This window comes from Trichechus manatus, unplaced genomic scaffold, assembly GCF_000243295.1.
Source record: "Trichechus manatus latirostris isolate Lorelei unplaced genomic scaffold, TriManLat1.0 scaffold00050, whole genome shotgun sequence".
Taxonomy (NCBI): domain Eukaryota; kingdom Metazoa; phylum Chordata; class Mammalia; order Sirenia; family Trichechidae; genus Trichechus; species Trichechus manatus.
In genome coordinates this window covers 16,989,649-17,040,582 of record NW_004443986.1, presented here as the reverse complement: position 1 = coordinate 17,040,582, position 50,934 = coordinate 16,989,649, and the positions used below count along the sequence as shown (strand labels likewise).

The window sequence follows — 50,934 nt, the reverse complement described above, 5'->3', positions numbered from 1 at the left end:
AAAAGGACAAATACTGTTTAAGACCACTATTATAAGAACTCAAAAAATGGTTTAAACACAAAAGAGAACATTATTTGATGGTTATGAGGGTGGGGAGGGAAGGAAAGGGGTATTCACTAACTAGATAGTAGATGAGAATTATCTTAGGTGAAGGGAAGGACAATACACAATACAGGGGAGGTCAGCACAACTAGACTAAACCAAAGCTAAGAAGTTTCCTGAATACAACCAAACACTGCAAGGGACAGAGTAGCAGGGGCAGGGGTCTGGGGACCATGCTTTCAGGGGACATCTAGGTCAATTGGTATAACTGAGTTTATTAAGAACATGTTCTGCATTGCATTTTGGTGAGTGGTGTCTGGGGTCTTAAAAGCTAGTGAGCAGCCATCTAAGATACATCTATTGGTCCCAACCCAGCTGGAGGAAAGGAGAATGAAGAACACCAAAGACACAAGGAAAATATTAGCCCAAGAGACACAAAGGGCCACATGAATCAGAGACTCCATCAGCCTGAAACCAGAAGAACTAGATAGCACCTGGCTACCACCAGTGACCACCCTGACAGGGAACACAACAGAGAGTCCCTGATGGAGCAGGAGAAAAGTGGGGTGCACTACCTTGGTGAGTATTGTCTGGGGTCTTAAAAGCCTGTGAGCAGCCATCTAAGATACTCCACTGGTCTCATCCCTTTGGGAGCAAGGGAGTGTGAAGAGAACAGCATGCAAGGGAAAGATTAGTCCGAGGGACTAATGGACCATAGCTACCAAGGCCTCCACCAGACTGAGTCCAGTACAGCTAGATGGTGCCCGGCTACCACCACTGACTGCTCTGACCGGGATCACAACAGAGGGTTCTCGACAGAGCTGGAGAAGGATGTAGAAAAAAATTCTAACTCACCAAAAAAAGACAAGATTTACTGGCCTAAAGGAGACTGGGAGTATGGCCCCAGACACCCTTTTAGCTCAGTGGTGAAGTCACTTCTGAGGTTCACCATTCAGCCAGGGAGTGGACAGACGCATAAAACCAAATGGGACTAATGAGACACACAGCAGTCCAGGAACAAGGATTAGAAGGCAGAAGGGGACAGGAAAGCTGGTGATAGGGAACCCAAGGTTGAGTAAGGATAGTGTTGATGTATTGTGAAGTTGTTAACCACTGTCATAGGGCAACATGTGTACTGTTTAATGAGAAACTGTTTTGTTCTGTAAGCCTTCATCTAAAGTGAGAATAGCAGCACAATTGGAAGAGCGTAGTCGATGTCACTGAACTGTGCATGTAGAACTTTTTGAAATGGTGTATCTTTGGCTATGTATATTTTCCCAAAAAAAAAAAAAAGAAAAGGTCAAGAAGGGAGAGGGTTGACATGCCGTAGGGTTGTTAACCAATGTCATAAAAAAATATGTGTACTACTATTTCATGAGAAACTATTTGTTCTGTAAACCTTCACCTGAAGTACAATAAAAAAAAAAAGAAAAAGTGGAGTGCAGAACTCAAATTCTAGTAAAAAGACCAGACTTAATGGTCTGACTGAAACTGGAGGTGCCCCAGAAGACATGGTTCCCAGACTCTCTGTTAGCCCAGATCTGAAACCATTCCTGAAGCCAACTATTCAGACAAAGATTAGGCTGGACTATAAGACATAAAATGACACTCGTGAAGAGTGTGCTTCTTAGCTCAAGTAGATATATGAGACTAAACAGGTAGCTCCTGTCCAGAGGTGAGATGAGAAGGCAAAAAAGGACAGGAGCTGGTTGAACAGATACAGGAAATCAAGTGTGCTGTCACGTTACAGGAAGAGCAGCTAGGCTCACACAGCAATGCGTGTATAAATTTTTGTATGAGAAACTGACTTGAACTGTAAACTTTCACTTAAAGCACAATTTAAAAAAATTGTCAAGAATGAGGACTTACTTTTAATTTTCAGTTCCCTAATGACTAAGGGAACCCTTGTGGAACAGTGGTGTCTTAGTCGTCTAGTGCTGCTACAACAGAAACACTACGAGTGGATGGCTTCAACAAAGAGAAATGTATTCTCTCACAGTCTAGTAGGCTACAAGTCCAAATTCAGGGCATCGGCTCCAGGAGGTCTTTCTTTCTTTGTCAGCTCTGGAGGAAGGTCCTTGTCATCAGTCTTCCCTTGGTCTGGGAGCATCTCAGCGCAGGAACCTCAGGGCCAAAGAACACACTCCGCTCCCGGTGCAGATTTCTTGGTGGTACGAGGTCCCTGTGTCTCTCTACTTGCTTCTCTCTTTTATATCTCAAAAGAGACTGCCTTAAGATACTATCTAATCTTGTAGATCTCATCAATATAACTGCCGCTAATCCATCTTATTACATGATAGTGATAGAAATTACAACACATAGGGAAATCACATTAGATGATAAAATGGTAGACAATCATACAATACTGGGAATCATGATCTAGCCTTGTTGACAGATATTTTAGGGTGACACAATTCAATCCATGACAAGTAGTTAAGAGCTACGGCTGCTAACCCAAAGGTTGACAGTTTAAATCCACCAGCAGCTCCTTGGACACCCTACAGGGCAGTTCTACTCTGTCCTATAGGGTCACTATGAGTTGGAATCAACTCAACAACAATGGGTATGGCTTTTCTGGTTTTTAGTGATTAGACAGTTTAAGCACATCTTCATGTATTTATTGGCCATATGTATTTTTCTCCTGTGACCTGCCTAATCTGTATCCTTTGCTAATTTTTCTATTGGGTTATTTATCCCAAATTACTAATAAAAAATCTGAGGACTGGAGAAATGAAGTTAACTTGTTTGAAGTCTCACAGCTAGTAAGTGGCGGAGCTGGGACTTGATCTTGCCTCTGTCTTACTCTAAAGTACCACTCTCAACCACCAGCTTATTCTGCCTTCTCAGGAATGGTCAAGTTATCTAATACTGTGGAGTCCCTGGATGGTGCAAACGGTTATCATGCTTGCTGCTAACTGAAAGGTTGGAGGTTTGACTCCATCCAGTGGTGTCTCTGAAGAAAGGCCTGGCAATCTACTTTGGAAAAAAACTAACCATTGAAACCCTATGGAGCACCATTCTAGTCTGACACATATGGGGTCACCATGAGTCAGAACTGACTCCAAGAAAACAGGTATATAACTAATAAATGACAACCTGAAGCTGCATGAGAAAACTATTATCACTCAATTGTAGAGGTGAGTCCCTTCCTGCTTTTACCTGACCCAGCCCAGCTGTATTCTCTGGCTCCCTCCTTGGGTTCAGATGCTGCCAGCTAGGCAACAGAGGGTTGGGGGAGCCCAGGGAAGGCTGGGCCTACGGGCAGGCCCTGGGGAAAGGCCTTCACGCCACCTGCACAACCAGGATGATGTTGTCCTGCACTGGCCCTGGCTGCCCATCTACTGCATTTAGTGAATATGTTGGCCTCCAGAATCAAATAATAAAATAGCTATTTCCCTACTCAAGCCAACTGAGTAGGGAAATGGCTTGACAGTTGAGTAGGGAATTGGGGCAGATAATCCTTTTTTTGGGCAATTTTGTGCAATTCATTCTCTAAAATCGAAACCCAAGACTCTGGATGGCTCTGTGGATCTGGTAGAGCTCAGGCAGGGACCGTTCAGGCAGCTGCTGTCAACTTATTCTGACATCCATCTCGCCGCCTTCAGCTGTTTGTGAAAGAACAATGCTGCAGCCCCACCCTTCAGCATCTGCCAGGGATTTGGTCAACTTCTCGGCAGGCCTGAGAGAACTGTGTGTGCCCAAGGAATGCCTTTCCTATAAATAGAAGTCATTTGCAGGCTTCCACTGGGCCGGCTGCCGGAACAGCATCAGCATCATGTTATACATTCTGCGCAGGGCCAGCTGCGCCCGCAGTAGTGAAAGACAATCCCCGGAGAAGAGCTGGTGCTGCTGGCTGGCCACTTTTCCGATCGCATAGCCTGAGGCGATAACACACCAGTACTGTGTGCAGACCTACAGCTGCTAGGAGATTCATGGGGAGGCCAGGCGGGTTAGAGACTGTGTTTGCTTGGCAAGATAATCAACTGGATTTTTTCATCATTCCAGACTTACTGACCCATCTTGGATACTGACTCCAGTTGTGTCCTTGCAAACAGGTTACTATGAGATGGGGTTCCCTGAGATTCACAGAACACCTGCTATAAGAAGATGCTACAGAACCTGGGGGCCTGGCTTCAGGAAGGTGCCAGAGCTCCAACAGAGCTCTCTCAATACAAACTCTCATCCCCACCTTTGGAAATAGCAGGGGAACCCCACTCAATTTTCTACGAGTTTTAAAGCAGAGGGGTCAAGTCTATGGTGGGAGTGACCACTTTCCCACCAGGAGGCATCTAGGACTGCATCTGTTCCACAGTTTTCCAGTCTGCTGCTGGTACTTCCTGGAAGCTCATTTAGGGAGCATGAAGTGGGAGACACAGAGACTACTCACCCACCCACTCCTGTTCCCATTCCCCAGTAAACCCAAGAAGTCTTGGAGACTTACCAACAGCATTCCCAACTCCTGGATACAGAGAGTTTCCCTGAGACAGGAGGACAAAGCAAGGCCCTGGGATATAACTTGCATCTTGGGTGAAATGTAATTCCAGAGCCTGGTACTGAACATGTGAACGAATGAGAGCAAGTGACCATAGAGTGATGCAGGTGACCCACCTCCTCAGGAGAGAGAATAACGCTGCCTTTCTTCCCATCCATGCCCCATCCATTCCTTCATTCCACAAAGCTTTCTTGAAAGCCTACTCTACACCAGTACTGTGCTAAGCATGGGGAATACAGTGGAGAACAAAACAATCAGTATCTTTGTCTTCATGCAGCTCATGATCCAGAGGGGTGGTCAGGCAATAAACAAGGAACAAAGACATGAGTACATAATTACAGATTTAGATGATGAAGTCACCTGCCCTGTGCCTTCTGGTAAGGGTCACCTTCAGCTGGCCAGCCTGAAGGTACAATTACACCATGGGTAGTGTAGTGAATTTCGGGGGCCCTCTGATTCAGTCTTACGCTTGCCAGTCCCTTTGAAATACTTTCAGGTCTTTCCTGTTGGGGCTGATGGATGTACTTAGGGCACTTTAGTAGTTTTTAGCTGGAGTAAAGCACAGTTGCCAAATACAACTTGGCCTCTGCCCATTATTCTTCCCCAAATGCCATCAGAGCCATGGACATCCTGTGATGAGACCAGGCTGTGGAGTCAGGCAGAGTGTGCTTCTACTCCCAGTTCTGTTCCCATATGAGCTTAGAGGAAATACTTTCCCCCTTCCAAGTCTTGGAGTTTTAACCCGTTAAAATGGGGATAATTGTGGCAACTCAGTAAGGATTTTTCTTTTTGTGGAACAAGATGTATTAAGATCATGAAGGCATTTGCCCAGCACCGGCTACACGGTAACAGCAAAATAAATCTTGGTTCCTTCTCCAACATGACAAATGGTTTCTAGCCTTGAGGCAGTCTCAACCCCAGGGTTTCTTAAAGTGTGGTCCATGGACCACCTGCATCAGGACCAGCAGGCCTCTAGGGTAGAGCCCAAGGATCTGCATGTGTCACAGGCTCCCCAGGTGGTTCTTCTTCTTCTTCTTCTTTTTTTTTTAAAGTATTTTATTATGGTAAAACATATATAGCAAAACATTGGCCACTGTGGAGTGATGGATCACTTCTGTGTGGCCTTTCTAGCCACGACTTTGTAACTCCCACCCAAGTGATTTGGCAAGACTGTGCAGATATGGTAATCGTGGCCCACCAAAGGGATTGGTCAGTTTTGCCGTCCCGCTGGGCTTGAGGTGAGCCATCCCAGAGGCAGGAAAGAGAAGACTACCACCACCACCAAGAAAGAAGAGCCAGCATGTCCTTTGGACCTGGGGTCCCTGCTCTGAGAAGCAGGAGACTGAGAGCGAGCGAGCGAGATGAAACCCTGAATACAGTGAGAAGTGGTGGCAGGAGAGACCCAGCAGCAAGAGATGGTGTGTTGGGCTTCCCGGCCCAGGGAGAAATAAGAAAGCTGAGTGCCTTTGGGCGGAGGCCTAGCGCCCAGGAGAGGCATGCCTGAGAGCATGGCTGGGAAGAGGCTGTCCTGATGGAAGAACTGTATCCTTGAATGTTCCTGAGCCTGAATTGTAACCGTTACTTCCCTAATAAACCCCATAATCATGAGTATGGTCTGTGAGTTCTGTGTGGCCATTGCAATGAACTATTGAACTCAACAGAAAAGTAGAGAGTCCATGGGAGGGACAGTTGGTGTCAGAGTTGGTAAAAATGACAGAGAGGGGAGACATGTTTGACCTCTGCCTCATAAGAATCAACCTTGGGTTGTTGATCTTGATTCTCCTTACCCCTTGTGAAGTTAGAGGGGTCAGACATTGCCTCCATGCCATTTTTACAGCTATTTTAACCATTTTTAAGTGTGCAACTGAGTAACATTAATTACACCCTCAGTGTTGTGCAAGCATCCAAAAACCAAACTCGTTGCCATCGAGTTGATGCCGACTCATAGCAACCCTATAGGAGAAAGAGTAGAACTAACCCATAGGGTTCCCAAGGAGCAGCTGGTGGATTCAAACTGCTGACCTTTTGGTTAACAGCTGAGCTCTTAACCACTGTGCCACAAGGGCTCCGTGCAAGCCTCACCACTATTCTTTTCCAAAGATTTTACATCACCATAACCAGAAACTCAGTACCCCTTCAACAGTAACTCCCCAGCCCTCTTTCCTCCCAGCCCCTGGTAACGATTACTAAACTTGGTCTCCAAGTGTTTGCCTATTCTAGATATTTCATAGAAGTGGAATCATACATTTTCAAGGTTCATCCAAGTCATAGCATGTAATAGGACTTCAATTCTCTTTATGGCTGAGTAATATTCCATTGTGTGCATGTACCACATTTTATTTATCCGTTCATTCATTGATGGACACTTGGCTTGTTTGGACTATTGTGAATAGGGCTGCAATGAACACTGGGGTACAAGTATCTGTCTGAGTCTTTGCTTTTAAGTCTTTTGGGTAGATAACCAAGGAATGGAATTTTCAGGTCATACGACAATTCTATGTTTAACTTTTTGAGGAGCCGCAAAACTTTTCTACATCAGCTGCACCATTTTACATTCCCAGCAGCAATGGATGAAGGTTCCTATTTCCTCACATCCTCGACAACACTTGCTATTTTCCGTTTTTCTGATCATAGCCATCCTAGTGGCAGTGGAGCCCTAAAGTTGGAGACTCCTGGTCTGGAACCTTGATTGGTGGCCCTGGGTTTTGCCACTCTGGGAGGTCAAGAAATCACTTTTTAATGTTCAAGCCTAAACATCAGAGCTTTTACAGATGCGGAAGGTCACCTGACAGATGACAAACTCATAAAGTACTTCCTGTAAGGGAGAATTTAAATCGCCTGGGACCTTTAGCCTTTTTCTACCCTGGTTAACCCACCTCTATTCAGCACCTTGGGGACCATCCAAAAGATATATCCACCCTGTTTCAGAAGGATGGCAAATCTCAGCTTATGCCATTTCTGGACATATTAATAGGACAGGAAGGTGGGCCTGCCAGGAGCCTGTTTATCGGAGGGTCTGTGGCACCTCCTTAGACCAAAAATAAAACCAAACCTGTTGCTGTCGAGTCGATTCTAACTCACAGCAACCCTATAGGACAGGGTAGAAATGCCCCATAGAGTTTCCAAGGAGCGCCTGGTGGATTTGAACTGCCGACCTTTTGGTTAGCAGCTGTAGCTCTTTACCACTATCCCACCAGGGTTTCCCCTCCTTGGACAGAATCCATTTAAGAAAACTGTCAGGCTCACAAGTTGGGTTCAAGGATGACATTGGGCAATGTTGAATGAAAAGGTGATTCTGAGTCTGTTACTCAGGACATTGTTCAACTTTTTGGAGCAGCTAGAATAAAAGAAGAGTAAAAACTGAAAGAGCATCATGGGGCAATCACCCACATTGCTGCAGGCAGCCTCTGTAGTCACCGGCCATAGCTCTCCGGACCAGACATCCTGGTCCTCATGCCTCACACCAGCAGCCTCAGGGGCAACACTGGCAGCAGCAGTGTTGGTGGATGACAGTACCTTGGGTGGACGACAACTGTTCCCATCTGTGGGCCCTGGCAACGCAGCTGCCATTTTGGAGTTCTGTGGCATTAGCAGGGACTGCTGTGACTTAAATTCAGAAAGGAGGAAAATACCAGATGCCACAGCATGGATCAGAAGATGAGTTTGTGAAACAGAGGAGGCCCCCCTGAGGACTGCACCTAGAACATTAGGAGGAATCTGAGGGGGGCTCGGAATCCCTTAAGAGGGTGTTACCAAAACCGAAGCCAAATCTGTTGGCACTGAGTTGATTCCAACTTATAGCAATCCTATGTTTTACAGAGTAGAACAACTCCATAGGGTTTTCTTGGCTCTCATCTTTACAGAAGCAGATCTCCGGGCCTTTTCTCTGTGATGTCGTTGGGTGGGTTTGAACCATAAACCTTTAGGTTAGTTGAGTGCAAACTGTTTGCACCACCCAGGGACCTTAAAGGAGGTGTTAGAGCTAGAGAAACGTGAGTCTGTGACTGTTGGTGTAATTCTTTTTACCCCAAGCTGGTGGGGGTTGGGGAAGAGGGAAGATATCAGTAATTGTTCAGAGGTCAGAAAATGGAATTAGTCATCCTGCTCGAGAGGATGAATTCCCTAGCTCCCAGCTCTTTGGTGACATCACTTCTCCAAAAGTAGCATACTGTGGTGCCAGATGAAAATTCTATTTCTAGAGGAGTCACCAAAGTGCTGTTATTTGATGATGGAATAACAGGCTAAGGTCACTGTGTCCCCGCAGCTGCTCTGCTCACCTCCACATCTGTAATCCTCTCCCTCAGGAGCAGGCGAGACTGTCCTGGGAGACCAACTCTAAGTAGCAGGCGGCACACCTGACTCGGTGTTTGCATTCTTTTCTCAGTGTTCCATCTGGAGTCACCAACACTAACTTCCAAAACGAATTTTTCAAGAGCTTGTTGACAATTTTGTCTGTGCTCTCCCAGAGTTTAAGAGTGCAGAGTTTGTCCTTACCCGCTCCTCCCAGAGCAAGGTTTGAAGTACACCCCGGGGAATATTCTTTCATGTATCAAGCAACCGGTTGGCCCTAGTTCTACAGAGACTAGACTACAGATGGGTTTGATGAGTTCATTAGCATTGACCTAGATGTCATCTTGGGCTTGATTCTGGGTAACAGATCTTTTTCAAAGGCTTGAGAGCTGTATATGAAGATGCTTTCCACCCACCACGAGAAAGGCACTGGTTTGTTTCCAGCATGGCAATAGCTTTATACCAAACCACTCATACTATCTCACTTCTTGTAACCAATTAGAAGAAGGCGGTATTTGGGAGCAGGCCAGGTCAGAAACAGAATCTTTGAAGAAAGGAGAAATAAAAAGTTTTAAATTAAAATTTAAAAATTAGAATAAATAATTTTAAAAAATACGAAGAGATGAGGGTAGTTTAGCTCTACTACCCTGCATAACCCACTCCTCAGCCAATTACCAGGTTTTTTTCCTTTTTTTAAAAAATTGTGGTAAATATATATGTAACAAAACATTTGCCATTCTAACATTTTTTTACATGTACAATTCAGTGACACAAATCACCTGTTTTAACTTAGGTTCGGTGGATAGGCAGGAAAGTGGGAGAGAGAATGGAGGAAGGGCAGGGAATGGGCAAAAGAAAGCAGACCTGATAACAGCCCTCCTTTGTTATCAGGATTTTGAGCAACTTTAATCATAATTGACCAAAAGTAAGCAGCAGCAAAAAAAATGACTTAAGCTCCTCCTCTCCTTCACCCATAAAACTTGGCCGGGTGAGTGCCAGGCTCTCACCCAATTAAGCTGGTTGGCTGGCCCAAGGCCCCTGGAGCTGAAATCTACACAAAACACTGGAGAAACAATTAATGTGAGCTAATTGATGCCTTCATTCATCCCTTCCCTGACTTTTCAACACCCTCCTCCTCACTCTTCCCATGGTTCTGCATGGAAAAAAAGGACTGTTAATGTTACTGCTCAAGGAGTCCCTGGGGGTGAAAACAGCTCAGCAGCTAAGCAAAAAGTTGGAGGTTCAAGTCCACCCACAGGCACTTCAGAAGAAAGGCCTGGTGATCTACTTCCAAAACAGCGGCCACTGAAAATCCTATGGAGCACAGTTCTACTCTGACACACATGGGGTCACCATGAATTGAAGTCAACTGGATGGCAACTGGTTATGTTGGTGCCCAGTATTGTTTCCAACCATGCCAGGAGCTCTCAGGTACAAGCCAGCTCACAAATGGCATGGCTTCAATAACAGGAGCCCTGGTGGTGCAGTGGTTAAGCGCTCGGCTGCGAATCGAAAGGTTGGCAGTTTGAATCCACTAGCCACTCTGAGGGAGAAAGTTGTGTCAGTCTCCTTCTGTAAAGATTTACAGCCTTGGAAACCCTATGGGGCAGTTCTACTCTATCCTGTAGGGTCACTGTGAGTCGGAATCAACTCAATGACAGTGGGTTTAAATGATGGTCATTTTTCACTCAGGGATTTTTCTCTGAGTACAGTTTGGAAACTAGGACCACTTACAACAGGAAGGAAATGCTTCTGAAGTAGAAGTGTTGCCTAGGAAAGGGTTTAATTGTATCCCCATGTTAATTTTTTTTCTTTTTTTTAAAATTGTACTTTAGATGAAGGTTTACGAATTAGTTTCTCATTAAACAATACACATACTGTTTTGTGGCATTGGTTGCCTTCCCCACTACATGTCAACACTCTCCTCTTCTTGACCTTGGGTTCGCCTTTACCAGCTTTCCTGTCCCGTCCTGCCTTCTCATCCCTGCCCCTGAGCTGGGGTGTCCATCTAGTCTCATTTTTTTTATTCCCCATATTAAATTTAGATGATAAACTCTGAATTGTAAAGGGCTGAACACAAGGTGGGAGAGTATGCGACGGAGGGACAGTGGGGTGTGGTGGGAAAGATAGACAGCTGCGGACAGCCCTCGCAAGAATTCCCCCGATGAGGGAAAGCATTCAGTTTGAAATCTTACCGCAGAGTGAGACTTGAGAGGAGACGGTATATTTCACATCCTTTCCTGTTAATAGATTTCCATTTCTGACAACAGGGAATATCTTAAGTTAATTTTAAAATTCCCGAACCATTCTAAAGCAGACTCCCCACAAGTTTGTATTTTTATAGCTCCTTGCAGCCAGAAGCTCAGAGTGCCCCCTAACATTTCAGAGTGAAGAAATGGAAGCTATAAAAGACCAAAGGCCACCTGGGGAGCAAGAGTCAGGTCCAGAAAACTGGTCTGTCTTCATCACCAGGAGGCACTGTTTCCTCCTCTTTCTACACCTGTGCAGCTTTATAGTCCTTGGAGTATTGATATTTTTCAAAGGCTTGTGTTTGCCTCACTTGCATTTCAAATTTCACGTCCTTTTTGTTTTTCATCTTTTCATCTGTGCATCACTGAAAAAATCGGAAAGCACTGCCCTGAGGTTTACTATGTTCTCCCTGTAGCCACTCACACTCACGTCCCGGAGGGTCATGCAGTCATAAGGGATTGATGTGATGCCACTCAGAATCTTCTCGTTGTTAGTTGCTGTGGAGTTAGCCCTGACTCATGGCGACCCCATGTACAACAGAAAGACACTGCCCAGTCCCGCACCATCCCCATGATCAGTTGCGGATCAGACCGTTGCAAACCATAGGGTTTTTTCATAGTAGATCACTGGGCTTTTCTTCCTAGTCTTAGTCTGGAAGCTCCACTGAGATCTGCTCAGCATCATTGCAACATGCAAGCCTCCACTGACGGATGAGTGGTGACTGCACATGAGTACATTGGCCGGGAATCGAACCCAGGTCTCCTGCACGGAGGGCGAGAATTCTACCACTGAACCACTACTGACCCCACTTGGAATCTTAGAAGCAAGGAAAGCAGGTTTGGTGCACCAACAACATTTCCTACGGGATACTGATATGGATGGCCTTTTCGTGCATCAATGGAGGTAACCACAGCCGAGATCATCTACATAAGCAGATGAGCTTAAATGGGAAATAATTCCCATTCATTCCCTCTGCTCAGTGTTTTACAGACAAGTGTGACAATTTTGTAGCAGCGGTTGTATTGACGGTGTGTGCCCCTGTTGTTGTGTCTGCATGGAGGTGGGAAAGGAAAGGGTTGGAAGGCAGGCTGGAAATATGTTTGGATTATGCAAGGCACACGGAGGCTGAAATCCCGTGTGTGTGTGACAGTGACTCAATTTCCCTCTATAATTCGGTATCAGCAGAGGAGTGCTTTCTTCCTGCTCTCAGGCCCTGGCTTGACTAGAGAGTAAACTTTTGCTGCTGATTGTTTCAGGGTAAGTTTGGGTAAAAACTCCTTTCTTATGAGGAGGGAGACACTTAGTAGTCTCTAATGCCCTCCTAAAGGGATTTCAGGGGGTAAGACCTAGGAAGAAAGATCCAGAAAATGCAGGCAAGCAAGCTGGTGGTTTCCAAAGCCTTGCCCTGGCCTAAGGATTTTTTTACATTTTATTTTGTTCTTGTTTTTGAGAATATACACAGCAAAACACATACACAAATTCAACAGTTTGTACATGTACCATTTAGTGATAATGATTACATTCTTTGAGTTGTGCAACCCCTAAGGATCCTGTTATTTTCTCAGCCTTTAAGTTACTTGAACAAACCTGTCACCCCAGTTCTTCCAGTCACTTTCAAATCTTTGCAAGCACATGGATACTGGGAAACATTGTATCAGTTATCATCCTGATCCACCCAGCACTGCCAACCTGACAGAAGGCAAGGCCAAGAGCTGATCAAACGCTCCCTTCATTTCATCCTGTGGACGGGCAACCATGTAGATTATAAATTTAAGAGTAGGGCCCTGGAGTGCTGAGCAAAAAGAACCAGAGATTTCATTCAAGGAACATCAAACCCTATTCAGAGGAGAGTAGTTAAGAGGGCTCTGAAGTCAAACTGCCTGGGTTGGAGCTGGGGTTCGAATCACAGCTTGGACACTTACTGGCTGTGTAATCTTGGGAAACTTACTTAATCTCTCTGTGCCTCAGTTCCCTCATCTCTAAAGCGGGATATTAATCATAATGTCTACCTTATAGGATTGTTGGGCGGATTAAAGAAGTTAAAAGGAGCTTAGTACAGTGCCTGGTACTTAGCAAGGACTATATAAACGTTAAATAAAATAATTTCATGTATGTAACAGCATACACATCTTGGGTATATTCACTCAGCACTGTTTGCTTCAGGACAAAACAATGGAAAAGTCATCAGGCTGTTCCATACTTGCAAAGGATACAGCCAACAACAGGGACAGGGTAACCTTGAACCTTTGTCCATATTCACCAGGATCAACAACCAACATTTCAAATTCTAATGTAGCAGTGAAGCTGCTGTGGGGCCTGCTGAGTGTTAGGATGTTTTTCCATGGAGTCTGGGCTTCCACTGTGCTTGTGCCACATTTGTTGCTCTCTCTACCCATGTCCTTTCTCAGTGAGTAGGCCCTAAGCTCATCCCAATTACCCAGTAAAGATTGATCTTCAGTATCGTTTGACTGTGGCGTGGATTAGACCTAACTCTGTAGACAGGAATCATAAAAACACTGAACACAACGGGCAACGGAGAGCGAGGGAAGAAAGGCCTTTGTGTTATTCTTCCTTTCTGCTCCTTATTGGGCTAAAGGGAAACCGCCAGGCAACTCCGCGAGCCTTTGGCAGCTCCCAACGCTGCCTTTGGCTTTGGCCTCAGGTGGTCTGTGAGTCTGTGGCCATCCCTGCAAGGTGCTCTTGAGTTTGTACCTCAGAGCCCCCAGGAGAGCTGACCAGGCTTCAGGGGCTCCCAGCTACCTCAATTCTGGCCAGAACTCTACAGATCATCAAGCCCCACCATTACCACCACCTGTCTAGGCTGTAGGGAACCCGATTTGGGCTCTAAGTAGAAATCTGTGGTCCCCGTACTGTCTGTTGCACCCTTAATGTATGATTGGAAGCTGTATGACTTAACAAAACCTGCTGGCTAATAAAGAGAAAAGCCTTGGAGCAGAGCAGCTTTCACCCTGCTCAAGACAAAATGAAATGTGCCTTCCGATGTCATCTTTGGCATTTTCCCCGGCCCTTCTTACGGTGAGTTAAATGCCACGCTTCATCGATTGGTCAATAAGTCGTGTTTATTGAGCCGACAGTGTGTGCACACAGGAGTGTGAAAGCTGCAGAGAAAGATGGATGAGAAGGAAAAAAATCAACTCGAGCCAAACATTAGGGATTTGGCTATAAAGGGAGTGACTCTACATCTTCTGTCCTGCGCACAGCGGAGCTATTTACTACTCTTCTCTCACTTTGGGAATTGCTAGCCCTCGTTTCCCAAAGGCTCTGTACAGAGATGGCGGCTAGACTACCCCAAAGTAGAGCCCTTTCTTTATGTGGTACTGACCTCTAGAGGCTTCCAATTAAAAAGCATCCCAAAGGACCAACTTAATTTTACTGCTGGTTCCGACATATAACGTTGTTGCCGTATTTTCCAATATCTTTGCTACTTTAAAAGTTCCTTATTGGGAAATGATACTTTTGATCATAATTGTATAATAAAGCTATAAACTATGGTCAAGAAGTCATGGATCGAGTTTGTTAGTCCCCTGGTGTTATGGACTGAAAATATGTGCTGTCGATTCTAACTTCTATGCCTGTGGTTATAATCCCGTTTGGGAATGGGTTGTTTTTCTTGTTAATGAGGCAGGATTAGTGTAGGGTGTGTTTTGGGTTAATCTCTTTTTCGATATAAAGAGATTAAACAAGGAAGCCAGTAAGTAGAGATGGGGGAAGAGAGATGCCAAGCCACACGAAGATCACCTAGGAGCAGAAGCTCAGAAGAGACAAGGACCTTCCTCCAGAGCCAACAGAGAAAGCTTTCCCCTAGAGCCAGCACCCTGAATTCGAACTTCTAGCCCCCTAAACTGTGAGAAAATAAATTCCTGTTTGTTAAAGCTGCCCCTGTGTGGTATTCCTGTTGTAGCAGTACTAGATAACTAAGACACCTGGTAATGGGAAAATAAACAATCGAAACTGCGTTTGTGTCTATTAATTTGATAATTATAGCTCATTAACTCAACAGCTGATCTACAGGTAAATACTTTGGCTTCAATTTCAAGTAATATAAATACCTACCTTAAGTGAAGTTTCCACATGATCAGAAATAAAAATTGAAGGCAGCAACATGCAAAAAAAATTGGCATAGCATGCTTACAAAAGTAACTCGTAGTGGGGAGGGCGTTGCGCAGTTGACAAAAAACATGTAACGTATGTTATTTGGGTAAAAATATGATGTATCAACTGGGACCTTATTTCTAAAAATAAAAGGAAGATGGGTTCAAAATCAGAGAATACAGTTTTGCCAATACCAATCGCCTAACTCCAGTTTGGTGAAACATGGTTTCCCTCAAAAACTATGCTCTTCTCTCTCCCCACCAACTATACTAGTCAAGACAAGATACATTCCCACAATGCCAGTGCCAGAAGGGCCTCTGAAATAAGGCCCGCACAGTGGTTTGTAAAGATGAGGAAACAAAGACCAGGGAGCTGAGGTGATGTGCCTACGATCAGTCAGGGAGGAGTCTGGCCTGGGCTAGAATTCCTGTACCTTCCCCAGCCAACTGACCAACTGATTTCATAAAGATTAACTGGAGAGGTGTGGGTATTTCTAAAACCAGTCCCTATACTTAAAGGAGCCAATCTGCATTTAAAAAAAAAAATAAACCTTTGAGTGCTCAACTAACAGTAACAAAGGCATTATCCCATAAGAAAGGCTTTGTTTGGGCAAGAACACTCCACCACTGAGCAGTCAGCCTGCTAGACGCAGTGAGGTTTGGAAAGGGTGCATACCATCCCCCTGCTTCAGTACACTCTGACCACAGCTGTGCTGAAAACCAAGAACTGCAATTATCTAAAATGTACACACAAACCTCTATGCTGTGCCCACTAAGCCAATCTCTAAAATCTAATTTAACAAGTCTTTGGAGACACATTTATTTAGGGAAAGAAACTTCTCTTAAGCATATAATAAACTTACAAACAACTTCCAGATTTATTCTTTAAATGCTATTTTTTAAAAGTGATTAACAATACCTGAGAGGAAAGTAGTGGGGAAATGGTGTCATGGCATCCACAGAATGACCCTAAGATACAGATTTCTAATCCATGTCACAAAGGATTCCTGACGCCAGCTGCTGTCAATTCTGACTCATAGAGACCCCATGTGTTACAGAATAGAATCATAGGGTTTTCCTGGCTGTCATCTTTAAAAAAGCAGATCACCAGGCCTTTCTTCTGCAGGGCTGCTGAATGGGTTCAAACCGACAATCTTCTGGTTAGCAGCTGGGCACAAACTGCTGGCACCTTGGGTCCTCATATACAAAACTAAAGTACTAGTTTAAAGGAAAAATGGAAAATTACTAAATGCCAGCTACAGCATCAGAATAGATATATTAATGTCCCAAAACACATGAATTATTAACATCTGAATCTACATTAATGTTTCATGTAACCCCTCCTCCTCTGTCTCCCAGCTGTCCCCCTTACCCCAAGCAGCAACCACAAAGCTAGCTGATGGTCCTTATTCCTCGTTTATGAATCACATTAGATGTCCTTTAGAACCACACATTGTGGAGGGAATAAAAAAGAGGCAAACACCACAGATTTTGGAAGGCTCTTTAATAGCAAGCGTATGATAATTACATCATTGGATGAGATCCTCGCTCTTGGGAGGGAGGAGGGCGCAGATGTGGACAGGGTTCAGTACAGGATTTACACTGTTTAAAGCATCTAACAAAGGGCAACAGTTTTTGGCAACCCATTTCACAGTTTTGTAATTTACAAGAGATTTCTCTGTAAGAAGTATAAAAGCAAAGAAAGCACACACACCCTACATGAAGCAGTTCTTGCCTAAAAAAAGCTGCTCCTTGCTTTTGCTTCTCATGCAGATGGCTGAATCTTGCTCCATCCACAAATGAAGGTTGGATCACCAAGAGTTTCAGATTTCCCCTAGAATTGAAGATTGACTTTCTCTAAAAAGCTGACATCTGTACACAGTACTGCTCTCATCTTTACCTGCCTAGATATCAGAGGGTACTCAGGAAAAATGAATCTTTAATAAGGCAAAGCAAAACAAAAAAAAAACAGGAAAACGCACTTTTGCAAAGAACAGACTGTCAGCTTTCTCTGTGGTACCAAATACCTTGAATATATTTTTAAGCAAATTAAACATTTATTTTTATGTGGCCTGGCACAAGCTTTAACTGCTTGTGCCTATTCAGCTTTACAGTGCTTTAAATGGGGTCTGAGCATGAAATGCTCGTAGGTCCTCTACTTTTGTAACCCAATGTTTAAATAAAAACATAAAGGACAACATATTATTTAACAGTTTTCCCAATGAGCATGAGCTACAGATATTTTCCCGTGGACACCATATTGCCATGGACACTACATGCTACTGGCATTCTGGCAAGTTGTAGAACTATTCTGTATAAAATCTAAAAGACTTCAGCTTCTCATGTCATACCTGGTATCACAAGACCGAGATAAGTGACTGGGTCTTTATGAAAGAGGATTCTGTTTTATTTTTTTAATTTAGGCTTCTCTGGTAATCTGAAGAATAAGCAATCGGCAATGGCAGCTCTTTGGAGTCAACACTCACTATAGGGAGGGGGGATCTGCGATCCACTGGAGTTTTAATTGTGCTCTTCCTACAACCCTGAAGCAAGCTAGAAGAGGTGGGCTCTGCGCTGGCTCGCTGGCTGCTGGGTTATTCCTCACCCACAGCCTCCTCGGCAGCTGCCAGTGAGACCCGAGACCCGAGTTTGGCTCATGTTCTATCTGCCAGATTACTGGACCCCCTCTTGGATCTATCAGCACTTCGTAAAGACAGGCTCCTCGGCTGGCAGTTTGTTTCATGGAAGAAAAGAACTCCACCATATTTGCAGAACACCTGTTGTTTCCTTGGCTGGGGGGCATTTTCAAAGTCACAAAGCCATCACCAACACAAGACCTTGCTTCTCAACACCCAGTCATCCCTTTGAGGAAAGCAGGCCTCTAGCGAGACGGCCATGAAGTTTTTCTACACGTTACACCGAACTCAGACTCAGCTGGTCTTTCCAAGTCAGAACCTAACTCTCCCATCTCCCTTATTCACATCTGCCCAGCCCAAATGAAGTCCTGGCTACTCCTAATCTGCCTCTCAGACCGGGGTATATAAGATTTGTTCGCACCACAGTTTCCAACTTGTGAATTTTATGTGCAAGGCAGTTTCCTAGAATATACATTCTGATGGCGTCCTGGTATCACAGCTCCACTGGGTCCATACACTTTGTGCTCTTATGAAACAAACAATATTCAGAGATGGAATTGTGCTAGAGAATGGTTTCTGGGTAGACGTGAAAAATGACAGTAACTATCAGAGGAGAGAGGTTTTCACTTACACCCACTAGAAACTTAATTCTGGCAGCAGGGCACAAGGAGAATCCCTAAATGAGACCTTCCAAGTTCTAGTTGTGAGGGGAAAATATATATATACTATGTGCTCAGTGGGCCCGGGACACATAATGGCCACCTTAGTATAACTGAATCCATGGTGGAGACAGGCACGGAGGGCAGGGGGAAGGGCATAACTCACTCTCTGATTCCCCAGAGTCAGCTCGCGCTGATGATCACGCAGAGGGAAGTAATCAGGTAGCCATAAGAGATATGTCCCTGTGATGCACTCAAACCCAGGACCAAGATTTTGTAACATTTCCATGAACAAGGTTGCATGGCTGGCCCACAGTGATTAACAATTAACCAGTCAATCATCACTCCCTCTCCCTCATTCTCTCTCTCTCTCTCACACACACACACACACACACACACACACACACAAGCGCTCATTCACTCTTCAACTCTCACTTTCTCTTTACTGGATGACATGGCAAAAAAAAGTGCAAGGACTTGTCTTTCACTCTCTTCCAGCTATTCTTCCTGTAAAACCTCCTCTTTTGGTTATGTTAAACTTAGACCTCTTCCAAAGCTCCAATCTGTCAAGGCATACAAGAAACCTATACCTACCATAGGCAGAGCATGTACAACTGGACAAGGATGTTTTCCTTTACTTTACCCTCCATCTAAGGAACAAAATTTCTCCAGCCCCACAGGATCATGCACAAGGGCATGTGGACACTAACGAACCAATGGAAACATGTTCTAAGGTAGCTGTCCTGTGCCCGGGACCCTAAGGACAGCATGTTGGCAAGGTTTAAAACGTCTTCTCATCTCATACCGCTAAAAGTTTCCTTGACTGTTGCTCTTTATACACACACATATCATAAGGCAGTTAGAGAAGTACAGTGTTAAAGCTGGAAGGGCAGACACCCCTTGCTTCACAGGGTACTTGAGTGACTTGTCCAAGGTCACGCAGTCAATGGCAGAGTCCAGACTAGAACCCAGGTCTCTCAACTAACTCCCAGTTCAATGCTCCTTCCAATACACCATGCTGCCTCCCAGTAAGTGTGTTTATAGGTTCATGAAAGGTCAGGAGCCTGTCTAGCCACGGAACCGTTTCCATGACAAAACACAGGTTGCCTGACCTCACTGACCAGGTGAAGCTTCATATTTTCCAAGCGCTCGTGATGCACGACTCTATCAGAGTACCCACAGCGCGGGTAGGAGTATGTGTGTGTGAATGTGTGTGAGAGATTATGTATGACAGTGAGTAAATGAGTGTGTGAGGTGTGAGTGTGAATATGAATACCTGTGTGGGTGAATATGTGTGTATGAGTGTGTGAAGTATGTTTATGTGAATTTGTGTGTGAGAGTGAATTTGTGTGAGTGTATGTGTTGTGTGTGTGGTGTCAGAGTGTGAGTGTGTGCAGTGGGAGTACTGGGAGGGATGTGCACACAATCAGAGAAAAAGCACATTTTAGAGGAAACAATCTGGATTTGCTAATGCCTTTTGGAGTTTTGCCATGAAAATAAATACAGCGGTTTTATCCCTTACCCCTGGGGCAGAACAAAGACCAGAATTCTTATCAGCCCACTGAATGGCTGAGTCTCTCTCAGCTCGATTTTGATTTTTATAAACAGAGAATATTAACATAATAATACAGAAATGTATTTGGTCAAAGTCTAAACACTTTTTTGATAAAATACATTTTATATTAATGTCCATTCCATTTTCAAACACATGTAAATTTAAATTTTAAGCCCCCATGTATAAAATTCCAGTTTACCTTCAAATGGAGCAAGCTAGTCAAGTTTCTTAATTTCAGTTGCAGGAGTCATTCTTCCAGCCTATTGTGTTTAAATGGAGGTTACCACACCTGGGTGATATCTACATAATTTACAGCTCACACTCTTTTCTGCTCAAGAAGAGAGCCAGTTAAAATACAGGCAAGGCAGCAAAGCAGAATACGCTCACCCCACTGGATGAAACACTAAGTTTTGCTTTGTTAATAGGCTACGCCGAAGGAAATTCATTTCACTAGAAATCAACCTTTAATATGTTTTCTCAGGAATAGAACAAACGTGGGTAATGAAGCACGGATGGAAACCACTATATTACTGTACCCGATGACTTAAAACCGCGGACACTGTTTTACCACGAGTCGCTGCACGCCTCACAGCACCAATCAATTAAAACAGAAAATGGGGGTGACAATCAGGTTTACACTGACATGCCTGGAAGATATACAAGACTCCCATTCGCTCTGTGCCCTCTGCTGTTTTCCTCCCCTTAATTCAAAGCTCTGACAATCTAACAGGCACGTGTGTGCATGTTAACACATCCCCACCCCAGATGCTAGTCAAGGGTTGTAAAAAAGGCATTCTGCATCCTACGTTATTAGGACCAGAGATGGGAAAGGGTCCAACAAAATGAATGTTTCCAGATAATTCCATTTTAGCATTAGAATCTCCCTGGTAAGAACTGGAAGGCTGGATGATGACAGTGGTGTTTCCAGCTATTACAGCAGTTGTTTCTGTGAGTTGTCTGAGTATTTTGATTAAAAATTCTCCTTTTAACCAAGCTAACCTACAATAAAGGATTCCTACTTTCGTATCGCTTTAAAACTTCACAGAAATTAGGTTCTTTGAAGCACTTGATTACAATTTTTTAATAAATTATACAATGGGATCCTTTCCTTTTTTTTAAAAGAATAAAAGAGATGAAGAAAGTAAAGAAGGATTCCATCATACATATTTTTTAAAATTATCCTAGTTTATTTTCCTATTAAATTTATCTATGGCTTCAAAATTTAAGTGGCACTTAGATTTTGGATGCTTTCATGATTTAACAAGTTGCCATCTCATTACAAAGTGAGAAGGTGAAAGTTTCACTTCATATGAGGGATGGTTTATAAACATTTTAAAGAAATAATTTGTCTTTCACCCCATTTATATTTTCCATGATTAAACTTTTAAAGTAGCTTTGGACTTAGCATGTTTTGAAATAATTGAACATGTAGGTAATGTTTACACTTAACCATGAACCAGCTGCTACATTTCCAGGTAATTTAGTAATTTAGGCAGAACACTTGAATAAAGGCTTCTCAGCCTCTCTAACCCTCTTAATCCAAAACTAAGTGATTATCCTTTTCTGTCCTTGTATTTGCACTTGTGCAGTTTAATGACTACATATTAAAACTCATGCTTTTTAAGCAAAATCTTTCACTTATGGACACTTAAAAGGTACATAAAAAGTGCAGACTGCTTCTTTTCTGCCATGCTTTCCCTCAGTAAGGTTACCTGTGAGGACTCAAAACATATCCTTGGTACATTCAGAGTTCTCTACATTCAAGTCAGTGAATGTAAATTCTCCAACATAAACTCAAGAGAGAATAGTCAGCCACAAAATGGACCCTAAATTTAAAATGGCAAAGGCCACCGAGACAACTCCATAGAAACCCCACTGAAGCAGGAGTGAAATTCAGGTCACTTGTGAGCAAAGCTCATCACAGATATTTCGTGGTCATTAAGAAGGTATTTCATTTTAATTTGGATGCCAGGAGTCAGACATCCTGTTTTGAAGTGCTAACGCAAAATGCTAACCCCAGAGCACACGACCCCAACTAGGGCACCGCAGGGTTCACTCTTCCCTCAGGTACAAGCACTCAGAGGTTTACTGCTGACTGACCCCCATCTGGGGGTGGTCTGCCTCTGGCTCCTCCTCTTCCACGTCCGCACTGTACTCTTCAAATGCGTCGTCATCTGCATCCGGAAGCCCCAGTAACTACAGGGGAGAAAACCAGAATCAGCTGTGAGCGCCAGATGGACCACAGGCAGGAAGATAACCAACGGCACCTGATCCAAATTAAACCGCACTTAACACGGCAGCTAAGGACTTCCCGCTAGAGTCAAGTAACTCTACAATGATTTGTACACTCTTGTTTGACAGAACTGTCAATTTTTTCAATGGTTCAGGGCCCAAAGGAGCCTGGAGATAGTCTCTATTTTTAAGTATCAAAACATGGAACCACATACTACATATGAACAATGATACTAAAATTGTCTAAAAAATAAATGTAATTCTACACACATCTGGGATGTTAGCAGTAGTATAGATGAACAGTGCTGTCTGAATCAAAAGATCAAAAATCTATTCCCTACTGTATTTTCCCCCTAAAAACATATGATGCCATCATTTATAACATACTTATAAAAATGTAGAAATAACTAAAATGTTCAACAAGAAAATTGGTTAAATAAATTATGGTGCATGAGTCAGATGGAATCTTATAAATCCACTTAAAATGGCATTTTAAAATAATTTAATGATATAAAAATATACTCGTAAGTGTAAATAGGGCAGGATAAAATTGCATTTTCATTATTACACAGATTTTCTAAAATATTTACATATGTATGCATAGAAAAAAGACTTCAATGAAATACATCCCAAATTTAAGGGTTCTTTTTTAGACAGTGATGTAATGGGGAATTTCTTTCTCCTTTTTGTATTTTCCAAATATTCTACAATTATCATGAGAGAAATTCACAATTAATTCACAATAAACATTATTTTTTAAAGAACTGACTGATCTCTGGTTAGAAATTACATGCCATTTGCTGGGTCTGATCAATAAGAACAAAAAACTCTTGTGCTGGCATGAAGCCACGGCCTTCAGCTCTCCTGGTCCTTGTCTGTGACAACAGCCTCCATCTACAGCTCTGTGATGAGACCTACAGTCTACATGTGGCCAAGGGACTTTCTTCCATGGTGGCTCCTCAGTTGGCCACTTTCAGGCAACTTCACTAAATGGCCCCGATGACCCACTAAAATAAGACAGACTTGTTTACTTTGCAGTGCCTCCCTGGGGCCCTGCTGTCCCTTTCCTCCCCCTCCCTCCCAACTGCTTAAATGAGGAAAGGTCAAGCAGAATCTCAGACCAAAGTAATGCCTTTACTTTGAAGTTCCTGAACCACAACCCTTATAGGTCTTACAGAGTCCTATGAGTACACTCAGGCCAAAATCATCTGCTAAGCATTACTGGTCACATTGTGCAAGTGGCCTGCCAGGGTGGACGCGGCCAACTGCAGACACGTGCTTTCCCTTAGAGCTCAGTGTGCTGCAGCTGTCTCAAAGAGGACACTGTTCGCTTGGAGGGGAGGGGCAGGAAGAGCACATCGCAGCTTGTATGGATACCAATCTAGTGCGCGCACAGGAGAAGGGAGAAGCCCCTTTCTCCTACTACTGTCTCTTTTCCAGATGGTAGGGATGGAATAAAAGAACTTTGCCTCTAAAAAGAGACGCAAGACGGGTGGTCACAATGAACATGATTAATATCTTGCTGTTCAATTTTTATTTGAAGAGCTGCTCAGTGACACAGAAAGGTAACAAGTGTCAAATGAGCAGTAACATTTAAATAGCTGGTGAGAAACAAACGGAGTCCCTGGGTGGTGCAAACAGTTAATGCACTTGGCTGCTAACCAAAAAGTTGGAGTTCAAGTCCACTCTGAGGTGGCTTGAAGAAAGGCCTGGTGATCTACTTCTGAAAAATCAGTTATTAAAAACCTTCTGGGGCATGGTTCTATTCTGACACACATGGGGTTGCCATGAGTAGGAATCAACCTGATGATGACTTTTTTTTTTTTTAAAAGATATATATATACACACACATACACACATACAGTTGCCACCACCAGGAACTCCAAAATCACCTAAACCCCAAAAGAAAATTCATTAACTCAACAATAGATGTAACTGCTCACTGCACTGAAGGGACACCCCTAAAAGAGGAAGGGCCAGAGGGTTTCCTCTCAACAAATCTGACTGGTAACAGCTGCCTGAAACCCTGGGTTCAGGAGGATTCTGAGGCTCAGTGGGAAAGATCATGATCAATTAGCAATGACTGTCATGGGTAAAGAGGGGGCAGGTGACACATCCATCTACATTTGCCATCCTTGTCCTAAAGAGATGTGCCATCAATTCTTCTTCTTCATAACACACTTAGGTGATTCACACTGACCCAAACCACAGGTATCACATAACACCCTCCCTCTCAGCTTAGGGCAGCTTGAAGAAGGGGATCCAGCCAGTCAAGCATGAGAACACTACCCTCCCTCCCCTCCCTCCTTCTAGCTCCCTACCTTACCTTAAATGTGAATCCAAAATATCTCGTTAAAGGTCCTACAGCATCAACCACATGGGAGCCTTCCCTTTGGCAGGAAGTATTCTGTCTGCTACTTCAAGAGCTTCTCTCCCCCTTCCTTTACAGAAGAGGGAAAAAGAGAAGCAGTTCTCAATGGCCTTCTGGACTTTAAGGCACTTGAGTGCTGGGCCTGCAAAATCATTGAGAGGCTGTGTGGAAATGGCACTGGATCTGGAGTCAGGCAGCCAGGACTCTAGTTAGTTTGGGGACCTCTGTCAAGCCACCACCTTTGCTGAGCCTCAGCGTCCTCATCTGTTAAGTAGGAACCATGACACCTGTTCTACCTCACAGAAAACTACGGAGAGAGAGTAAATGAGAAAATGAATGTGGCCCTAGTCTGCGAACTATAGAGCCTTCTATTAGTGTATCCAGTTATTTCATCTTGCTTCTCAGACATAAGTCATTTTTAAAGCCAAGACCTCAGCTGCTAACCGAAAGGATGGCAGTTCGAACCCACCCAGCAGCTCTTCAGGAGAAATACCTGGCATATTGCTCCCTTAAAAATTAAAGCCTAGGAAACCCTAGGGGCAGTTCTATTATGTCACATGGGGTTGCTATGAATTGAAAATGACTCAGTGGCACCTAACGACAACAGTTCAATTATTCAAGGGGAATTACTGCTGCATTAGTAGATGTCTCTGGTCCCTGATTCTCTCCCTCTCTTCTCTGTACTTAATTTGGACACCTCTCTGTTAATCAGTACTGTAGGAAATGAGAAAAGGTGAAACTCAATTCTCTCACTCTCCTAATATGATTCATTAGTCCATTTAACCAAGCAATTTTGTCTTATTTCAGGATTTAATAACAGCAGTTAATACCGATTAGCTTATTATTCGCTGGGCACTGTCTTAAGCAGGTTTGTACATATTAACTCTTCAGTTCTCACAAACCTAATGGGGTAGGCATCATTATTATCCTCATTTTACAGATAAGGTCTAGAGAGGTCAAGTAACTTGCCCAGAGCTATCGATTAAACAGGAGAGCCAGGATTCAAACCCAGGCCATCTGACTGTAGACTTCACGAGCCTAACTACCAGGTTACCCAGGAAATCCCCTTCTGACTCTCAATGCTATTCCTGTTAGCTACAGGTTTCACTGTTTTCTACTGGATAGTGCACCTTTTAATAAATACCAATATGCAATTGCTAGTGTCTACATTTATGAATATGTATGATTTGGAAACGTGTAAGAGATTAGAAAAAGCACCAGAGTTAGAATTTGCCTGGAATTTCAAAGGATATCATGCAGACATGTAATAATCTAGTACCTTCACTTCTGTCCCCACTCCTATCTATGGGGGGCAAATCTACATTTAACTTCTGGATCTAAAGTTGTGACACTCAAGAAGGTGTATCCGACTCAGGAGTACAAACAGACCGGTTCGAATCCTGGAGTCCTTGCTTTTACTGCACCCACACATTCTTATACAGAAAAGGAGACAGTCTAAAAAAATCTGAACCAAACCAATTGCCGTCAAGTCGATTCCAGCTTATAGCAGTCTTATAGAACAGGGCAGAACTGCCCCACAGGGTTTCCAAGGAGCTCCTGGTGGATTAGAACTGCTGACCTTTTAGTTAGCAGTCATAGGTCTTAACCACTACTCCACCAGGGTTTCCAAAGGACCTGGTATATTTGATTCCTGATAATTACAATCATTGGTTCCTATTTCAGTAACATTTTTTCAGTTGACTGAAAAGAAAAATGCATATGTTCACTCTAGACAATGACTTGGCATTTGTGGTGTCTCGCTGGCCAAGACTCCTTTGCAGAATCTATGATCACATAAGAACTGCTGGGCCCACCTGTCCCAACAAGGCTGCACTGGGAAGGTAGAGCTGCCAACCCTTGAGAATTAAGAAAATATCTGTTTTCTGTAGGACCAAATCAATGTCTTCTTTGGCATCTGCTGTCTCTGAAGGTGGCACTCACTGGGCCCAGTGGGCTAGTGTGCCTTTATAAAAGCAGAGGAAGAGGTATCTACACCCTAGAGGTGCTCAATCGGTTATCACTTGGGTGCATCCAACAAGCGTCTTGTGGCTTCAGAGGCCCCTGGAAGCTCTTTTCAGGGAATCCCTTGAAACAGCCCTTCTCTCACTTGACCTAAAACGTAGATTTGGACTCCGTGGGTCTCAGGTAGGACCTGAGATTCTGCATTTCTAACAAGCCCCAGGAGATGGTGATATTGCTGACCTAGGAACCACACTTGTAGTGAGATTCTAAAGCATTCTGGGGATTTGACACCATTTATTTTAATGGCCCACAATGCTGGAGAGGGATCGTGAAAGGGATCTTGGTCAGTCTGTCTTCTTGGCAGCAAGATGGATCTAAGACTCAACTGCAATTTACTGCTAAAAAGGGGCTAAGAGTAGTAGGCGCTCTCTTACTTTTAGGGACCATTTTACTTTCTAAAAAGACAAGGGTTTGAATGTTCACAACATGAGTAAAAAACAAAAGCAATAATAAACTTAAATTATCAATATCCAGTGTCTTTTATTAACACCCATGTTTGTGCATGGGAATCCCTGGGTGGTGTAAACAGTTAACGCGCTCAGCTGCTAACCAAAAGGCTGGAGGTTTGAGTCCACCTAGAGGTGCCTTGGAAGCAAGCCTGGCGATCTGCTTCCAAAAAATCAGCCACCGAAAACCCTGTGGAGCACAGTTCTACTCTGACACACACGGAGTCCTCATGAGTCAGAGTGCACTCAACAGCAACTGGTAACTGTTATATCATGATCTTGGCTTATCAGACCTTCTGACCCACTGGGGTGGCTTCCCACAGGTGGGCTCTTCCCCTTCTTCCAGGCTCTTGCTCGAGCTATAAGGGTAGAAGCAAGAACTGGACTTTTTCTGGGCCACAAAGGGTTTTCCTGTGAGGCTTACTCCCTGGCCCTCCAGCCATCAGCAGCAAACCAAAAATATCAATCTTGCTCATACTAGTGAGCTACAATTAGGGGAATTTTTTTGGCAGAAGTGTCTCTGCTTCTTGAGAGAAGAAATGTAGGATCACACAACCAGCAACTTCAGGGAGGTGGCCAGGATCAACCAGAATGAGAAACTACAGAGAATTACGGGCTCTAACTCCAGGTTGGGCCATCAAAGAACCATCAACCAAAATAGCAAACAAAACTGTAAAATCAACACGTGCCTCATGACCTTCATGCTAGTAAAGGAGAGAAGAGTAATTCTAGGAAAACAAGAATTCCCTCTTATGCTTAAAAAGTCTTGAGAGAATCCGAAAGGGCAAAGATAAGGCTTAGCTTTATAGCTAAATTGGACATATTAGGCCATCTCTCCTCTTGTGAACTGCTTTTTAAGCAGGAATAAGTCCATCAGTTGTCACTAAACAAAAAATATGAAAACACTGAGAAAAAATGAATAGCATGATCATCACTATTCAGACCCATAACCACTATTTTATTATCTAGCTCAATCATGAGATGACCAGCAACTGTCAACCGAGAGTCGCTTAAACAAGAAAAATGCGGTCTCCAATGATTACCCAATTCTCACTTTTCAAAGCTATTGATGGGTATCTTGGAAGGCATTATTGGTAGCAGTACACAGATAAACTTATCTGCTCAGGAATGGTAACCATAGCCTGCTGGGCATTATTACTTGCATACATGTACCATTGGGTACGATGTTCCAGCAGGAAGGAAGGTAACTAGGTAAAAATCATAGCTCTCTGACAGATCACCCACAGTGAGACAGAAAGCCTTTAGAGTGAGACAGAATGTGGGTCACTCTAGCAGGGAAGTCGGCCAGGCACATCCACAGTCATTTATTCATCTAATAAACATTCTCTATATACCAGTTATGGGCCAGAAATTGAGGCTAAACTCAGCATGGTGGCTGAAGTGTGACAGTCCTTCGTGTTCTCAGTCTGATTTTGAAGCTCCCCATGAAGTCACAAGATAGTGAAACAGGCATTACCCCCATTTTAAAGATGGAGACACTGAGGTTGTATGACCTGCTCAAGGCCACACGGCATGGAAGCACGACAGGCCAGGGCAGGGCTGATCCACTACCACCCCCACCCAGGGACAGTTCTAAGGGGTCTCTGAGCTAAGGGGACCAGGATGGGCCCTTCCAGGACTTCCTCCTTAGCCAGTCCTTCTCCTCATCTGAGCGTATCTAAATCCTGCCACTTCCTTTAGTCCCACTTCCTCATGAAGCTGTCACCAAGCACTTTATTCCATAATGAGACTATCATGTCTGATAATCCTAGCACTTCTGATATATTGTAAACAATACAGCTTCTTTTTAACAACAACAACAAAAAAAAGCCAACATATTTTTGGATTATAAATGTTTTCTGTGTTCACTATAGAAAAGAAGAAAATAAAAATCACTCATCACTCCATTACCTAGAGGTTATCTGGTCATATGCGGACCCTGCCCCTTCGGGGAGAGAAGCATCCATTCATCCTCCTTGTAGCCTGAGCATCAAACACAGTGGGCTGAATGGACTAGGTACTCAATGAATGTTTATTATTTTGCAAAAATCAATGTTGATAAACTTTTGGATTATCTCTCTAATACCTTTTAGCCAGATGCTTCTGTTAAGCATGTGTTGAAATTATTTAGCAATTTTTTCTCTCTACCAAAATTCTAAGGGTCGCATAAAAGGTTTCCTTAAATCCCGCTCACTTCTCAACAGTCTAGTGCGCTCATTTTGTTCACATCAATGCTAACATTGATTATTGAGAACTTATCATGTATAACACACTGCACTGAGTCCCCAACAAGAATGGTATCATTTACCCTTCACAGAAACCTTAAGTAAGTATTGTTACTAGTTTCCTGATTTTACAAATGGGGAATCTGAGAAACAGAGAGGTTAAGTAACTTGTCTGAGATCACACAGTCAGCCAGTGGCAGAGCTGAGACTTGACCCCAGGCAGCCTGTCCACAGAGCTCGAGTTCTTCATCACTGTAGTATACTGACTCCACACGTTGGGTTAAGAGACTACAAATGACATCTAGTTCACATTCACAGTGTTCTCTCAGGAAATATTTCCCCAAAGAACCAGCAAAGCCACATAAGCAGAGCAGAAAACGGGATTCCTTCATTTGTTTTGCACAGCATCTGGACCAAAATAAATGCTCTGCCTTGTAATGTGAGGTTTCTCAGTACACTTACGTGTCTGTCTCTCCTACTAGGGAGTCAGCTCCTTGAGGGCAAGAACGGGGTCATTTCGTGCCCTGCCCCTCAACCTCCAAAGCAGTGCTCTGGCAAATAGCAGATGACCAAAACATTTCGTTGAAAATGTGATAAGAAGTAGAGGAAAAACAAGAGGTGTAAGATGGCAGGAAGGAAAAAAAAAGAATGACTTTTTTTTTTTTTTTCCTTTTCAAATCCAACAACAGATTTCTTTAGGGGAGACTTTGAGGTGTTTCAGTGGGAGGAAGGCAAGCGAGAGGGAGAGACAAAAAGTACGCAGTCTTCCAAGTTTACATGTTGAAAGATATAGAGGGCTAAAGTGGCGTGGTCTTGGCCTTGCGGCAGGATCACCACAGAAGGACAGAAGAGGACTGGACGCTGGCCTGTGGATGTAGGAGTGCACCAGTTTCAGCCACGTTAATTGAATCTGCTTGGCTGGTGCCCACAAGGCAGCAGACAGTTGTCAACAAATAGGTACTCATCTCTCTGGAGAGACTGCACAGGTCAGGGACTAGCAATGAGGGGGCCAAGGGAAAGCAAGGATTCAAAGCCAGTGATGGGGACAGCTCTACAATGAAGGTAAAAATTTTCCTCCTGTGGCTTCCTCACTAGAAACAAAAAGCAGCTGCATGAACTGATCAGATCACCACAAATTTTCAGGGAAATGATGTGCTAAAGTTTTACCTGCTTGATAACCTTGCAATAGCTGGGAACACGTTTCTTGAGCAAACACTTTCAACTACAACAGCGGCAACAAAACCCTTGCCCATTTCTTATTTCTAAAGTTAAACCTCTTATATATAAAACAAAAAGCTAAATGGCACCATTGGGAAGAAACGCACTATTGAGTGGAGATGGAGCAGGTCAAAGTTTCCCACTTGATCGCCAGCAGTTCTTTATTCAAGCTTATAACGCTCCTTCTCATCCAATCTGGGGCACATCCTGACTGGAGAAACCCAAAGCCCAAAGTTGGTGCGTTACCTTCACTAACCCTGTGAAGGTGCCTCTCATCGGCCTTTCCCTGAGTAGCAGACAGGCCCAGCCAGAGGGGGCCCCAGCATTGAAACCCTTTCCGACCAACGGGGGGCGCTGTACCAGGTCACGCCTCCTCATCTCAGCAGCAACTCCTACAACTAAGGCCCCATATTGGGCACAAAACCTGGACACCCAACAATATTAAATCAAATTGGTGTGTCTCTGTGACACACAACAGCTTGATCTGAAAGAAAGTAGTCAACCAATTCAACTGCATTCAGCTATGCATCTGGATTTTCTGGACTGCATTTTTTGTCCATTTACATGCGGCTCCCTCGTTGCGGGAAATACAGCCATAGAGTTAGTAGAGAAAAATAGCAAAATGAATTCTGGCTGGAGCTTACCTTCTCCAGTGGAGCCAAGCCTGCATGTATTTTGTTTTCCACCATAGTGATTTCCACATGGCTGGCTAATGAACGGAGCTCCTGTGAGCAAACCAACTGCATGGTGAGTATCATTTGCTAATAAGTATTTTTCTGGCTAAGATTTGTGGGAATACATCTTTGAAGAATGCTGCCTAACTTGGTATCCCCACTTGAACATCTAATGGGTATATAAAACACTAAACATGTCCAAAACTAAGCTCCTGATAGTATCACCCCCAAACCTCTCCTCCTCCAGCCTTCCCCATCTCAGCAAATGACAACTCCATTCCCTTCATAGTTCAGACAAGAAATGTTGGCACCATCCTTGTGTTCTCTCTTTTTCTCACATCCCACTTATGATCCATCAGCAAGTCCTGTTAGATCTACTTTCAAAATATATCCAGAATGAGATCCCTTCTCACCACCTCCGCTGTTGCTATCCTAATCCAAACCATCATCGTCTCTCAGCTGGGTAACAGCAATGGCTTCACTGGTCTCCCTGCTTCTACCTTCTCCCTTACAGCCTATTCTCAGCAGTCATCAGAGGGAGTCTTTTAAAGTATGAAGTCAGATCACATCACTCCTCTGCTCAAACTCCTCCAGTGCCTCCCCATCACAGCAGAGTCCTTACTGTGACCTGCACGGCCCATTATTCCTCTGACTCATCTCTCACAAGTCTTCACCTCCCCTCCACTTCAGCCACAAGGGCCCCATGTTGTTCCTTGGACACAGGCTTCCACCCACTTATAGCCTTCGTACTTGCTCTTCCCTCTCCCTAGAATGTTCTTCCCCCAGATTTCCTCATGGCTTACTCCTTACTTCAAGTGTTTACTCAAATGTTACCTTCTCAGTGAAGCCTTCCCTGGTGCCTTTACTAAAACTTTCAGTACCCTGACACTTCTTACCCTTTTTCCCAGATTTTTTTCTTCTTTTCACTTATCACTGTCTAACACAGTATATGTTGGAATTATTTGTCCTGTCTCCCTATCACTACATGTAAGCCCAGTGAGGTCTAGGATTTTCACGTATTTCATTCAAGTGCTAGTAAACAATGTCGAACGCCTAGTGGGTATTCAATGAATATTTATTGAATGAATGGATTAAAGTAGGGCAGACTGTACTTTTAAATCAAACATCTATTTGAATGACCCCAACTGGCTTAGAAAATTAACAAGCAAAAAGTGAATTCTTGTTGTTGTTGTGTGCTGCTGAGTCAACTCTACTCAGAGGTGAATGGCCCCATAGGGTTTCCTAGGTTGTAATCTTTTTAACTTTTTTATTGTGCATTAGGTGAAAGCTTACATAGCAAATTAGTTTCCCATTTGATAGTTTGTACACAAAGTGTTCCATGCCCCACAATGTACCTGCCCTCCCCCCAGTTCCATCCTAGGTTCCCTGTTTCCTTTTGTCCTGAATTGCTACCCCTTCCTAACTTTTCATCTTTGCTTTTGGGCAAATGTTGCCCTTTTGATCTCGTATAATAGATTGTTCTAAGGAATACGTTCCTCTCAAAGGTTGTTGTTTATTTTATGGGCCTGTCTATAGTTTGGCTAGTGGGTAGTCTCCGGTAATGGCTTCAGTTCCAGCTCAGAAGGGTGTCTTAGCGCCACAGTCTTGGGGTTCCTCCAGTCTCTTTCAGACTAGTAAGGCTGGTCTTTCCTGTGAATTTGCTTTTTTGTTCTGCTAGGCTGTAATCTATACGGGAGCAGATCATCAGGTCTTTTTTCCTGCAGAGCAGGTGGTGAGTTCAAGCCACTGACCCTTTCAGTTATCAGCTGCAGAGCACTTAACCATTGTATCACCCGAATGATACAAATCAGAAAGAGTGGCAAAAGCCACTGAAATTCCATTTCCTATAATGGTGGACTAAGTGACCGGAACTAACTCTTCAGAAAAAATTTAAAAAGCTGGATTAAATGTGAAAAACGCCTCCTTAAATATACTGAAAATCAGAACAAGTGAGGTAAGCCTAACACAAAAAGCTGCTTTTGTCCTGAAGATATTTGCTGATCTGAGAGAAACAGCTAGAAACTCTACTGCATTCTTGGCCTTCTCAAGGAGGTAGGGGAACAAAAGTTAAAGCCTAGGGTTTTCTAAAGTAGCAAACTATGATTAACCACCCCATTTTAAGCTGGGGTCCCAAGGGCCTCCTCTCTCACAACAAGGATGAACTAGAAGTAACCAGACCTGCAGACTGGCCTTCCATCACCTGGAGAGTTCTGAGACCAACAAAGCCTTAAACTATTTCAAGGTGGCCTCAGGCTGATAGGGCCTGCAAGCCCTGGAAGAAGCAAACACAAACCCTCTCTGGAGGAAGATGCCATCATCTTAGGCCTCGATTAATTCCTACAAATAAATTCTCGAACACAATAACCAGCAGACAGCCAGAGATAATTCAACACACAGCAAAACAAGATATCAAGAGGAAGAACCAGCAGAAACAAAAAACAAAACAGACTTTCAAAGACTGGAGATATTGGTACGTGAGACACCATCTATTATGCAACCAAGCTTCCTATGCTCCAAGAAATAAAAGACAAGCTTGAAAATTTCACAGAGAAGTCGATACCATAAAAAAAGATTTGGAAAAGAATGGAAATTCTAGAGCAAATACCACTGAACATGTGGAGCATTTATGGTATGCAGGTAACTGGACCTGGGGGAAGTGGCAGGACATTAGTAATGTGACTTTATTTTCCAATAAAGATAGAGGAAAACAGGTGATCTTCAAAATAGGGGTGGGTATTCATTTTATATGTTTAGCAGCTATGAAAGAAACTGTCAGCTAGCCACAGACATACAGATTCCTAAATCCCAAGAGAGAAGGGGGGCAAAGGAAGAAAGAGAAAAGCAAGTTTGTAAAAAGAAAAAAGAATAGACCCAATACCCAGTTTCATCTTTCTCCATACCCACAGACATAAAAGTACATCCTTTATATAGCCTTCTCACAACTCCCCAAATACAGGTTCCACTATTATAAGAGAAGGCGTCCTGGTGGTGCAATGGTTAAGCCCTAGGCTGCTAACCAAAGGGTTGGTGGTTTTAACCCACCAGCAGCTCCATGAAAGAAAAGACCTGGCGATCTGCTCCGGTAGAGATTACAGCCTAGAAAACCGTATGGGGCAGTTCTGCTGTGTTCTATAGGGTTGCTATGAGTCAGAACTGACTCAATGGCACACAGCAATAACACTATAAAAGAACTTCAATAGCACTTCCAAGCATCTTGGTTTTAAGCCTACCGGGTGAGAAGAGGAACACTCAGCTGTCTCCCAAAGGATCTGTTTGCTTCCCATCCTATCAGGGATTCTCAACTCAAGTGATGCTAGAAATAACCATGATGGCTGCAACAAACAGCTGTGTCACATCCCCTCCTTCCCCTCTCCCACCCCGCCCCCATCCTCCCAGCACTAGCTGCTATCTTTAAGCCACAGGGCAGACAAGAGAAAAACAATTAGTCATCCCAGGTTTTGCCCACTTTCCCCACAATCCACGTTATTCAAAACACAATCGCTGTGGCAAGCAAGCCATCTTTAGAAGCCAAGTAGGCACCTACGGGTCTGAAAGACTTGAAGACTTTTTCCAAGACTTCCTGGAGCGTCTTCTTGCCGCAGGAGGAGATGTAATCCTGCGCTAGCTGCAAGAAAGGCAGGCAGTCCTCGCTCTCACTCCACACGTGCTACGTGCCCACAGGAAGGGAAAGGAGAAAACAAAGACACACAAGTCATTACACTCAGTGGGAAATACAGAAAGCCAAGCAGATTTTTTTTTTTTTTAAATTACATGAATTTGAAGAAGACCTCTGTTCCAGACTAAAATCCATACATTTGTTTTTTATTCATTTGCATTGAAAAGGATCAGAAAATATATAATGTACAGAAAACCTGCACATTGTGGTCCATAATCTCACCTGCTGAATTCACTATCAGATCTAGGTAGTAAAAAGGGCAGGGGGACTGATATTCTACCACCCATGGTTTCCACCGTTCACCTCTAGTGCGGGCTAAGGATGTCTCTACAACAGGAGGGAGGAGAAACCACCAGCCTGCACAATCCTTTTAACTTGTGCCTTCAGCTAGGACTGAAGGATTAATTAAGCGTGGTTTGTAACCATTAACTCGGAACCTAGCATTCTTTACCCAGATCAGTCTGTCAGCGGGGGTGATGGTAAACTTACTTCCAAATACAAAGAATTTAGGAGAACACAAAGGGAAGTCCGTCACTAAATCGCCGGGAAACAAAGGCTTTCAAAAAGCTCATCTTCACTTAAAATGCTTTAAGAGGACAATGTACCCCAGCATCGTTTCACAATGTAACATGTACTGAGAGAACAGTTTTAGGTTTTATTTTTTCTTAAGGCTAGGCAAGTTTTTTTTTTTTTCCACGTGAGGATATCGTTTTAGCACATCTTTCAGACTAGGCAAGCCTCTCCCATAAATGTTCAAGGATCTGGAATAATCCCAAGAAACACGCTTGAGAGATTTAGCTGCAGAAGCCCCCTGTATCTGCGCATATGCAGAGCATATGCATATGGGGCTAACCTGGATTATCGGGTTTCTGTCAGGTACCAAGAATCACAATTTAGAGGGGATCGGTGACAGCTCAACACTGGTGAAAACAGGTTCAAGTCTGGAGGAAGGAAGACAATTAGTAGACTGAGGGAGACACAGATTCGGCAGCAGGAAACCAGGTCTATTTGGAGAAATGGTCCATGTGGAGCACACACTTGTTCCTATTAATACAACTGATTAGGGCATCATACCAGAAAGTTATACGCCTGCTACTTAATAAACACACTTCACCTCCTTTTTTCTCCTTGCAGGATTCCTGAGAACTAGATCTACAAACTTAAAGTGCTGCTCAGATCTAAGACAGAACAACTAGGTGCTCATGTGCCATCTTTTCACCCCAATTATCTGTGTTTCATGAACGGAAAGGCCCATTTCTGACAACTGCTGCTCTAATTCCAGCAGACTTCTACAGTGGCTTCCTCCTCAACCTAATAAAGACAACTGCTGGATTCTCTAACTTTGACCAGCTCAAACGCTATTCCCTATTAATTAGAGACCCTTACGGTTGTAAAGCCATTGAAATGTCATGTATGTAATAGCCTCTTACATTGTACCAAAGTATAATAGTACAAAATACTTGTATAGCCATAATCTCACTTGATTCTTAATCAGTGGGGATTCAGTAAGAACATCAAAGTCCTACGTTAATATAAGTTCTGCTCAGCATCCACGTTCATGCTCAAAATTTTTTTCATACTCAAATTTTTTAAAGTTTCAGTTTATTTCAATTTATTATCAAAATTAAAGACGGGATTAACACAGAGCACCACAAGCTAGAAAACTTTTGAGCTGCCTTGCTTAGGCTTGTGACGATTAGAGAGAAAGTCAAAAGTTCATCAGGTGCCTGGCTGGTGTGCAGGGGTAGTCAATAAATGGCGGCCACAAGTACATTCTTTCCCCTCTTGGATCTGTGGAGGGGGTGAGAATTGGGGGAAGGGGTCCCATGGGCCCTCTTGCCAAAAGGCTAAGGTCACATGCTAAGCCGATCAGGGGTGACTTCACTGAGAACATTAGCCAAAGCAATTTGTGTTGAGGTTAATTCAGAAGTAGGCAGATCTATGAAAAAACTTGCGTATCAACTTTTTTAAAAGTGTGATTGAGTTTAAATTATAAAGTAAACTGAGCAAAGTGTGTCACTCAAACAGTTACAGAATTGCAATGTATCCACCACCATTTGGTAATCAGACAGGTTATTTAGCTAAGGGTTTCTAGGGCATCTCCAATCTCAGGGGTAAATTGTCTTGCTACAATTTAATTACTCCACTTTTGGAGTTGTTGACTGATGGACAAATATCTTAGAAAAGGAAGATTTAACATCTATTAAAAGGTCTTCTGTCCTGTCTTAAATGTCCTTCATTTGGCTGTCTAGATCATCCTGAATTCCTATTTTGTTGGTTTTCTGAGTTTAAAAAAAATTTTCACTGAATCTCTGCCCACATGGTACACAGAGGGAGCCTGGGACTTGGAATCAGACAGACCCTTGTACACATGGCCACTTAAAAGCCATCATCTACCAAATGCTAACTGTTTTATATACATTATATATCAAAGCAAAAAATATTGAATTTTGTATTTATTTAAATTTCTTCCTTACAAAATTAATCAATGCAGCTGACAAAGGTCCACAGAATACAAGATAAGATGGACTAAAAAAAAAAGTCTGTAGTTGGGAAAATAAGGTCAAAGAGAAAACAATGGAAGGGAAATAAGATAAAACCAAGAGTGAGATTTGCACAAACAGTATAAGGGCCTCTCCACATGCTACGGACAGGCCACTGATTTGCCTCTAAAACTTTCTAGTGGCTGTGCAAAGAAACCCCCACCAGTCAGGTGTGTTGTACTGTGGTGGCTTGCATGTTGCTATGACGCTGGAAGCTATGCCACCGGTATTTTAAATATTAGAAGGGTCACACATGGTGGACAGGTTTCAGCAGAGTTTCCAGACTAAGACAATGTTATGGATTGAACTGTGTTCCCTCAAAATACGTGCTGTAAATCCTATCCCCTATACCTGTCGTTATAATCCCATTTGGGAACGGGTTTTCTTTGTCATGTTAATGAGGCAGTATTAGTGTACAGTGTTTTTTAAGTCAATCTCTTTAAAGATAAAGCAGATTAAGCAAGGACAAACAGAGGTGAAGATACATGCCACATAATTGCTAACCAAAAAAAACCAAACCCGTTGCTGTCGAGTCAATTCTGACTCATAGCAACCCTGCAGGACAGGGTAGAACTGCCCCACAGAGTTTCCAAGGAGCACCTGGTGGATTCGAACTGCCAATGTTTTGGTTAGCAGACGTAGCTCTTAACCACTACACCACCAGGGTTTCCATAATCACTAAGGAACCTAGAAATAGAAGCTGAAAAGAGACAAGGACCTTCCCCCAGAGCGGACAGAGAAAGAGAGTCTTCCTCTAGAGCTGGTATCCTGAATTCAGACTTCTAGCCTCCTAAACTGTGAGAAAAATAAATTTCTATTTGTTAAAGCCACCCGCTTGTGGTATTTGAGTTACAGCAGCACTAGATAACTAAGACAGACTAGGAAGAAATACCTAGCGATCTACTTCCAAAAATTAGCCAATGAAAATCTTATGATCACAACGGAACACTGTCCAACTCCTTTGCACTGGACACATCATTAGAAGGGATCAACTGCTGGAGAAGGACATCATGTCCAGTGAAGCAGAGGGCCAGTGAGAGCGAGGGAGACCCTCGGTGAGATGGATTCAATGTGGTGATTGTGAGGATGATGCAGGACTGAGCAACATTTCATTCTGTTGTATGTAAGGTTGCCATAAGTCGGAGGCAGCTAACAATAACGTACAAAGAAAGACACATGAGCAGTCACACGAGGTGGTGTCCACAAGATAAAAACAGACCAGCTGCTCGGGAGAATTAACAAGCAAGAAGCTGGGGGCAGGATGGCAGTTCTCACAAGAACTGAGACCCAGAGTCCTGTGCCACAGAGCATGGTCACAATAACCTCAACTTGGAAAATATGTTAAGCATGTGTAACCAAACACCCACTTTGGCCGCGAAAAAAACTATAGCAGGAACCAGAGAACCTCATGTCTTGAACAATGTAACTTCCTGGCAAGTATAAACCCAGGTACAGAATGTATTGACTTTCCAGTAGGGCGGTTAGAGCAAAGGTAGATTACAGACCTTCGTGTTCTAATAGGAGAAATGCCAAGGCAGGCTCTGGAGTCAAGAAAGACTCCATAGAGGAGAGGAAAGCAGAGCCCAGTGGTTCTCAAGCTTCAGTGAGCATCAGAATCACCTGAAAGGCTTGTAAAAACACAGACTGCTGGGCCCTACCCCCAGAGTTTCTGTTTCAGCAGGTCTAGGGTGGGGCCTAGGAATCTGCATTTCTAACACACTCCCAAGGTGACGCTCACGCATCACCTTAAGACAATACAATCATGTCATCGTAAGTAGGAAAGTGAGCACCTTTCTGTCTTCTACACTGTAGATGAGAATATCCAGGTTATCAAAAAATGGTATTAGATCATTAAAATGATTCAGTTCTACACATATTTTTAAAGCATTTCTGTGTGCTCCTACTGCTCCAAGCACTGGAGGGTACTATGGTGAGCAAAACAAGCTGAGTGCTTGATTTCTTGGTGCTTAAGCAGGATGCGGGGTAGGAGGAGAGTAAGAAGAAAGCCCTGTTTCTCAATTTGGACACAGTTACTTGCTCTGTCAAAGGGCCATTCTTACTTTCACTGTGGTACTGAGGTGTGGATTCTGTGCTGTCATCAGTACTGGAGGAGTCCATTTTGAGTTGGTGTGGCTTAATTCAAAACTGATTCCTGTCCATAGAATTGACAGTAGAAGATACAGGCCGTAAACCATCTCATGCCACTAACAGATGTCTGCACAGGGTGGGAAGAGCATGGTTGGCCATACCTACATCATTCTGCTCTTTGTGTCAACTGTTGACATGTTTTATCAATGAGGAAACTAAGGCTCAAAGAGACTAAACAACTTGCCTATGGCCACACAGGGAGCAAGAGGCAGAGCCAGGACATCAACCTAGGTATGTACACTAGGTATTCAACTGTACCCCTGAGACTCAGCATCTTCATTTGTAAGTCTGAGAAAATAAAATACTCAAAGGGCAGTTATAAAGATTACAGGAGATTACCTGTAGGCTGCCTCTCACTTAGCATAACTTTACTCTCTTCAGGATTTCATGAATCTACAAAAGCCTTTTCTTTTTCCCTGAAATAATCTCTATATGAATAATGCACAGCCATTGTGGAAAGCTTTACAGTTTACCAAGCACATCCACATACACTATTCCTCATTTAATCCTCATAATAATAAGTATAATTATGCCCATTTGACAGATGAGGAAACTGAGGAGTTTAAATCAGATTAAGAAAGTGCTTCCCCTCTACTCTACCACCAATAAAAATGACTTGACCTCATTTAAACAGGTTATATTTACTTTTTCCAAAACGAAAAAGGTTGTCATTTGGTCACACAGTTAAGAACAGAGACATGCCTAGACTACAGATATGGAAACACACACACATTACATCACATAGTCCTTCCATAAGTAAAAACTGTTTTCTTAACCATGGCAACTGCTATCTTTTTTGTATTGAAGAGTGATTATAAAAAATTTTCAGATCCAAAGAAGTTTTTCAAGGGTTGGCAGAAAAAGTGTGACAACAGATGAGCCCCTCCTCCCCCAATCATTAGCGCCCAGGCACCACTAAGTGACAGGGCCGTGCTCTTTGTTTCTCCTGACCTGTGACAAGAAAGGACAGCAGCTGGTGCTCCTGTGCCCGAGAGCAAGTGCATGCGCCTGCGTGTGCACATGCACACACATACACGCACACTCCTCTGCTGTCCATCTAGCATGTGAGTGGCTGCCAGCACCCCACTCCCCAAACTAACAGAGCCTTCAAGACCTCCAACTGGCAGAAGAGTGGAAAGAGCCAGCCTGCCTGTGAGTTCATGGCCCCCTACTGTCTGGCCCCAGAGGGCGGTGGAGCCCACCCTGTCATACTTGTAGGCAAGTATAGCTCTGCCCCTGAACTCTCACCACAGACAGGGCACTCGGAGCCTCACTTTGTCCTACGAATGTGGGCTGTACGGAGAGGCGCCAGAGTTAGGGCAGGAGCTTGGAAAGGGATGGTATGGACGGGGTTGCCTGTGAAGTGAGAAAGGGAAAGACTGCTCATGGGACTCAGGAACCGCCAAAGTGGAGGAAAAGTAAAAAGAAGTCCTTGTTTCTGAGCCTCTGGACCTATCGACCTGATCCTGCCTGTGGGGCATTCTGCATGGTGGAAAGGATAGATCTGAGGCCTGGCTCAGTAGATAGATAGATCAAGTCCTGGCTCAGTCACCTTTTGGTGGTGCAGTACTGGATGAGTCTCTGAATACTCACTGAGCCTGTTTCCTCACCTATACCTCACAGAAAAAATGGAGATAATAATGCCTACCTCAAAGAATTTTTGTGAGGCCCAATAAGAAGCTGCCCTTGAGCCCACAGACTACCTTGGTCCCCTGACATCTCTCCTGTGATACTATGTACTCAGTATAGGGCTATGGCTCAAGTCGCTTTACATTAACTGTGCTCACTGTGCCTCTCTTCCTTCATCTGTAAAATGGGGATAATTATACAGCATTCCTTGTGAGATTACCACTAAGATTAAATGAACTCCCATATGCAAAGTGCTTAGAAGAGTGTCTGATACACAGTAAGCTGCACATAAGTAATGGTTATATTATTATCCTTTGCAGCTATTATTCTTGAAATTTAACACATCTCCTACACTAGTCTGTAATTTATTCTCTCTTACAAACCTGTACTGAGCACTATCACATTCTAACACTGTTACAGGCACTGGGATACAGTGATGAATAAGACAGATGAATAAGGTCCCTGTTCTCATGGAGATCATAGGCTAGTGGGTAAGGTAGAAAATAACCAATAGCAAGTACTAACGAGCACTACAATAAGAATAAAAGAGGGTGAAGTAAGGGAGTGTGTGGTCAGGAAGGCTTCTCTCAGGTCTGAGTTACCATGTGAAGATCTGTGGGAAGAGTGTTCTAGGCAAAGGGAACAGTAAGTGTAAAAGCCCTGAGACAGCAATGACCTTGGCATGTCTAAGGACCAGAAAGGCCAATGTAGCAGGAAGAAAGTTCCAAGATGAAGCCAGAGGGGTGGCAGGAGACAGTTCACGTAGTGGGGTGGGGGGCACTTGAGGCCAGGGCAAGGGTTTAGGTTTTATTGTAAAAGTAACGTGAAGTCAGTTCAGACAAGGTGGAGCAGGGTGGTGACATGACCTAGATTATATTTTAAACAGATCCAGAGTGAGTGTTGTGTGGGGATGGGTTTCGGGTTGCAGGAGGTGAGGGTAGGGGAGATTATAAGCAAAGAGACAGACAAGATAGGAGGTAAGATGAAAAGTGCCAGTGGTTTAGGCCAGTCTGACAGCACCGGGGTTAAGGAAAATAGATGGATATTGGATATAATTTGCAGGTAACATTGGCAGAATTTTGAATTGGATGCAAGAAGCAGTAAAGAGTGAAGTCAAGGATATCATCTAGATTTCTGACGTGAGTTACTAGATATGTATTTAGAGAGATAATTACAATAACACGGCTAACATTTTTTTTGAGCACTTAGTACAAGCTAGGCACTGTTCTCAAACAACCCTGCAGGGAGGCACTAATATTGTCATCCCCATTTTACAGATGCGGAAACCATGACATAGAAAGATTAAATAACTTCCCAAAAGCACACAGTTAGAATGGGTGCTAGGGTGCAAAGTCAAGTAGTCTGACCCCAGAGCCCATGCTCCTAACTACTTATTACACTGCCTCTTTGATGGATAAAATGGCTCTAAGAGGAGGAGGGCGAAGACCCTACTTGTATTCTAGAAAGCCCTGGCCTGGCACTGAGCAAGCCGTTAATACATGTTTGCTGAATGAATGAATGATGTGAAAACACTATGCAAATTGAGAAATGCTACATAAATGTTCTTATTGTTAACAAATCTTTCAAATAGCAGGGATTCCCTTCATCTCAAATCTTTGGAAGCTTGACAGATTTTCCTGGAAAAAAGAAAAGCACAGAGAGAGGTAGGACATTTGCTTCATCCAGAGTTCCTTAACTAGAGGCTAACAACAGCTCCACCATCACAGCCTGGGACAGGTTTGAGGAGAGGGTTGAGCTAAGAGTCCCATGGTTGGCATTTCGTCCACTATGGTCTCCAGAAAGTTTGAGAAAGTTCCAGTCTACCCAAGGAATTATTTCCTCCTCCATCTTCTATCTTCCTTATCTGTTTCATTTAATTCCGAGCAAATGAATACTTTCAAGCATTTTACTCATTGCTTGGAAAATATTTAAAATATACTATTGGTGGCCTCAAAAATGCTTAACATAAATAATGTTTAAGAATGATGGATTGACATACATATTTAAGGCAAGAGAACAGCCTCATGTTTTCCTCTGTCCACCTACAGTATTCTCCTTGGAGTCACTTCTTTGAAAACCCTATGGAGCAGTTCTACTCTGTAATGGGGTCACCGTGAGTCTGAATAAGTTATAGGGCAAAGGTTTTAGTTAGGTTTTTTTTTTTTAAGTTTTGCTGTCCTAGACTGTTAGATGCCTTATCAACCTGATTACCTGGGCGCTAGTATTCTTACATCCATTTTTTGGATGTGGAAACTGAACTCTGGGGAAGGCATTTGCCCAGAGTCACACAGCCAGAACTCAGATCTGGCTGTCAATCATTCCTCTTCCAGTGTCTAGGCTGAGGCCCAGATAGGTTCTTCCCCTCGAGGGATGGGTGGTGGGTGGGAGATGAATGCTTTATGCCCAGTCATACACAAGCCTTCACCTCTCCAGGATCAAGAAAAGCGATCTTGCATGCTAACTCGTTCGCGAACTTCCAGTGGGTAATGGGGGGCGCGCGATGGCGGCGACCACGGCCCGGCTTTGTCTCACCCCCACCTGAGGAGTCAGCGCAGAGGCCGCGCCTCCACGCCGCCCACCCGCGTCCGCAGGGGCAGCAGCAACGCCAGGCTCAGGCCGGCGACCACACGGTAACCCGAGCCCACGGCCGTCTCCATCTTACATTTGGGGACCATTATTTTCCCATGTCCTTAGAAGCACTTGAGGAAGGGTCTCCCACGCCAACTCCCTTGCCTTCCGCATCCCCTTCCTAAAGTGCCAGCGCCAAGATCCCAAGTAGGCGCAGAAAGCAAAGTCGAAGGTGTGGACGCTGCAGTTCAAGGTCCCGGTCCCTCCCAGCCCAGGGTGGATAGGGGGTGAGGGAATTCCCCCTCATTCGGAAAAACCGAACCCGCCTGGGTCACACACACAGAGCGGTGGAATCGCGGAGGGGGGAGGTGGGTAGGCGTGCCTGTGTATGTGTGTCTATGTGTGTGTGTGTGTGTGCGTGTGTTGTGTGTGCGTGTTGAGATGTGTGCGCACGCGCGCGTGGGGTTTTAAGATCCGGGGTGTAATTCCGCAAAGAAGGTCCAGGAGATCGGGCATCGCTAGTGTGGATAGAGGCTTTGTGTCCGAACACGCAGCGCTGGCAATAACACTGGGTGTGTGTGTGGTGGGGGCGGGGAGTGTCTCCCGCGCGGGGAAATTCGGGGAGTTGTGTCTGCGCGTTGGGAGGGGAACTGGATTCCCTGTGCCGGACGGGACGCCCGGTGTTGGAAGCTCTGGACTCCGAATGCTGCGGAAGGGGCCGTGCGCCCCGGCCCCGGTGGATGCGACGCGGGGACATCCCCGGGATGCTCGGAGCACTCGCCGCGGGGGCGCGTTACCGAAAGAGCGGCCGCGGGGAAAGGGGATACGCTCCAGGAGACGCTACGCCTCCCGTCCCAGCCCAGCTCCGCAGCCCTAAAGGGCGCCCCGCGCGCCTCCTCACGCCGCGCCCCTGCCCGCCGCCCACCCGGCCCCACCCAGGGCCTCCCTGGTAGAGCGAGAAGCAGAGTGCGCGGCGTCGAGCCGGTTACGCCCCCCGCCCCCCACCTGGTGCTACACAACCTCCCCACCGCGCGGGAGCTCGGGCGCAGAACAGCCGCCGCGGCGCACCGGAGCGTCCCCACTCCCGCCGGCTCCAGCGGTCCCTCCACCCGGCACTCACAAAATTGTCCCCGCAGCCGTTGTCCGGACACAGCACGTAGAAGGAGACGCCAGGGTCAGCGTAGAAATCCATCCTGCGCTCGGTCTCCTCGGTGGCGATAAGATCGAAGGGTGTGTTGGAGCACCATTTATCCGCAACGTCAGCCAGCTGCTGGAAATCCATCCTCGCCGCCGCGCCCGCGCTGCCTCAGCTCCGCGCTCGCTGCCTGCCTCCCTCCCTCCGCCCCTCTCCCTCCCTTCCTGCTCCAGCGCCCTCCTCCCGGGCGCGGGCGGCGCTGGCTCTCCAGGCGGGCAGCGGGCCGGGCGCAGCCTCGGGCCGGGCAGCTCCTCTCCCTCCCGGTCCCTGGGCACCTCCCGTTGGGGACTGTTTACATGCTGGGTGCAGCCGGGCGGCGGGCGGCGGCAGGGAAGATGCAGCGCCTTGGCCGCGGCTCCTCCTCCGCCCCGCCTCCCCGCCCGCCCCCTTGGGCCGCCCGGGAGGTTGGCGCGGCCGGGACAGGCACCAGCTGGCGGCGGGCGCGGGGCGCGGCGAGAGGAGGCTGCCAGCACCTCCTCGAGCTTCTCACTTCTCTCCCAGCTCCCCCTCCCACTTTGCTTTCTGTGCGCCGGAACGTTCCCAGGGCCCTCGCGAGCGCAGAGCCGCCCTGGACCGTGACGTCATAGCCCCCACCCAATCGCTGGAGCCCGGGCCCTGCGCCGCGGCTGTGAGCCCGGTGACGTCACGGCGGCAGCCAGATTTTGGCGGCGCACCGCTTGCTTCTCCAGGTTGCGGTGAAGTGGGAAGAGCGCCTAGTTCCCTAGGAGCATTTATCTAGAGCTAGAAGGTAGGGGTAAGCATTTTTCCCGAATGTGATTTAAGTGCAGTGGGCGCCCACAGAATTGCAGATCACTTCTACTTTGTTTGAGGCTAGCAATGGAGGAGCTCAGGAAATCTAAGGGAAATTGAGCTTTTCTTTTTCCAGAAATCATAGCTCTGTTCTTGGATTGATGTAAAGAAATATCAGTTTCCCCTCAATACGTTTACTAGATACCGGTAGGTGTGTCTATTTGGAAAGGAAGATGGAAGAATAATTTCTTTCCATTAACATAAAGCTGAGTGTTTCTTAGAAATAAGCCTCATAACACTAGCTTTAATATTCATCTTCAGTTCATGTTGCATAGCTTAAAATGATCAACTGCTAGTTTGGAAGAGGAGAAAGTACGTTGTAAAACCTAAGTGCGTGGCCTAACGATTCCACCTGTTTAATGCTCTCTGGTTGCCTGGTACGGACAGGCATTACTTGATTGTAGAAAATGCGTTAGAGTCCTTGCTCGCAGGACTTGAATGACTACCAGCAGAGACACGTTAAATAACATTCATTGTACAAACATTCAATCAGCTTTTATTTTTAAAGCGTGTCCTCCGAACCAGGCACCGTTCTAGCCCTAGGGATATAAATATGAGTAATATGTGACCCCACCCTCCCAGAGCTGGCACGTTAGCCAACAGAAGCTTATGACACGTAGAACCGATTGCACATACTCTTTACTCAATGGAATAGATGTGATTCCGGAAACTTGTCTGTTTTCAGATTTCTGGGATAGGAATTATTTTTCCTTTGACTTCCCTTAATGAAAGCTGCATTCCCATAGTCAAAACAGAAACTCCACTTAATCTTTGGTAAAAAAGAGGTTAGGGTAGTAGTGATTAGCCCAGAGGCATCTTGGGCATTGCTTCTTAAGTGAATCTTTTTCCTGCTGAGAATTGTTCATACCTAGAAGTTTATGCTCCTGTGTAACAGTTTCTTGGGAGGCCCTGGGTGGTTCAAGCAGTTAACCCACTCAGCTGCTAACCCGAAGGATGGAGGTTCAAATCCACCAAAGGTGCCTTAGAAGAAAGTCCAGGAGATCTACTTCTGAAATATCAGCCATTGAAAACCCTATGGAGCACATTTCTACTCTGACACACATAGGGTCGCTATGAGTTGGAATCGACTCCATGACTTTTTTTTTTTTAAAAAAAACAATTTCTTAATGTCAGAATTTCCCATATTCCTTTAGAACAATTCAGTTCAGTGAGCATTTGTGGAACATCTATTGTGTACCAGGCAAAGATACACTTTTTGCCACTGAAGAATTATAGACTATCAACTAGGCAGAATTCTAAGACGGCCTCCAAGATCCCTTTTTACTGGTATACACACACGTTCTCCCAGTTACTCAAATACTAATCTTGGTGATGTGCGAAGGATTTTTTCAGATATAATTAAGGTCCAAAATAAGTTGACCTTAAAATAGGGAGATTGTCCTGGTGGGCCAGACCTAATCATGTGAGTCCTTAAAAGGGACTCGGTGGTTCCTGGAGAGAGATTCAAACCATGAGTGGTTCTCCACTGCTGGCTTTGGAGATGGAGGGGCCCACGTGGCAAGGACCAGAGAGCAGCCTCTAGAAGCTGAGCACAATTCCCAGCCAACTGGCAGGAGGGAAATAGAAGCTTCAGTCCTACAATTGCAAGGAACTGAATTCTGCCAACAACCTGAATGATCTTGAAAGTAGGTTTTTCCTCAAAGCCTCTAGATGAGAACTCAGTCTGACTGACACCATGATTTCAGCCTTGGAAGACCCAGTGCCCAGACTTCTGATTTACAGAACGGTGAGCTAATGAATGGATGTTGTTTCCAGCTGCTAAATTTGTATTAATTTGTTGCACAGCAATAGAAAATGAACACACAGGACAATGGAGGAGACAGTCACATGAACATAAAAATGCAGCCTGCTGTTGGAAATGTTACAGTTGTTGCTATTCCCCCCCCCCCGCCTTTTTTAATATGGGTTTCTCAAGTAAGTGATAAAGCCAGCTTCCTTGCAATTTTACTTGCTTCCATCATTTAAAGCATAATATGTGTTGGTCTGGATATTTCAAAAATAAAGAATATTGCTTAACTTTGAGACTAAAATATGTAAAATAGATTGATTTTCCCCTCTTTGATTAATTCAATACATTTTAAAAATCCATGTATCAAGTTTACTCTAAGTGATGGATGACCATAATTACAAAGTTATATTTGTTTGACAGATACGTTTGTCAGAGATAAAACATTCCCATAATGAACAATAGGATTTGGGGTACAAAGCAATTGCTCAATGAATTGAACAAACTCTTTGGAGTTAGATAACAGGGTTGATTCTCGCCTCTGTGATTATAAGATTTATATACATGTGCAACATACTTAATGACTCTGAGCTTCAGTTTCCTCTTCTGAAAATGGGAACAATAGTGATATAATATAGGCAAAATCCTTATCCCAGGATCTGGCACATAGTAAGAACTCAGTAAATGCCGTTGTTAGTCTTAATCTGTTTTTATAGATGATTTGTAGGAAGATCAGAAGATGAGTCATAAAAGTAAAATCCAGGAGTGATATGAGAAATGACTTGATGAGTACTGGTCACAGATGAAGCTAAAACTCATCTTTTTCCAAGCATTTAGAGCAGTTTCTCAACAGCAGCACTGTTGCTATTTGGGACCAGATAGTTCTTTATTTTTGGGGGCTGCCCTGTGCATTGTAGGATGCTTAACACATCACTGGCCTCTACCCACTAGATGCCAGTAACACACCCTTCCCCAGTTGTAACCACCAAAAATGTCTCCAGACATTGCCAAAGGTCCCCAGGGGGGCAAAATTGCCCCTAGTGGAGAACCACAGATTTAGAGAGAAAAGTCTTGCATCAGTTCTTTTCCAGTTATTAACTAATGGAAAGGGTGTGCACATTAAGCAGCCAGAATTAGTCCTGGAAAGTTCATCCACAGAAGATGTTTGAACAATGGTTTTCTTGATGCAACTGAAAATTCACCAATTACTTAGACAAGAAGATGATAAATCTTTACTCTGCCTCATTTTATCTGTCAACTTGGCTAGGCTATGGTCCTACTGGTTTAGCCAAACATTAGACTACTTGCTGTTCCATAATGTAATCTAACGAAATGTATGTAATCATCTTTTGTAATATAATCAGTCAAGCAACTGAAAGGGGGAGTTGCTTAGGATGTAGTCTGCCTCCAGACTAGAAATAGGTAGGCTAGTAGAACCTGCTGTCTGTCTCCACTCTGCACTCTTCCCGTCACCTGACCTACAGATCTTGGGACTCAAGCCTGCAGAAGTCTCAAATATGGATGTCTTCCAGTCGGTTGGCCACAGACGAGTGTTTCCAGTGCTGTATCTGTTTTTTGAAACATCTCGATTGGTATTCCATCAATTCCTGGAGACTTGTTTTTCACCAATGCCTTCAGTACAGCTTGGACTTACTCCTTCACTACCATCAGTTCTTGATCATATGCTTCCTTCTGAAATGGTTGAATGTCAACCAGTTCTTTTTGGTACAGCGACTCTGTGTATTCCTTCCATCTTCTTTGATGCTTCCTGTGTCATTTAACATTTTCCCCGTAGAATCCTTCAGTATTGCAACTCAAGGCTTGAATTTTCTCTTCAGTTCTTTCAGGTTGAGAAATCCCAAGCATGTTCTGCCCTTTTGGTTTCCTAACTCTAGGTCTTTACACATTTCATTATAATACTTTACTTCATCTTCTCAAGCCACCCTTTGAAATAGTCTGTTCAGCTCTTTTACTTCATTTTTTCCTTTCATTTTAGCTACTCTACATTCAAGAGCAACTTACAGAGTCTCTTCTGACATCCATTTTGGTCTTTTTCTTTCCTGACTTTTTAATGACCTCTTGCTTTCTTCATGTATAATGTCCTTGATGTCATTCTGCAACTTGTCTGATCTCTGATCATTAGTGTTTAATGAGTCAAATCTATTCTTGAGATGGTCTCTAAATTCAGGGTTGTATTTTGGCTCTCAGGGGCTTGTTCTAATTTTCTTCAGCTTCAACTTGAACTTGCATATGAGCAATTTATGGTCTGTTCCGCAGTCAGTCCTTGGCCTTCTTCTAACTGATGATACTGAGCTTTTCCATTGTCTCTTTCCACAGATGTAGTCAGTCTGATTCCTGTGTATTCCATCTGGCAAAGTCCACGTGTGTAGTTGCCTTTTATGTTGGTGAAGAAAAGGTATTTGCAATGAAGAAGTCATTGGCTCTGCAAAATTCTATCATGTGATCTCTGGCATCGTTTCTATCACCAAGGTCATATTTTCCAACTACTGTTCCTTCTTCGTTTCCAACTTTCACATTCCAATCACCAGTAATTATCAATGCATCTTGATGCATTGTTTGATCAATTTCAGACTGCAGAAGTTGGTAAAAATTTTCAATTTCCTCATCTTTGGCATTAGTGGTTGGTGCATAAATTTGAACAATAGTCGTATTAACTGGACTTCCTTATGGGCGTATGGATATTATCCTATCACTGACAGCATGGTACTTCAGGATAGCTCTTGAAATGTTCTTTTTGACAATGAATGTGATGTCATTCCTTTTCAGTTTGCCATTTCCATGTAGTAGACTATATGGTTGTCTGATTTAAAATGGCCAATACTAGTCCATTTCAGCTCACCAAGGCCTAGAATATCGATGTTTATGCATTCCATTTCATTTCTGAGAACTTCCAATCTTCCTAGATTCATACTTCGTACATGTCATTCCATGTTATGATTATTAATGGACATTTTGCAGCTGTTTCTTCTGATTTTGAGTCTTGCCACATCAGCAAATGAAGGTCCCAAAAACTTGACTGTATTCATGTCATTAAGGTCGACCCTACTTTGAGAAGACAGCTCTTCCCCAGTCATATTTTGAGTGCCTTCCAACCTGAGGAGCTCATCTTCTGTTACTATATCAGACAGTGTTTCGCTGCTATGCATAAGGTTTCCACTGGCTAATTTTCTCAGAAGTAGACTGCCAGGTCCTTCTTCCTAGTCTGTCTTAGTCTGGAAGCTCCACTGAAACCTGTCTACCATGGTGACCTTGCTGGTATTTGAAATAGTGGTGACATAGCTTCCAGCATCACAGCAACACCCAAGCTGCCACGGTATGACAAACTGACAGACATGTGGGGTATATGTGTATATCCAAAAAAAAAAAAAAAAAA

At 44.1% G+C, this 50,934-nt stretch overlaps 1 protein-coding gene across 1 annotated transcript; it reads right to left on the bottom strand.

Moving 5' to 3' along the window:
- Positions 1-18,909: 18,909 nt before the first annotated feature.
- Positions 18,910-45,327, bottom strand: MTURN (maturin, neural progenitor differentiation regulator homolog). The gene is made up of 3 exons (XM_004377499.3): positions 44,909-45,327; positions 34,769-34,891; positions 18,910-22,232 (listed from the first exon to the last, which is right to left on the bottom strand). Exons 1-3 carry the CDS (start codon positions 45,068-45,070, stop codon positions 22,122-22,124), a joined length of 396 nt encoding a protein of 131 aa, XP_004377556.1. The 5' UTR covers positions 45,071-45,327; the 3' UTR covers positions 18,910-22,121.
- Positions 45,328-50,934: the final 5,607 nt, after the last annotated feature.

What these genes read in the sequence shown, in the direction of transcription:
- MTURN (XM_004377499.3), bottom strand. Translation starts at nt 45,070, where the DNA reads ATGGATTTCCAGCAGCTGGCTGACGTTGCGGATAAATGGTGCTCCAAC. An exon ending in ACGGCTGCGGGGACAATTTT is followed by an intron (nt 34,892 to 44,908) that starts GTGAGTGCCGGG and finishes GTGGGCACGTAG; the next exon opens with CACGTGTGGAGTGAGAGCGA. An exon ending in TCTTCAAGTCTTTCAGACCC is followed by an intron (nt 22,233 to 34,768) that starts GTAGGTGCCTAC and finishes TCTCCCCTGTAG; the next exon opens with TTACTGGGGCTTCCGGATGC.